The 60,948-nt window shown below is 40.3% G+C and overlaps 1 protein-coding gene across 3 annotated transcripts; it reads left to right on the top strand.

The window, feature by feature from the left end:
* The first annotated feature begins 880 nt into the window (after positions 1-880).
* On the top strand, positions 881-41,650 carry LOC308307044 (copine-3-like). Of its 3 annotated transcripts, XM_080752149.1 has the most exons (17): positions 881-937; positions 1,155-1,320; positions 2,971-3,150; positions 5,060-5,134; positions 5,822-5,893; positions 6,290-6,370; positions 15,449-15,538; positions 19,297-19,395; positions 19,754-19,840; positions 20,499-20,558; positions 21,132-21,265; positions 21,981-22,035; positions 22,160-22,211; positions 25,157-25,290; positions 31,093-31,329; positions 33,602-33,719; positions 40,417-40,537. In XM_080752149.1, the coding sequence occupies exons 2-16, from the start codon at positions 1,189-1,191 to the stop codon at positions 33,716-33,718; spliced, it is 1,605 nt and encodes a 534-aa protein (XP_080608275.1). In that variant the 5' UTR covers positions 881-937; positions 1,155-1,188; the 3' UTR covers position 33,719; positions 40,417-40,537. The 3 variants fall into 3 exon arrangements, with proteins under 3 accessions (XP_080608275.1, XP_080608274.1, XP_080608273.1); XM_080752148.1 differs by lacking the exon at positions 33,602-33,719 and having other exon boundaries at positions 25,163-25,290; positions 40,417-41,650; XM_080752147.1 differs by lacking the exon at positions 33,602-33,719 and having other exon boundaries at positions 40,417-41,650.
* Positions 41,651-60,948: the final 19,298 nt, after the last annotated feature.

Raw genomic sequence — 60,948 nt, 5'->3', positions numbered from 1 at the left:
ACAGTACAGTACAGTACAGTACAGTAAGGTGCAGTACAGTATAGTAAGGTACAGTACAATACTGTAAGGTACTGTACCTTACAGTACCTTAAAGTATCCTATTTGTTGGGTTGGAAGCGAGCCCACACTGTTTCGAAGGAACAGTATTTCTAGTTATAATTGATATCTGTGAAGTAACTATCAACTAAAGTTTTCAAATAAATGTAGTGGAGTAAAAGTACAATATTTGGATCCGAGATGTAGTGGAGTAGAAGTAAAAGTTTTGGAAAAAAAAGTTTTTACAAATACCTCAAAATTGTACTAGTTACTTTACACACCACTGAAGAAAATGTTATCGATTCCTGGACCTTTAAATCTAGCCTACCGGTATATATAATTGTTCTCGGGGTGTGAACTTTTCATTCTTATACCATGGTATGACGGCATTGTGTATTAAAATACTTTTGTAAAATAATATGTCTAGTCTAGATTTGTGTCACTCGAGTCTAGTAGTGCTTGAGTGCTTGAGGCTCTGGCCAACTATTATATAGCCAATCACCGCACGAGGCTCTGGCCTGAACTGAATGGACAATTACATGTGGATGGGATCACTTTGGGTGGACACTGTATATAATTTGCACAAAGTAGTGCTGGAGGCACGTTAAATACTCCAGTTCAGTAGGTGGCGGTATTCACCTAGATACGTTGGTGACACCCGCCATTCAAACTATCGAAGAAGAAGAAGAGGCTCTGGCCAACTAGCCAATCACCGCTACGGTCCTTCCCGGCCTATGGGATGTCAGTACCTTTGTTATGACGCTAGTTTATTTCATCAGTGTTTCCATGACAGAAGCCCTGGGGCAAGGAAACAAGATCATTAACTCACTCACTCACTCACTCACTACACACAACACAGCCCTGTGTGTGTGTGTACGGCAAACAGCGGTGTCCATCTTTGGTAAGTAACTGTAATATTATGGTCACAGACTACTAGGATATCAAACATAGTCCTGTGGTTAGATGTGTGGTGCATGCGACAGGCTCGCATTTTCTTGACTGACATAGCCTGCTTTTTAATGTGTACAAGAGGAAACTGCTAGGCTTTCCTGTCTCTCGTCATTATGTTAAGATCATTTCCCTGACTGTGCTTGTTGTGTGTTTTGTGTGTTAAGTAGGCTACAGTACAGTACAGTACAGTACAGTACAGACATGGCTACGCAGTGTGTGACCAAGGTGGAGCTGACTGTCAGCTGTGACAATCTGCTGGATAAAGACATTGGCTCCAAGTCTGACCCTCTGTGTGTGCTGCTCACCAGCAGCTCGCAGTCCCAGTGGTATGAGGTATGTGATTTGAAACTTAATAACTATGTTAAATTGTTTTGTTTTAAAAGATGACTGCGTTTGTAGTTTGTGTGTAGGCCTACTGTATTTAGAGAGAACAGTAGAGCAGGGGTCTTCAACAGGGGGTCCTCGGAGTTACTACAGGGGGTCCTCCAAATCTTTGTGTGATAGAAACTTGTTTTTTCCCCCCTTTTTTATATTAACCACTTGAACCCTAGCCTCCATATTCTGAGAACTCTAGCCAAAAAATAGCCGATCTACAAGCTCACAACGCCTCGTGCTGCGAGGCGTTGTGAGCTTGTAGATCGGCTATTTTCGGGAGGAGAAAAAGAGCAGGCTAAGTACAGATCAAGGTATTGACGGTTCAAGTAGTGATTGTGCCATCAAACGATGAAACTATATGGTATCTATGGGTTGTGGGGGTCCCTGCTTCATCTCTCTCTCTCGACTAAGGGGGCCTTGGCCTGAAAATCTTGAAGACCCCTAGACTAGAGAGGACAGTAGAGATATCCATTGGGGAATGATGCTCAGACTCGGTCTGATGTAAAAACTCTGTTCAATTCTATTTGGAATACGAAAGCTAATCCTACTTGACAGCTACTCTAGAATATATCCCTTATAAAACTTAAACTGACTGTCAATATGTGGAATACCATTACCAACACTGATCCTATTATAAGTGATTCAACAACTCAAAACAACTATTAGAATAGAAGAGGACGGCTAATATATGATCATTTTATACTGTATGATATTTTTATATCTTTTTCCCTTTACTGTTGCTGTTAGGACACTGTTGTCCGTGGCGTGCTGTGATCACGAGGATTGCTAAACATTAACCATTAACTCATTCTGTGCCTATCCCGAACATGTTCGGCTTTATTTCAATCCAATACAATTTTTTTTTTATTAATTGACTTACCCTGAGCTGCTTGTAGAGTCGTGGGTGGTCCTGGCTCGTCCTACGCTAGCCAGCTAGCCATTTTACATGGTCCGACGATATATTCCATTAAAAATGGTTTAAAATACATTTTTGAGCCCCCCAATGTTCACCAAATGTTCAGCGCCGCTTCCGGAACGTAGTCCAGTGTGCCTATCCCGAACATGTTCGGCTTTTTTAATGAAATGAATAAAATGATCCGAGGCCTTCTGAAGCCTGAGCCTAAATTTAAAATCCAGTGGTCCAAATCCTGGGGAAGCCATGCCGGCCGTTAGCCGCGAACGTAGCCGCGAATCGCCGCCGAATCCAATGAAAAACCACATCTTTGGAGGCTTAAAAAGCCTTCATTGATAGACTTATGATCGGACAGTAGACTGACGGGAAATGGGGAGAGAGATGGGGAGTGACACGCAGCAAAGTCATCGGGATTCGAACCCGTCGGCACGCTGTCAGGCTGGCATTGTAGCCTAGGGTGCCCGGGCCACCGGCTAGCTAAACATTAACCTTTTAATGGATAATTCGACACTGAGTGAATCGATAGTGAGTTGCACTGCCCGAGTTTGTAAGTGCATATAAACAAAGGAAGGATGCTTGCTGTAGGAAGTTAAGATCAAGATAAGAAAAGACATGATGTGCTCATGTTGCAACCCGTGTCCCCCGTTTGTGTGTTTTGAAACCATAGCGTGAAAAGTTCCGTCCTTTCCCAACAGCTGGGCCGCACGGAGAAAGTGCAGAACTGCCTCAGTCCAAAGTTTGCCAAGAAGTTTGTGGTGGACTACTACTTTGAGATCGTCCAGAAGCTGAAGTTTGGCCTCTATGACATCGACAACAAGACGGTGGACCTGAGTGATGATGACTTCCTGGGGGAGCTGGAGTGCACCATGGGACAGGTGAGCTTCTGCTCCTTCTCCTGAAGAGTGTGACCTCTGATTAGTTATCCTCTGATTAGTGGTTCTCAAAACTTCTTTACCACTGTACCCCCTGGTAATATATATTACGTTTCATCTGATTGCACCCTGTCACCAGCACAACATTCCTAATACTGACACATTTACAAAAAAATAAATGTAGCCAGGAGGAACACTCGAGCCTATGCCAGACTCTGATCAAAAGGTGGAGGCTGGGTGGAGGAGGTAGCTAAGCAGCAGCAGATCCGAAGCTTCAGATCTAAGACGAGCAGAGTAGGAAAGGTTCTGACTGACAGCTGGTTACAGCTGCGGCGGGAGAAACTCACATGTCCTCCTGTATAAACTAACGCTATGCTTCATTAACGTCCACTTATCAATATAATGTAACGTTTCGCGTATCGAGCTGGAATCAAACCCCGGTCTCCAGCTCGGCAGACCGGTGAGTAACAGGCAACGCCAAGAGAGCTAGCTCCCTTGAAAGGAGCATGTTACGTCTGGGTCTTTTGCGGGGTCGCTACACTACCTCCTCTTTTCAGAAGCGCACACTCGTGCTTCACTCTTCACTTCTTGAGTCCCTCGCTCAAGCCGGGCACGCTCCTCCAGTCCTCAACCGCTTCTGACACCAATGTAACGTTTCGCTCACCGAGCTGGAGTTGAACCCCAGTCTCCAGTTTGGCAGACGGGCAGGTAACAGGCAACGCCAAGAGAGCTAACTCCCATGAAGGATTCTTTTGGTTGGCTTTAATATTTTGTTACATTACTGTATTGTATCGGAAGTTTTGTCACATGACTCACATCCCTAATATCTAGGCAACCATGCTGGTGGCAAAAGTTAGCAATTGCCATATTAAATTCACTTGTCCTAGACAATTTGCCCTCCTGGCCCCCAAACTGTGGAATATGACATATTATCTTGCTTATTATATTGATGTATTACCTGCTTATTTTAAGTCACTTTGGATTAAAAAAGAGAGCTTCCGCACACTCAGACTGTGCAAGCTTTCGGTCATAGACCTTCTTCAGGATGCCTGACCGAAAGCTTGCACTTTGCCTAAAACTGGAAATAAAGTACTTGATTGTGCACAGTCTTGAGTGTGCGGAGGCACCCTTTTTTTCATCTTGCTTACTTTTTGGCTCCAGCACCTCACCTGAATCCTGGCAGATGAGCAGTGTTTTTTTTCCACTATTGTCTAAATCGCTTTGGATTAAAAGCGTCTACTAAATGCCTAAATTGTAAATTGTAACCTGTTCAGCTGGTGTCATACATAATACCGCCACTCTCTTGTTGTCACACGTGTTAAAGTGCCAACATTCACAAGTGACCACTATTTAGACTTGGGGGAAACCTGAGTCCATATGTTGATTCTGCCCGCTTGCTTTGTAATCATGTGGGAGCCTGCTTTGGGTTGTATGTATGTATCGTTCTGCTACAGATAAGAGATTTTATCATGTCTAGGGCTGTCACGATTATGACATTTTACATGTTACATAATTGCCACTCAAATAATTGCGATTAACAATTTAATTGTGTTTTTGTCGTTGACAATTACATTTCTGTTTGACTTGTAGGCTTTGAAGTTGCACATGGTAGATATGACACATAACCTAACACTATACAAAGAAATTACTGACATATTTGACAACTTTATACTTGAAAAAGAACCTTGATAGTGGAAATAGCCGATCTACAAGCTCACAACGCGTCGCGATGCGACGCGTTGTGAGCTTGTAGATCGGCTATTTCCACTACTTTTTGACTTTTTTTTAATATATGAACATTTTTCATCATGGAAACGATTATGACGATTATGAAAAAAAATCACGATTATGTCAAATAATTGCAATTAGACGATTATGTAATAATTGTGACGTGTGCTGCTGCCTTTTGCAGGTGGTGTCCAGTAGAAAATATACCCGACCGCTGGTCCTGAAGAACAACAGACCTGCAGGGAAAGGGACCATCACTGTGAGTATGCAAGCAAGAAGAGGTGTGACTGTGATGTTATCACTAGGGGTGTAATGATATAGTAACTGAATCCATTTGAATTAGCAATGATCTACTATATCCAAGTATTTGTGCCTTGTATTTAACAATTTTAAGAGGGAATGAAAAAGTCTTGGTCTTTCGATACATGTGTGGTAATCTCTGTGTTAATGTCAAAGTGCGGGTTTGTCCATATGTGTTGTAATATAATGTCCATGTATTTGCTAAAGAATGAGTGTTTACTTATTTATATCCATAATAATAGATTTTTTCCCAATTAAAACCTGGTCTATTGACACGTTTCACACAGATTTAATGTCTTTGCTAAATAGTTACTGTATAGATTTTAAATCATTGAATCGAATCGTATCGTATCGCCATGAATGAACCAATATCGTCCATGTATCGTATCGTCAACCATGTATCCTGATGCGCATCGTATCGTTGTTCAAATGTATCGTTACACGCCTAGTTATTACTTGTACCTTTGAAGGGTGTGTGGGTAATGGATATTTGTCCAAGATTTGCTGACTGTACATTATTTACAGCAACTTATAATATGTCTGTCCTTGTATTGTATCTCCTATGAGGACATAAATAAATGATTAAATGTGTGTGTGCGTGCACGTTTGTTGGTGTTTTACTCTGTGTATTTCTGTCTCTCTGTAGATCAGCGCCGAAGAAATAAACGACAGCAGGGTGGTGAACTTTGAGGTGGAAGCCAGGAAGCTTGACAACAAGGTAAAAGACATCGGTTATAGCCTTTATTTTCTTGAGTTGAGAAAGTTGAATCGGAACGAATGGTCATTTGTTTGACACCAGGAAAAACCTGTTATAATAATAATAATAATGCATTGTATTTGAAGACGCCTTTCAGAACACCCAAGGTCGCCGTACAAGTCTAAAAACCGTCATTAAAAACAGACAAAGAATACATCAATATATATATTAAAATAATAATATATATATATAGTTAAAATAGGGGGAGTATGGATAAAGAATACATTAATATTTCAAAAGTGAGTAGGCCAGTTTGAACAGGTGAGTTTTGAGGTGCGATTTGAAGATGGTTAGGGAGTCAGACCGTGGGATGTGTGGGGGTAGGGAGTTCTCAACTTCCTCCTTATATTATTGCAGGATTTCTTTGGCAAGTCAGACCCATACCTGGAGTTCTACAAGCAGACGGAGACCTCATGGCAGCTGGCCCACAGAACGGAGGTAAAACGCATTGACTCATTCAGCTGACACTAGGATAGTTGTAGCTATATATAGCTGTAGCTATGCAGTCATTTGAATGGTATCTGTACAGTATACTGAATGTGTGCACGCTACGTGGTGCGTACTGTACTATACTATGTATGCATTATGCAAACAATGCAATCACCCTGAGGAATGTCCTTCCTGTAAATATCTTTTCCTGTCTTGTCCTTATCTTTTGTAACGGAACGTTTAAGGGCCCCCCCAGATGAACAGAATTCGTACGCAATGTTGTGGCATTTGAGGAATTTATGACTGTGGCGAGGAACAGCCCAAATTCGCTCACGAGGCACAGTTTTTCTCCTGTCGTGTGGAAGCGCCCGCCGATATGTTAATTAGCTTTTTTACGACCCTTTTTACAACCCACCCGACAGCAGAAAATATCAAACTTGCTTGAAAATCACCGCACAGCAGGGTAGAGATCCAACCGTGATCCTGTCGTGTGACGGGTAGTGAAGATATCGCACTAGGGTTGGGTATCGTCGGCGATACTTTTAATGGTATCGATTCACTGAATCGATACTATCGAGTATCGGTTCACGTAAAAACGAACGATACCTTGTTTCGATACTTTTGAATGCACCCCTTGCCGGTCGCATCTGTAACAGTTGGGCTACTGAAAGTTTAATGACTGCTTTAGTAGGCTACACTCGTTACTGTGAAAATAGAAGAGAATAGCCTATAATGTTTATTATTATGATAATGATCCAACATCTATAAAATAATAATTTTAATAATAATAATAATAAATAAAAAGTATCGAAAATGGTATCGAAAAAGGTATCGTATCGATTCCCAGGTATCGAAAAAGGTATCGTATCGATTAAAAGGTGAACGATACCCATCCCTAGGACCCAGTATGCAAATACATATGGGCAGGTTGATCACAGGCTATACTCCTTGACAACTGCTCACTTGTGGCCACTTCAGCAATCAGCGTGTAGTTGGACTCACTCTGTACACTGACCGCTGGATCCTAGACATGTGTTATGCTGTGTTCTGCACCTGCCCTTCATGTAAGGATGTGTTGAATAAGTGTTATTGGACCTGACCTGCCTGCCTACTTGTCTGCACTTGACTCACAGTGTGTACAGCTTTGAAAATTGACTATTGCCGCACTAAAGTCTGTCTGTCTGTCTGTCTGTCTGTCTGTCTGTCTGTCGGGAAAGGGTTAAAAACGTAAAAGAAGCGAGACCTTATCACTCCAGTCTTGGCCTCACTCAACTGGCTCCCTGCCACTTCCGAATTGATTTTAAGCTTTTAATGTTTGTTTTTAAAATACAAAATAGGTTGTCCCCCCCGTCAATGTTGGTAAAACGAAGCGAGACCATATCACTCCAGTCTGGCCTCAGTCCACTGGCTCCCTGTCCACTTCCTAATTGATTTTATTCAGCTAAAATGGGTTGTCTCCCCAGTCCCTTGCAGAACAGATAGGGTGTAGGGCTGCACAATATATCGTTATCGTATCGTTTGAGGCATGACCATGCGCAATATCAGTATCGCGAAATTCAGCGATATTGCGTTATATCGCCCTGGGAAATATATTGTCATATATTGTCCACACTTGTTATACGCATATCGCCTATAACAAGTGTGGGAACCCAATAGCACTTAAAATCAAGAGTGATGTTGACTTTGAATAATGCTTAGTTTACACTGTCGCAACACTTAAAACATTGAATATGAAATGTGTACAGTAATATCGTATCGATATCGAAATATACTGCTCAAAAAAATGAAGGGAACAAAATGTTCCCTCAATTTATTTGGGTTTATTTGAGTATAGTATACTGTAGTACTGCTCAAAGAAAGCTCAAAGAATTAACCTAACAGAGGTTAGGTTAAGGTTAGGTTTGGGTATCGAAAAGATGACACGTACAGCGAAATGCTTCCGGAATAACGTGTTCTTTCCACACGCTACGTCCAGAGTATACAAGACACGGAAACCGTAAATGACGTAGCTAAGCAGCATTTTTAATAACACCCAGCTGTAGGCGTGAAGTGTGAACTCACACCTATACATATTCATATACAGATAACCATCTGATAACAATCTGACTTCTCTAACGTGTTATTTCCACGCGCTACATCCAACCGGGGAAACTCCCCCCTGTCAGGTGATAAGATGTGGACTGCTCACTCCTCATGTATTGAAGGAAGCAGGCTCTGATCGGGCCTCAGGACAGGTTGGCAGAGGGAGAGCAGTGCCCAGGATTACAGCTTCGGCAATTGGCACTGCTTGAAAAATAGGTTACAAAATTGTGGAATAAAGAATTATGTTAAAAAAAAGTTTTAAGTTAGATTGCTTTACTTTCCACATCTAGTTTGAACAAGAAACACGGAAACTGCCATGCTCGACTCAAACATTTTCTGAGTATAAAAGGCACGGAAACCGCTGGGTGTTTTAATAACACCCAGCTGTAGGTGTGAATTACATATTCATATACAGATAACCATCTGATAACGATCTGACTTCTCTGGTGTGATATCCTCTTAATAACAGTTATAACGGTAATGGGTTGCACACAGAGTATTTGTATACACGACTTAATGACTGCTTTAGTAGGCTACACTCGTTACTGTGAAAATAGAAGAGAATAGCCTATAATGTTTATTATTATGATAATGATCCAACATCTATAAAATAATAATTTTAATAATAATAATAATAAATAAAAAGTATCGAAAATGGTATCGAAAAAGGTATCGTATCGATTCCCAGGTATCGAAAAAGGTATCGTATCGATTAAAAGGTGAACGATACCCATCCCTATATCGCACCGAAAAAAACTGTGAAGTCCCTCCTTTTTCCTTCCCTCTCTCGACTCTCCCTCTCTCTCTTCCGCCGTCCCCACTCACCAAACGGGAGGCTATTTTTTTTTTCTTTTCAATACATGCTACTCCACAACATCTCGGATCCAAATATTGTATTTTTACTCCACTACAATTATATGAAAACATAGCTACTAGTTACTTTGCAGATGTAAATTATTATATTGTAAAACATTTGCCTTTAGCCCCATTTTATAGACTATTTGAAAATAGCCAATCTACAAGCTCACAAAGCGTCGGGCTGCACTGTGACACGTTGTGTGAGCTTATTTTGATGCCCTCACTTTCGTAGCCTACTTTTACTCAAATGCATTTTGAATTCCGGACTTTAACTTGTAACAAAGTATTTCAATAATGCAGTATTGATACTTTTACCTAAGACTAGAAAGTGCTGTAGGCTATGATCACCTCAGCTGCAGCACATCATTATCAAGCCTAATTTATCTCCGTCCCGCGATGATGTTGCGTGCAGAGAATAGCAGAACTCCAAGCTCAGAGTCAAGTGCACACAGTGTTTCATTCATTTGGATTCCCTTTGTTTTATTGTCTTAATTGTTCACTCCCATAAAGCACGTTATTTGATTTGATTTAGTATATCCCAGCACTTGGTTTTATTTCGTATCGCTTCGCAGCGCCGAGGCGCTTTGTATTATAGCAGATTGTTGAGTTTTGAAAGTCACTTTAAAACAGTTCGGTTTTGCATGCAGGAATACATCAATGATCAGCGTCTTTGCGCACAGTGCACCATGCAGTTTGTGTGGTTATAGACACATTTATTTATCCAGAAACATATCTTTTATGGCTTTGTTTTATTTAGACCTACGGTTTGGGAGATTCAAGGCCAACACAGCTGACAGCTGCTGCTCTTCAGCGCTGCGAGGCGTGATTTATTTTTTATTTTTTTGTCTCGTCACGTCTCGCACCAGATTTCACCACAGGGTTGTCGGAGGAGAGGTCTTGTTGTGTGTGTGGGCCTGTCGCGCGTCTCTTGCACAGCGGGACACACGACCCAATAATCGTAAAGACTGAGGATGGTGTAGTGTGTGTGCTCAAACGATCCGATGAAAAAATTATAATATCTTATTGTAGGCGAAATCTCTTCGTCTGTAGAGGCTTTAAGGAAAGGAGTGGTTCTCATAATATTAGAACCCCTCCTTTCCTTAAACGTTCTGTTACATATTATGTAGTCTCGCATGGCCAACTGTTGCCTCCGCGATTTGGTCAAATGCTCCCGGCATACAGTCTGGTAAAGGGAAATAGAAACGATGAATGCGAGATGAAGCGGAAGTGAAGCCCCCTCGTTACTTCCGTTTCAGTCTCACATCGCACACATTTATCATTATATAAATAAAAATCATATAAGCATCTTTAGCTTGCTGCTTAGCAGAAATAACATTTTAAAATATATTTTCTTGAACGGTAATGCCCGTTTCCATTACTCGCCGTTAGGGAGCTGCTGTTCCAGACTCTATATAGCATTCAGATATTGTGGAATAGTTGTCTGGCTACGCGAGACTACATATTATGTAACAATGTTGTAATAATAGAGTAGATAATGAAATAAGCGTATTAATTTGTGGGGTGCTGGGTTAAAATGGATCATAGAGTAAAAAAATAGAACCTGCACACTGATATGCTCCAATACAATTTGTTGTATTTTGTTTCAAGCCTGGGCTCTTCGTCACATCAAACGTCACTTGTACCACTACACCCACATACATAGAGACCTAGCCTGCTCGCTACATTCCGTGATTTGGTTTTGTTGGAGTGACAAAACCAAATCACGGAACGTAGCGAGCAGGCTGGCACCCAGGCTAATAGAGACCCACAGTTAACATAAGTTATTGATGCGTGGAATACAATAGAGCAGGGGTCTTCAACGTGTTCAGGCCAGGGACCCCTTAGTTGAGAGAGAGATGAAGCAGGGACCCCCACAGCCTTTTTGTAGATTCCATATAGTTTCATTGTTTGAAACTATAGACATGTAGATCTGCTATTTTTGGCTAAAGTTTTCAGAATATGGACACTAGGGTTCAATGGTCAATATAAAAAAAGGAGAAAAAAAACTTTCTAACACTCAAAGATTTTGAGGACTCCCTGTAGTAACTCTGAGGACCCCCTAGGGGTCCCGGACCCCCTGTTGAAGACCCATGCAATAGAGTAGTGTGTATCAGGATCAAATAATCAAATGCTTTCAGTGTTAAACATTTACATAATATAGTGCAACAGTGGAAAACACATGATTGCTGGAATCTGAATAGAATTGCATAATCGGGTAGCTTCAATCCTGGGAAACAAGAAGTTACAATAAGTGATGTATTTGGGACGTCCTCATTCATGGCTTTGGGAGACATTCTGTAGAATCAAACATATAAATTCAAAAGAATTGTGGCTGTAGCAGCCTGATCAGATCTCCTTCTCGTCGGGGACATCTAACATCCCTGACTGATTTCCCTTCTTGGGATAATAAAGGTATTTATCTATCTGATCCCCTAATGAAGCTATGTGATTATGTAAATCTATTCAGATTTCAGTAATCATGTTACACGATATGTAGCCTGGGATCGCTTCCAATTTCGGGCTTTTGATCCGGTCGGGAGCGGATGGCGTCCTAAGTCATTTTGTAGTCAAAACTGACTACACTTTGGCCGGAAATAGCAAAACAGAATCAGTTTTAACCCAAAAGAATTCCCCGCGCTCAATGACATCATTTTAGTACCTACCCAATAAAACCCTTGATGTGGCGCAGTTTTGCTTATTTTTTTGAAAAGTTTGTCTGGTATATCCATCTTTTAGTCCAAGTTGCAGCAACTGGCAGGACTACTAACACTCCTCTAGCATTTAAATAGGGATTGGGGAAAGAAACAAAGCGACGCTGCTTCTTCTACCATCCGGTCTAGACCGGATCAAACAACCTGTTTATTAAAGGAATACCAGGCTTTCCCCCGAGAAATCCTGGTGATGCGAGGTTACACGATATGTAAATGTTTAACACTGTATGTATTTTCTTATTTGACTATCATTACTCTACTTTTGTGTTGTAACACCCGCGTCACATGTGGGTGTTTATGTTGGCCCATGTGGGTGTGGTTGGTGGTGTGTAAACATGTGTTAATCGTCCCATTGTTCTTTTTGCTTCCATTCTTGTGAAAACCAGAAGGATTTTTAACCAAACAAAAGGGGAAGACCTGGTATTGCAGCTTACTGAACTTGCTTTGTTACATGACCACACTCTCTCTCTGTGTGTGTGTGTGTGTGTGTGTGTGTGTGTGTGTGTGTGTGTGTGTGTGTGTGTGTGTGTGTGTGTGTGTGTGTGTGTGTGTGTGTGTGTGTGTGTGTGTGTGTGTGTGTGTGTGTGTGTGTGTGTGTGTGTGTGTGGAAATTAACAATGTCTTGTTTTATCTCTGTTACAACAAGTATTTGAAACTTTGAAACAGACCTGTCTCATTCCCTTATCAGCGGACATTATTATTTAGATAGAACAGTAGAGAGATACAGGGTTCCCACGGTCATGAAATTCCTGGAAATATTTTGAAATTAGAAAAATATTTTTCCAGTACTGGAAAAGTTTTGGAATTGATCAAGGGTCCTGGAAGATCCTGGAAAAAATAGCTATGCATTGTCTTTGGTTATTGATTTTGTTAATACCTCTGAAATGACAAATTAAACATTGGCCAAATTGTCAAATATTAGAGGCAGAAATTGTGAAAATGGCAGATCTACATGCTCACCATGCCTCGCGTTGCGAGGTGTTGTGAGCATGTAGATCGGCTATTTTCACAATAAAACCGTGTTATACAAAATTCCTCAACTCTTAGTGCTCGTCAGGGTGCCGGGGTCCCCAGTAAAAATATGATTTTGGGGGTCACAGCCTGAAAAGGTTGAGAACCACTGCCATACACTGCCTGTCTTTGGGCACTGTGCATAGGAGTAAGTGACTTGTTATTGAGCTGAATTATTGTTTTATAGTCCTGGAAATTGGGTTAAATATTCTGGAAAAGTTTTGGAAATAAATTGGTAAAAATGTGTGGGAACCCTGGAGATAGTAAACTGAGGCCAGAGAGCGAGGGAATGTCACACACATGGACCAGCTACCAGACAGTGCACCCAAACACACTGGATTTATTTGATCAGTTAGCCAGATGACAGTCTGGCTGATGTGTATCTTCTAATCCTACTCTATAACATTATCAAAGTAAAAGCTGTTGTTGTCATAATAAGGTTTTGGCTTCTTTTCTTTCTTTTTTTTAATACACTGACTGAATATGGGATTACATGCTATAATAGTACGTATAAAGAGCTTTGTAAAATAGTAGAATCGAACCCAGTTCGATTCGTGCGTCTTGTCGCATGCGGTAAAAACTCATTGACTCCTTTTATGACTCCACTTCGGATCCGCAGTGTGGATTCCGCACAGCCATGCACACCAATTCCAATGCGTTTTAATCATTCAGCAAACGGAAAGAAACGCAACGGTCCTCTGTGCAAAGCCCTTTACAGTAACCTTGCGTCCAGGCTTTTTTGGAGAAAAACGGGCCGTTTGATCCTGTCTAGGAAACCACAAGCAGAAGAACTAAGTGGCGTCGCTTTGTTTTGGTTCCCCCCGTTTGTTTCCCCAATCCCTATTAAAATGCTCGAGTTGCCTAGTGTAGTCTTGCCAGTCGCTACGAGTTGGACTAAAAGATGCATTTACCAAACGCATTTTCCAAAAGCAAAACTACGCTGCATCAAGGGGTTTATTATGTAGGCCCTAAAAGTATGTCCTTTAGCGCAGGTTTGATAGTTCCGGCCAAAGTGTAGTCCTCTAAGGACTACAACATGACGTAGAGTGGTTTCCGCTCCCGACCGGATTAAACCCCGAAATGTGAAGCGATCCCAGGCTAGTCTTAGTTACCGCACAAATCTAGAAAATAAATGTAGCCTTGTGATTGTTGCTTTGCCTGTCCCTCTCAGAAATAGGACTGATTGATCTTAAGAAAATGTAAATATATGTAAAAATTGAGTTGCACACTGTCAATTTGGCAATGTATTAACTATTGGAAAATAGCAGATATACAAGCTCGCAGCGTGGCACTCGGTGCCGCGCTGTGAGCTTGTATATCTGCTATTTTCCAATAGCTTGTAGATCTGCTATTTTTGAAAAGTCATGAACATTTGTGCAAATCTTTGAATATTTGTATTTTTAAAGCAGACGTTTGTAACTACATTTTTCCGTGGCCAAATACAAATCATTTTGGGGGTCCTTCACATGAAAATGTTTGAGAACCACTGACATAGAAACATAGGTTTTTCAAAAAACCTTAGAAGGATTTAGAAGACACAATCGGGTCAAAATCAGGTCAAAATTCAAATGTTCATGATTTTTGGAGCTGTATGCAGCTCCCTATACGTGGCTGTGTGGGTCTGTGTGTGTGTGTGTGTGTGTCTGTCTGTGTGTCTGTATGTAGCCTGAGAGTAGCCTGACTTCGGCGCGTAACTAGTGCCGCACCATTTACGCCACTCGCGCAATATATACATCAAAATGTGCGGCTCGGCCGGGAATGGTGTTCTATTACCTTTCGTTCCGATCCGCCTTACCATGCCGACGTAATCGGCAAAAAACGACGCTTAATTGTCCCCATTGACTTATAATGGGACAATGCAAGAAATCACTTTCAAGTATTTTTCTCTCGTAAACCATAGGAGCTACAGTTTCAAACCTCGGAGAGGAGATTCATAATGATTTTAAGAATGAATCGAAAAATAATTACATCACTCGGCCTCATGGTGGCGCTATAACAGCCCACTTTACGTTTTGCCCCGTAACTCTTGAACCGTAGATCGGAAAATTAAAATTCTTTTTTCCCTGGATTCCTTGGGTCAAGACGCATCTCCCCATATAGGCCACGCCCATTTGCGCCAGGATAGATTTTCCGCCATCTTGAATTTTCTCCAAAACACACTTTTTGCTCCTTTTCCTACATATTTTCTTCAAATGTCACAAAAATCGGTACACATGATCTACACACACACACACACACACACACACACACACACACACACACAGCTCCACTTCACACGGGTGTGATTTTTAAAAATAGCAGATCTACAAGCTCGCAGCGCTGCACTCGGTGCCGCGCTGTGAGCTTGTAAATCCGGTATTTTTTCAAAAGTTAAAGCATAAATAGCAACAGTTGCATAATAATTTTTCTTTCTTTTTTCTTTTAGGTGGTACCAAACAACCTGAATCCAACATGGAGACCCTTCAAAATCCAACTTCAGTCTCTCTGTGGAGGCGACATGGACAAACCAATAAAGGTACGAAACGCACCCAGCCTCTTTGGCTCTTTTTGTATTGATCTTGGTGGAATTATTGATTTCTAACGATTAACTCCAGGGCTGGTATTTTGGTTTGCATGGCAATGCATTTACCCCTTTATTATTCTCCGTTCAAGAGAGAGAACTTCTGTCTGGCATATACAGATCCATCTAAAAACAAAAATTAAGTATTGTGTAAAAGTACATTTTCTTGAAACTTTAATATTTATTTTTGAAACTTTCATATATTCTAGATATAGTGCACATTCAGTGAATTATTCCAAACCTTTTTTGTTAATTTTTGGGGTGCTTCTGCAATGCTTATTTACACAATATTATATTTCTTTTAGATGGATCTGCAGTGGCTATAGAATAATCAACTGGCTTTTAGTGTGTTTATAATGCTGGTTTGAAATCAGCCCTTTTCTTTTTCAATCTCTGAAGCAAACATGTTAGGAAGAGAGCGGGTTCCTCTTTTATGCGGAACAAGTGAGTGGCCCACTGGTTTCACTGTGTGTTTGTCTCTGTCCAACGCTCCATCACTGGGTGAAGGGAGGAAGTCCATAGAAAGTAGATGACGTTTTCAGATCTCATGCCAGGTTCACTCTCCTCTAGTCAGGAGAGTGAACACCCCTACAGGATGTGAGATGACCTGCCGTACTTTTTATTTCTGTTTCATCTATTAGATTGGTCATTAAGATCCACAGAATGACAGGCCTGCTCTGCCGGAAACATCGCGAAAAAAGGTTATGGCCATTTGTATATTCACTGTCCCATTGACTCCACTACACTGTGAAAGAAATCTGCTTCAAGTAGCATGTGAGGGGTCAAACTGGGAGTTCTTCATGATTCTGAATCCATTGCAAGCATTTGTTTTGCATGAAAAACATTCCTTGGGCATGACTCATCACTTTTCACCATTTTCTGGGGTCGAAATGTAGCCCAAGGAATGTTTTCCGTGCAAAACAAATGCTTGCAATGGATTCAGAATCATGAAGAACCCCCAGTTTGACCCCACACATGCTACTTAAAGCAGATTCTTTTCTTTTTTAAATATTTTTCTTTTCCTGTGTAGTTACAGTGTAGTGGAGTCAATGGGACAGTGAATATACAAATGGCCATAACCTTTTTTTGCGATGTTTCCGGCAGAGCAGGCCTCTCATTCTGTGGACCTTAATGACCAAACTAATAGATAGAACAGAAATAAAAAGTACGGCAGAAAATCACAGGTCCTACCCTATTCCTTGAGCTTTTGGGCTTGTGGGTCCCCGGCTACTCCGCGTGCTCTGCAGCATTCTCTGTGTTGGATGCTTTCCATTGCATGCGTTTGATTGTGTGAGTTTTTGGGTCCAGGTTGGTGGTATTTCATCATGTGCCATGGAGGTCCAAACCAGTGTTGTTTTTGACAGCAAATTTTGATTTAGTTTTAGTCATAGTCTTTTGAATAAAATGTCATTTCGTTTTAGTCATAATTTAGTCACCTGAAAAGTTTTAGTTTTAGTCTAATTTTAGTCGACTAAATATCATAAGATTTTATAGCGACTAAATCTACATTGATTTAATCAACTGAAATGTATTTTGGCAGGCCTTGATGGCATCGTAATGACTGATTTTACACTTGGTTGTGTGCTGAAAGCGCGACGCGTTGTGAGCTTGTAGATCTGCTATTTTCAGCACGTAACACCTGAAGAGCAACCAGCAACCAAAAATAAAATGACTCTTTTCTCCACTAGTCCCTCCCTAACGTTTTAGTCTAGTTTTTATTTTGTTGACGAAATTGTCAATATATTTAGTCTTAGTTTTAGTTATCACAGCTTAGTTTTTATCAGTGAAAAAACGCAGTCGACAAACATTTTTCGTCATAGTTTTAGTCGACGAAATCAACACTGGTCCAAACCCCAATCACTTGAATTATAATGATTTTTAAATATGTTATTGTTTATAGTTATCATTATTAGGGGTGTAACGATACATCTGTACAACGATTCGATACGCATCGCGATACATGGACGATATTGGTTCATTCATGGCGATACAAACGATTCAATGATTTAAAATCGATATACTGTAGTAACTATTTAGCAAAAACATTAAATCTGTGTGAAACGTGTCAATAGTGCAGGTTTTTTAAGGGAAAAATCTATTATTATGGATATAAATAAGTAAGCACTGTGATTCAAATACATGGACATTATATTGCAACACATTATGGACAAACCCGCACCTTGACATGAACACAGAGATTACCACACATGTATCGATAGACCAAGAGTAGCTATATGGAATGGAAAAGTAATTAGACCCCTCTTTCATTTTCCCTCTTAAAATGGCTAAATACAAGGCACAAATACTTAGTTTCCATACAAAACGATTCGATACCGATTATTTGCATTGTAAAATGATTCGATACGATATACAGAGTCAAGCGGTACAATTTTTGCTTTTGCATAGCGATAGATCATTGCAAACTAAAAACTATTTTTCGATTCAGTTACTACATCGTTACACCCCTAATCGTTATAGTTATCGTTCTTGGTGTGGACGACGCATTAGCGATGGGTGTGCTCTCCTAACTACCACAGGGGTTTCAATTCATCCAGAAAAAAATGTGTGTTTAACATAAGTCTAATATGACAGTTTCACATTTTGTTATCTCATTGTTGATATCTCGGCTGTGAATTCTGAAGCAGTTTGGGCTTTTGTTTGCTTTAAAAACCCATTTGGAACGGGTACACATTATTGTGTATCATTATTTTATGCTTTAACTATTGAAAAATAGCAGATATACAAGCTCACAGCGCGGCACCGAGTGCCGCGCTGCAAGCTTGTAGATCTGCTATTTTTGAAAAATCTTGAAAAATCTTAGAATTTTGACCCGTCTTTTGAATCCTTCTAAGGTTTTTTGAAAAACGTATGTTTCTATGTCAGCAATCTGGCCAGCCATCGTCAAAGAAAAGGTCCTTTTCACTTAACTGGAGCTCAGTTAGTCTGTTCTTGAGAGACTACTATGTCAGTGGTTCTCAAACCTTTTCATGTGAAGGACCCCCCAAAATGTATTTGGCCGCGGACCCGAATCTCAAAATATTTAGTTCCAGGGACCCCCCAGAAGCAAAATGTTTGTTACAAACGTTCGCTTTGAAAATACATATATTCAAAGATTTGCACACATTTTCACGACTTTTTCCAAAATAGCAGAGCTTGTATATCTGCTATTTTTCACTGGTTAAAGCATTCAATAATTCTAGGCCTAAATGGGTTAATTCATTGCATGTGTGTGTATTAGTAGTAGTAGTGAGTGACTATCAACTTGTGTTTGCTCAGAGCTTATTTTCTTGACTACGTTGACCGAACGGACGGCCTTTAATTGTTCATCTCCTTATTACCCTCTACGTCAAATCTCTTTACCAGAAATAGCCAGTCTGCAAGAGCACAAGTGAGCTTGCAGATCTGCTATTTTCGTTGAATTGTCACCCCTGAATTTGGACTATACAGTCTAGGGTTATTGCAAATGTAAATGTGCCATAATGATAAGAACCCACGATTCAAAAAGTCTCGTCACTAGAACACACTTATCAAAATAAGTGTCTAGTGAAACCAGCCGGGGGTTGGCATGGAAACCTGAATCCACATTGACCATCATGACACATAACTGAATACCACTGGAGTTTAAACAAGAGTGGGGTTCTTGTGTTTGTTGCTGTTTGCATGTTTGACTATTCAATCCCACCACACTGCTAAGTGTTTCTGTCTGTGCTCAGGTTGAGTGTTACGACTATGACAACGACGGCTCACATGACCTCATCGGCATCTTTGAGACCACGCTGACACAACTGCAGAAAGCTGATCGAGCCTCTCCGGTCAGATGAAGAGATGTGTGTGTGTGTTTGTGCGTGCGTGTGTGTGTGTATTTATGTTGCCCGTGTGTATGTTTGTGTTTTTCTTCTCTTGTCTATAAATGGTAGCGCTTCACGTTCTCATTGTTGGGACCAAAAGAAATCACACCCGTGTGAACTGAGCGGTGGAGGCTGCGTGTGTGTGTGTGTGTGCGTGCGTGCGTGCGTGCGTGCGTGCGCTGCCCATGTGTATGTTTGTGTTTTTTCTTCTCATGTCTATAAATGGTAGTGTTTCGTGTTCCCATTGTTTGGACAAAAATAAAACACATTTCTCAGAAATACGCAACGTGCAAGCTCCTTAACACACACTGTCCCTCCTCAGGCGGAGTTTGAATGCATCAACAGTAAAAAGAAGCAGAAGAAGAAGGGCTATAAGAACTCCGGCGTCATTGGTGTGAAGCTATGCCAGGTACACAACTTTATTAGTTGGGATATATTATAATATAGCTTTATTAGTTATTTTGTTTGGTCAGTCTGGACACATGTGGTCTTAAAGGGTAGGCTATGTAGCTAACATTTTAAAGAAAATGTGTCATGTGAAATTAACCTCCAGTTTTTTCTAAAGAGCGCAATAAAAGTTTAATTGCAATAATTTTGTAGACGTCAAAACGTAAGAATTATTGTTTCCGTTTACCCAAGTAAGCCTTAAGGTAAACTAAGCAGTCATTATCCATCCATTTTCATTCAATAAGATACTTCTTTTACCCTAAATATTCTTACAATGATGCAGACTACAGTTTGCAGGCCTTTGCTGCTGTATACAGGGAAATAACAAACCAACGTTATACAGGTGTTGTAAAAGGGTGACATCTAGTGGCTGAATAGTGTTTAGTGCCCCTTTTAAATGACTACTGTAAAACTTGTGAGTATGAATATCCAATATAATGTTATCATACTGTCTCTAAACTACCTTAGTGTTTTGATGCAACAGTATGTCTTTATGATATAATATCGAGTGCATTCGAACCCGGGTTTCACATTATATGCTGCTCCACCAAAGAGGAATCGCCCCGGACACGGGGTTCCAGGCAGGGCTACTTAACTAGCTTCATGTTTAACCCTTTCAGGTGGTGAAGGAGTATACCTTCCTGGATTACATCATGGGAGGCACTCAGCTCAACTTCACTGTGAGTTCTGGTGCTCTGTGATAATGATGTATTTCATGGGTCTTCAACAGGGGGTCCGGGACCCCTAGGGGGTCCTCAGAGTTACTACAGGGGGCCCTCCAAATCTTTGTGTGATAAAAAAGTGTTTTCTTTTTTATATTAACAACTTGAACCCTAGTGTCCATATTCTGAGAACTTTAGTCAAAAATAGCAGATCTACAAGCTCACAAAGCCTACTGCGAGGCGTTGTGAGCTTGTAGATCGGCTATTTTCGGCAAAGAGCTTTGGTGTATTGGGGGAAAATAGCAGACTAAGTACAGAGTGAAAGGTCAAGTTTATTATGTATTGACGGTTCAAGTGGTTAAATATCTATAAACACATTGACATGTATTCAAAACACATTGATGATTGTGCTGTCAAACGATAAAACTATATGGATTCTATAAAAAGGTTGTGGGGGGTCCCTGGTCCTTGGCCTGAAGACGTTGAAGACCCCTGATGTATTTGATTTCTTCCATCCACCTTCCATACATCCATAACAAACATATGTCTGCACCCCCCCCCCCCCCCCCCCCCCTTCTCATTTCTTGACAGGTGGCTGTTGACTTCACCGGCTCCAACGGGGACCCCAGGTCCCCCCAGTCCCTTCACTACATCAGCCCACAGGGGATCAACGAGTACCTTTCTGCCATCTGGTCCGTGGGCAACGTTATCCAGGACTATGACAGGTGATTGGAATGACTTTCTATCAAAGAAACCAAGTTGAGGTAGAGCAGTGATGAGACATGGTAACACACTCACCAAACTGTTCACAATGGAGATTATGAAGCACAGACGTGAATTAATAGAAAACACTGGGATATAACTCTGCTACTGTTCGACTGTATACTGTATAGTACATGCGGTATAGTACACATCATCATTTTAAGTCATTTTAGGGGCAAGGCCACTTGGCCTTTGGTGTTTTTGAGGGCACAAAGGCCAAATGCCAGGGCAGGAAGGCCATCAAATAAAACACGATTTTATTCCATTGAAATAATTTGTTGAATTTAAGGGTTAGGGGTGATAACCTAATATGCAGTTAAATAGATACATGATAGTATTTACAATCTGATCCATGCTCAGCCCTGCAGATGGGGGACTTGGGGGAGTTAAGATTTCAGAATCTCAACAAAAGACACTGGTGTCTACATGACAAGAAAGAGACACTACATATTGACAAGAAAGAGACAGAGGAGAAAGTGGTACAGTCAGCTGGGGCATTGAGGCCACTGTGGCCTCAGGTCATGCAGGTTTGAGGGGCACAAGGCCAAACTGAGGGGCAACAGCGGCCATGGCCTCCATGAAATTCCTGCACTGGTAGACATATATGGCCATTTGGTGGTGATTGTTTCTAAATTGCATTAAATGCTGTACCTTGATGTTCTGTGTTGTCCTGTCTAGTGACAAGATGTTCCCAGCCTTTGGCTTCGGAGCCCAGATTCCTCCTTCATGGCAGGTAAACATGAATTCTCACATGAATATGTACAGTATATCTTTGCCAGTCTTGTTTCGTAAGGGTTTGCATTGAACAGCCATGAAAAGTCTGATTGTTTTGTTTCTTTACATAATACTTTCCACAGGTTTCTCATGAGTTCCCCCTCAATTTCAACCCAGCGAATCCGTTCTGTGCAGGTACGTTTACAATGTAGGCATATGTAACACTGATGATGGCCTGAGAGCCGAAACGCGTCTGTATATCTGTTGACTGCTGCTGCATCTTTATTATTAAAAAAGACTCTTATTGACTCAAAGTGAGGGCGATTTATACTTCTCTTCATAAGTGTTAGTTGCCTTGAGCAATTCTCCAGGTTCAGTTGTTAATCTATACTCTTACTAGTTCCAAGTGCAGCTCATCCACCCACTCTTTAGCTGTGTGTCATGCAGAAAAAAGGTTCTAAAGGACTATTCATCTATACTAGCATAGCGTGTCCAACTGCGTGTGTGAGACTTGGCTACGACAGTTTCACACAACCTTACTAGACAACATGTGAAAAGTCTTTAATGCAGCAGCATGCAGCTTATCAAAGCCTTCCATGTGAATAGCTTTACCTAGCCTACCATACTACAATGGCACTGTATGATGTGATGCGGACATAGATTAGCGCTTCAATATTGCATGGAATACCATGACCTCGAATGTATTATTATTGCTGTTATACCAAATCTTCATAAAGACAAAAAAGTTGTGTAGTCTGATCCCGGCTTACTATAATGGGTGCCATTCGGGAGATATTGCCTCTCAGAATGTTAGGTCAGAACTAACTTGTATAACATACCACCGGGTTGAAACCTCATATGTCCAAAACTGTTACTTTTCAGCATTCAAATAAAAAAAAATAGCAAAAGTAGCAGATCTACAAGCTCAAATCATGTTGCTTTGTGCCGCGTTTCGACCTTGCAGATCTGCTACTTTTAACACTTTTGTGTGATGCTGTAGTATGATCAAGTAGGGCATTAATTTACAAAAGAACACACAAAGTTTGAGATTAGCGGTTTCTGCCCGACAGCAACGATAATAATGGTTTAAGGAGCCTTATAGACCTCTTTTAGGGGTCATACTGTATATGAGGTGAGCTATAGAACCTTTTTTCATTTGGACTGACCCCTGGTTTAACCAGCTGCGAGCTTGTAGATCTGCTATTTTTGAAAAGTCGTGAAAATTATAATTTTGACCCGATTCTATAAGTGTCTTTTGAATCCTTCTAAGGTTTTTTGAAAAACCTATGTTTCTAAGTCAGCAATCTGGCCAGCCAGTGTCAAAGAAAGGGTCCTTTTCAGGGTTGTAGTGGGGGGGGCACGCGTGGGCACGGCGTGCCCACACTTCTCTCACGTCGCGTGCACGCGCATTGACGCGCGTGCACAAGTGATGCGCGTGCCGGCAGGCTGGCTGCTGGTCCGTGTCATCAAGTACCTACAGTACCGCAGACAGCAAGTACAGAGCAGATCGTCCACCGATTGGTTGTAATATCGCCATGACAACCACCAACCAGCAAGCTGACTGTCCCTTCGGGCTATGGGATAAGACTCACTGACCAACCAACCAACCAACCAACTACACTGTCTGTGTTTACTTCTTCAAACTTTTAGCGGTTCGTAGCCTGCAGCAGTTTGTTTGTTTGTTGTGAATTTTTGTTACCTTGGATTATCTACCCAAGTATTATACCAGCACTGTCTGTACAATGGCAACATGGTGCTACGTGCTACACGTGAGTAAATAAACATGTCTTATTCTTATTGGAGGGCTGGTTAGGTAAGACATAATGCCTATATTAACTATTATATTAAGCCTAAAACGGTTCTGTTATGCCGCCGTGCATTAACCATGTGAATTGTGAAATATCTCTTGTGTCTATAGGAAATATTGATATTATATTACAGGTCGTTCTGACCCAGCAATTGGTTGAAATAGGCTCGCCTGCCGTGCTGGTGCAGCTATTTTGCATGGTTTAGCTGATGATCTGGTCATCAAATTATTGGTTGAGTGAGAACCACTGGTCTATATCAACTTGTTGCACTAACTAGCATTGACTGCTATGGTCACTTTTGATTTGGACACTGTACTATTTTAAGTTTAAAGTCATTCGATTGAAAGTTATTGCTCTACATGCGAGCCATCTCGCTGCGGCCGTTTTGTTAGGCGACAGACAGGGAGTGCACAGAATGTTAGAGAGGCATGGGCTGAAGGGCCTTTTGGTGGACAATTCTGTTGATAAAGTTAAGGGCTCCAGCCCCCTTTGCTGTATGTGCGCACGTGCCTGGCGGCAGCGCATCACATTACAGACTGATCATTTCAATCCCACCGTTTCTTTGCAAAAACACATTTCTTTTAGAAAACATTTGTATTCTTCTTTCTCCTAGTTTTATTGTTTTTAATGTGTAAATATGGCACTTTATTATGGGGAAAAACTGGTGTATTTTCCTTTTTGAAATCGTTAAAATAGCGCATTTTTGAACACATTTCGTCACGCGATGCGCGTGCACATTGGCGCGCGAGCACGCGCATTGGCGCGCGTGCACGAATGTGCGTGCACGCGCGTGCGTCGGTGCGTGCCCACACTTCCAAATTTAGCACTACAACACTGGTCCTTTTCACTTAACTGGAGCTCATTTGGTCTGTTCTTGAGAGACTACTATGCCAGTGGTTCTCAAACCTTTTCATGTGAAGGACCCCCAAAATGATATTTATTTGGCCACAGAGCCCCATCTCAAAATATTTAGTTCCAGGGACCCCCCAGAAGCAAAATCTGAGTTACAATCGTTCGCTTTGAAAATACATATATTCAAAGATTTGCACACATTTTCACGACTTTTTCAAAAATAGCAGATCTACAAGCTCGCAGCGCGGCACTCGGTGCCGCGCTGTGAGCTTGTATATCTGCTATTTTTTAATAGTTAAAGCATCCAATAATTTTAGGCCTAAATGGTGTGTGTGTGTGTGTGTGTGTGTGTGTGTGTGTGTGTGTGTGTGTGTGTGTGTGTGTGTGTGTGTGTGTGTGTGTGTGTGTGTGTGTGTGTGTGTGTGTGTGTGTGTGTGTGTGTGTGTGTGTGTGTGTGTGTGTGTGTGTGTGTGCGCGCAGGTGTAGAAGGGGTGGTGGAGGCTTACAGGGTATGTCTGCCCCAGGTGAAGCTCTACGGTCCAACCAACTTCTCTCCCATCATCAACCACGTGGCCACGTTCGCTAAGCAGGCCCTCCAGCAGACCACAGCATCAGTGAGTGTTACACAGAGCATTTAATCACACTTAAGCCCTATTAGACATCAATCTATCAATAATAGCCGATCTACAAGCTCACCACGCATCTCATTGAGACACGTCGTCTGGCTTTGTAGATCTATCAAATTATATCTATCTAAATATATTCTTGCAAGGCAGCCAGCCATACAGTGTTGACAGCTTCATGATTGCAGGTTGTAAAAGTGCGACATCCAGTGGCTAAGTGTTGTCTAGTGCAGGGGTTTTCAAAGTGGGTGTGCCATGAAGGTAGTCCAGGGGTGATCATTTGATAATATATATATATATATATATATATATATATATATATATATATATATATATATATTTTTTTTTTTTTTTTTTTTTTTTTTTTTTGATATTTGAAAAAACATTTTGTATCATTTTAAACTTTAAGTACAAAGTTATTTTCAGTCAGTTCTAACCAAAATGGCTATTATCTCAACGTTTTCCTCGCAACATAATCGCTAAAAATATCGTCACTGTCGGGCAGAAACCTCGTATCTCCACGTTTCAAATGTGTACATCTTTTGGTAAAGCAAAGCCCTGCTTCATCATGCAAGACTGTCGCACAAAACTAGTGAACACAGCCGATCTACAAGCACAGTGTGCTTATAGATGATAAATACAAAACGAACGGTTTTGGACATACAAGGTTTCCACCCGACAACGACGATATGCTATAAATATAAGGTGCTGGGAGTGAAATTATAATGTAGGGGTGCCTCGGATTAAAAACATATTTTTGGGGTGACCTGAGACAAAAAAGTTTGGGAACCCTATGCCAGGGGTCTTCAACGTTTTCAGGCCAGGGACCCCTTAGTTGAGAGAGAGATGAAGCAGGGACCCTCGATCACAACCTTATCATAGATTCTATTCCATATACTGTAGTTACTAGTTTCATTGTTTGACCGCACACTCGTCAGTGTATTTTGGATTCATATTAATTTGTGTTTTCAGATATTTAACCACTTGAACCGTCAATACAATAAACTTGACCTTTCACTCTGTACTTAGTCTGCTCTTATCCCCCTCTACACCAAACCTCTTTGCCAAAAATAGCCGATCTAGCTTGTAGATCTGCTATTTTTGGCTAAAGTTCTCAGAATATGAACGCTAGGGTTCAAGTGGTTAATATAAAAAATGTTTCTATCACTCAAAGATTTGGAGGACCCCCTGTAGTAACTCTGAGGACCCCCTAGGGGTCCCGGACCCCCTGTTGAAGACCCATGCCCTATGCAGTAAGAAAGTATATATTGATTTCATTCTGTTGGACATGCGGTGGCGTTCCAACTGTGATGTTCCTTTATTGCAGGGGTCGGCAACCTTTTTTGATTTGAAGTGCCATGTTTTTATTTACTTGATGGTCAGCATGCCATGTCAACAATAAGTTTATTTGTTTTCTCCTTTTGATTTTTTTTCCTTTCACATAAGGACAATGATCATTAGAGCAATAACCCACCTATCTCCCAGACTGCCTACCCAGTCAGAGATCATGAGGTGAATCAATGTAGAATTATGTGCACGATGTAATTTTACATGTAGATTTTTAGACAAAAATCCTCTCTCACACTTCTGCCAGTGTGCCAATGTTGGCACCAGTGCCTAAGGTTGCCTACCCCTGCTTTACTGTAGCCTATAATGCGTCATTTATGCTCCGTCGCACGATGGTGTTGAATGCTAAAATTGCAGATGTACAAACTGTGTTGCATGTAGGGATGGAGCTTGTTCATTTTTATTGATAATAAGCACCTTATCGATCCTGCTTATTGAGCCGGGCTTTTATCGAGCCCACTATTGAGTGTTTTCTAATATTCTATGACAAATTCTGAACATAATTGTTTTTTTTTTTTGTTTTTTTTAAACTATGTTTATTTTGTTTTTTTCCTTTTTTAAAGATACACAAAACCACATATCTTTAAATTACATCGGAGTAACTCATCTACTCCCGGGTCAACAATCACCCAGTGGTGTCAGTTCAGAAAAAGGTAAGGTATGGCAACATGACTAGACACCAGTCATGTTGCCATACCTTAGCAACAGGCATGATGAAAAGTACATTTTTATTATTTCCCCCTGTAGCCAAGGTATGGCAGCTGCATACCCCTGCCATACCCAATTGACGCCCCTGCAATCACCCGCTATTTTAAAACCAAACTACTTGGCCAAGACGTACTAAATATCTACTAAATATAGCTTACAAATTCAAACACTCATGCCAATTTTGCAAGATGTAGTTTACAAACCTCTGTATACAGTTGTATTCGTTATTACCGTCATCTTTTGCCTCTGTATAAAATAGCCTCAAGTCGACCGACTCGACCCGGAAAGGAAACAGTTAGCCAAATAGCTAATAGTTAGCTCACAACTTTCTACTACTTCTCTTTCATCTCAATCGCGGTAACGTCCGTATTTCACTATTGGCCGCCCACTCGTGTTAATAGTCCCCTCAAATAGTTGTCATCTACAACGCAAATCAAACAGTATAGGCCTACACCACGTCATCGCCTCACCAATACTTTATTAACGTCTGTTTACATTATATGCAGTGAACGCAACCATTGTCACCAGATTCTATAGGTCAACATTTGCGGTGTAACAGCCCAGTACGTTCACACACACACAAACACACACACACACACACACACACACACACACACACACACACACACACACACACACAGCTTGACATCAACAGAGAGAGACAGGGAGAGAGAGAGAGACGGTCGGGATATTTTTTACTTTTTAGCATGGTGCAGTCCTATTCCGCGACAAACTTCACTGCCTCCCGGCTCCCGGTACCAAATGGACCCGGGCCGTACCATACGTGCTGTGTGTGCACGCACGCGTTTTTCCCCTTGACCATGATAATTGAAGGCGTCAAAAAAGGAAAGTCAGCGATATAAAGTATTTTTCTCTCTTATATAATAATGAATAATGAAAGACAGAAATACCGTAATGTGTCAGAATAGAAAAAAAAGTGGTGCGTGTGTGGTGTAAAAAGAAAAAAATGAAAGACAGAAATACCGTAATGTGTCTGAATAGAAAAGAGGAAAAAAAATGCATGTGTGGTGTAAAAGGTACTCAAATGTTTTAAGTAAAAGTATCACTACTCCTTCACAATGATCAATGGACACTAATGGTCCCCACTCGCCAGCAATACTTTTGCGCCCCATCATTTAACTATGAAAGAAATAATGTCAATCGCCAGATCATGGTCGTTGTGCTGACAGACACACAGACAGAAAGTTCACAAATGTTTTGCTTAAGTAAAAGTATCAGTACGGCAATGTAGAAATACTCAGTTACAAGTAAAAGTCTGCAATTCAACATTTACTCAAAAGTACAAAAGTATTGCTACTGCTCCCACAACAAAGTCACTATGAGAGTGGATTGCTTTGGCAATGTAAACGTATGTTTTCTCATGCCTTTGAATTGGATTTCCCAATTCTGCCAATGCATTTCAATGAGCATTTCTACAAAAAAAAAAAAGAAGAAGAATGCTCCATTGTCATTGAAACACATTGGCAGTGGGGAATCCACTCTCAGAGGTACTTTGGCAGAATGTCCCTTTTCAAATATAAAAGTATTTTGAAAATAGCAGATATATAAACTCACAATGCATCTAAAGTTATCACAGCATAAATGTAGTGGAGTAATAACCATACTTTGTACAAGTAAAAGTCTGGAATTCAAAATTAACTTGAAAAAAAGTACTCAGAAGGCATAATGTCAATTTTAAAATATCAAAAAATATTTTGCAAATAGCAGATCTACAAGCTCACGATACTGCATTGTAGAAATACTCTGTTACAAGTAAAAGTCCTTTCATATCACCAGTGGTTTGAGGGATACCAGTAGTGCCCCTGCTATCTTATTTCTCAATATAGGTAGTATATTAGAGTATAGTGTTGCAAACACTGAAAAAAACAGATGTGTTTAGATCTATTTCTTTTTGCTTTTAAATCTCATTTCATGTGTACATTTCCTTGATAAATACAGGGAAATAGGCCTACATATATTTTTAAAACCTTTTGTCCCTTGATATTTCACTTTCAAAACATTTTTGGATCAATTCATCATCTACTCAGCTTCTACCTTTTGAGAGACAGTTTTTAAGTTGCTTGATTCAGATTTAGATATTTGATATTTTATTAGACACACCCCTTGCTATACAAACCCATTGTAACTTCAAACCACTTTAACCATGATAAATTCATCGCAAACTCATACTGCCCTCCTTTTTCAATTAGCCTTTTCAATATTATTATTATTTTATCTTATGCATAGATTAAAAGCTGCCGTTTCATTTGCTGTGATGTTGAAAGGTAACACGTGTGAAATCAAATCAGTGGTGGAAAAAGTACACACATTTTATGCTTAAGTCAAAGTATCAATGAGCAGAGTGACATCAGCACAACAGAACAGTTAACTTAAATGGGACTAATAGTAGGTTGTCAGTAGTCCGTGTCCAGACTGTCAGACTGTCCACTCTTGCTGTGTGTTAGTGCTTCCGTTTTTCCGCCTCCGGACAGCAGGATAGGGGAGAGCCTATTCATTCACTTCACCAATAGACTATCCAATCCACAGACACTGCAAACAGGGCAACGTGCTGTAGATTCATCTCTATTCTGGGGTACACACCATGCTGCCGCAACATGGCGGTGAGGGCCGCGCAGCGGCCCGAACTCTAGGAATTTGCGGCCCGAAGGGCCGCAAATTTCTAGTACAATACAATAAAAGACCACAATCACAATTCAGACAAAACAAAAAAGCATACAATTTACAAAAAAAAACACAAAAAACAAAACACCTGACATCAGCACAACACATAAGAATATAAAATAACTATGATACAAAGAGCACATACAACACATCAACATCCAGACTCCTATGCCACAAGGCCATACAAACGACCGTAGAGAGAAAAAGAAAAAGTAGCTACCCTACTCCCGGTTCCTCCATCAAATAGGAAAGATCATTTCCCTTAACATACTGAATAAATTGGCCAGTTGTGACTGTGACTTTGTGGCTGGCCACCATCTATGAAGATGACAATTGACAAAAGTAACAAATATTATCAGTAAATATCATTAAAACAATCATTCATTAGTGTGTAATAAGTGTTAAATGGCTTTGTATTATGAATAGTACTGCAATAGTTTCTTGATCGCCTCTCGTCTTGATTGTCTCAACATGATGTCATGGGCCGCTATGCTCGATAACAAGCTTGATAAGCCCAAAGCTTATTGATACGGGTACTTCATACATTTGTTATCAAGTTTTCTAGCGGACCCTTGTTGTTCGAGCTCCATCCCTAGTTGCATGAGCTTGTAAATCGTACATTTTTGCTACAATGATGTATATGGCTGTCACAATTATTACATAATCGTCTAATCGTGATTATTTGACATAATCGTGATTATTTTTCATAATCGTCATAATCGTTTCCAGTCAAAAATAGTGGAAATAGCAGATCTACAAGCTCACAACGCGACGCGTTGTGAGCTTGTAGATCGGCTATTTCCACTATCAATGTTCTTTTTTAAGTATAAAGTTGTCAAATATGTCAGTAATTTCTTTGTATATTTAAGTTATGTGTCATATCTACCATGTGCAACTTCAAAGCCTACAAGCCAAACAGAAATGTAATTGTCAACGACAAAAACACAATTAAATCGTTAATCGCAATTATTTGAGAGAAAATTAATCGTCATGTAAAATGTCATATCGTGACAGCCCTAATGATGTACAAATCATAATCTTCTTCTCTCTTGGCAGCAATACTTTGTCCTGCTCATCATAACCGATGGAGTGATCACAGACATGGACCAGACGCGCAGCGCCATCGTCAACGCCTCGCGCCTGCCCATGTCCGTCATCATCGTCGGGGTGGGCGGGGCCGACTTCGGCGCCATGGAGTTCTTGGACGGAGACGACGGCCGCCTGCGATCTCAGACGGGCGAATCCGCCATGCGAGACATCGTCCAGTTTGTTCCCTTCAGGCAGTTCCAGAACGTAAGCGGTGGTTGGAACTGACGGTCACGTCGGTTTGTGTGATGAATGGCTTAAAGTGTGTGATTTGTACCGCTGTGCTCGTGCTTGTTGGAAATGTGAGCCAAATGCATACAGTGTCGAACAGCAGTGCTACTTGTCAAAAAGAAGCCAACATGTCACACTGTTGCCAAAACGTGTTATACATTGTTAGTGGTCTCTGCTTGTCCCTTTTCTGATTGGACATATGATGAGCACTAAGGCTGGGCGATATTAGGAAAACCTTCGATATTCGATAACGTTGAATACCTCGATAGCGATATCACTCACGATATTAGTAATAGCAATTGCATAATATAGTTTGTAATGTTTTTCTGCTTTAGGTCCACTGCCTGCTTAATCCAGATAATGAATACCATATCCATCCATGCATGCACATTGCACATAGAATGAAATGCCTTATTTCCATTTTCCAACAATGGTTTTATTGAAATAACCACACCTGGTTACAGATGGACTGCTTGTTTGCATGTGCTACGTGCATGCATAGTGTGTCTGTTAATTCATTTGACACATACGCCAATATCTCATTTCAAGCCGTCTTCGTCGATATGTATACCTTGCATGTTGATACCTCGATATCGATACATTTTCGATATATTGCCCAGCCTTAATGAGCACATATCTATACTGTACATCAGGGTTCCCCAATTAGTTTTCCCCAAGGGCCGAATTATGTCTAGGGTACCAAGCCGAGGGCCACAACATTGCAGGGGGCGACGGTGGCGTTCCCGCTACTCCAGCGACAGTTCAGATATCATCGTTGTCGGGTGAAAATCTTGTATGTCCAAAACCGTTCGTTTTGCATTTAGCATTTTAAAAATGATTTAAACTACAGCCGACAGGGGTTAAAGTTCAGTCCTGGGGACTGATTTCAGTCTTGAGGATTCCATAGGGGCCGTTTCTGAGATCAGTGCAGATCTGCAAAAAGAAAATAATAAAAATAATAAGGCCTCCCCCTTGTAGCGATGGCCGTGGCTTGAATGACAAAGTCGTCAAAACGTTAGTCAAGTGATCTCCGAACTAAAAAGCAGTTATAATTTCAAGATATGAGTATTTGAATTTGCCAGACAAGCATAGAATACAACAGAACTTCAGAAGATACTTCTATAAAATGAAGCATGGATTGGCGCACACACATTCAGTGAAGGCAATTCAGAACTTCAGGGAAACACCCCAAATATTGGTGTGTGTGTGCGCGGCGCACGCCATTTATACTTTGTCCTTATGCCATTTAAAAAAAATCACATATTGGTACATGGTCTCAAAATAAATGTCAGTCTTGGGATTTCTTTTGGCTTTAACCCCTGAGCACACAAGGCGTTGTGTGCTCGTTGTGCGTTGTGTGTTGAAATGTTTATCATATTGTTGCTGCTCTTATACCACCATTATTACTGGGGTTGGTGGGGGCCAGACAGACAGTAGCCCCCCACGGGCCGCCTATTGGGGAACCCTGCTGTACATGATCATCATACATCCTCATCATACTGTACCTAGTGTGCTACTCGAACCCACACTGTTTCTTCAGGAACAGTATTTTCTAGTCGGTGTAAACCGTTCAAATCACACGTGTAAAATTTCTATCACGATTTCAGCTTTTCTAAATATGCTTGCTCTCTGCTACAGCAATGCTTGTGCTTTCTATCTTGGAGTAAGAGTGTGATTGGTTTACCTTGGACTATCGTATTCTTTTTACAAATCTGTCGTTGTGCGACGCCATTTTCCCAAGCCCATAATGATCCAGCATGATGTACCCAGTTGTCGCCTAGCTTATCTCTACAGGGTTCCCACGGTCATGAAATTCCTGGAAATATTTTGAAATTAGAAGAATATTTTTCCAGTACTGGAAAAGTTTGGGAATTTATCAAGAGTCCTGGAAGGTCCTGGAAAAAAATTGTCAAATATTAGAGGCAGAAATTGTGAAAATAGCCGATCTACATGCTCACAACGCCTCGCTATTTTCACAATAAAACCGTGTTGTACAAAATTCCTTAACTCTTAGTGCTCGTCAGGGTGCCGGGGTCCCCAGTTCAAATATGATTATTTCGGGGGTCACAGCCTGAAAAGGTTGAGAACCACTGGCATACACTGCCTGTCTTTGGGCATTGCGCATAGGAGTAAGCGACTCGTTATTGAGATTAATTATTGTTATATAGTATAGAAAAGTTTTGGAAATTAATTGGTAAAAATGTGTGGGAACCCTGTCTCTACTACCTGTGTATTCATGTCATTACAGGCTCCCAGCCAGGCTCTAGCCCAAAGCGTACTGGCCGAGTTACCTCAGCAAGTGGCCTCCTTCTTCAGTTTGTTCAAACTGAAGCCGCCCCGGCCTCACGATCCCAATCCTTCATAGGGTTAGCGCAAATTGTCATGTCTGTCTTGTGTGTGTGTGTGTGTGTGTGTCTGCCCACAGCTAATCTCAAATACAACTCAAAGATACAAAATCTCAAATATTTTTCATAGCAGTCAACGAGAGCATGTCGTTTTATAATTGTATAATTGCTGAGTAATTGTCCCGCCTGTCTGTGGGATAGGGCTGTTCGATTTTAGTCTAAAAATAAAATTCTGATTTTCAATTTTCGATTTTTTTTAAGGATTTTTCATTAAAAAATACAAACAAATGAAAATCGATTTGACGATTTTTATTATTTTATTTTTTATCTTCCAAACAAAAAAGATTTTGATAAAAAAAAAAAAAAAACGATGAATCGCCCAGCCCTACTGTGGGATACGCGTCCCTCTACTAACTAGCCAATTGCAATCCTCCTGTCCCTCCACCCTATGGTTCATAGCAGAAGTAGACTATTGCACCCATTGAAACATGCCGGTGAAAGCCCACATTTGATTAAGACCAACATTCATTACATCTACATTTGACAACATGCCCCAAAACACCATATGACGAGAGTCTTGATGTCAACTCGTATTCAACTTAGTCGGAGCTGTCGGTGTTAGCCTCGCTTTTCATTAGCGATAGCGCTTTTATTCAACTGAGTAGTGTGCTAGCGTCCACATAAGGGCATTAACCAAAAGGTGCAGCTCTAGTTCCGACCTGTGTACAGTCAGAAAGATGGAGAATCTTATTAGCACATGCCTCCTGGCGGAGATTCTAGTGTTGTTATAAACCCTCAACATTAACTTTTACCCCTGACTTTAAATCAGGGTTGTCAAACTCATTTTAGGTCAAGGGCCCGGTTAGGAAAAATGCAACTTGATGCAGGCCAGACCAGTTGGGCATGTGCAAGTGCAAAATGTTATTTTTAAACCTGCTCTAGAATGTGTGTCAGTCTCTGCTATATCTACAAGTTTACGCATTTAGATTGTTATGGAAAAGAATGCCTAAACAACAGAGTTGGGTGTAACGCGTTACAAAGTAACGCGTTACTGTAATAATAATACTTTTTTCGGTAACGAGTAGTGTAACGGTACTACTCCTCCGAAATAATAATAACACTACAAATACTGCCTGGTCGCGTTACTCGCTACTCGCTACTTTCGTGCCTGCAGTTTCTGCTTCTGCCTTCAGCAGGAACCGATTGTAAACATCATCACTTGTCTTTTAAAACATTGGAACTGCCATTTATCTAAAATAACTAACCAAAGAAGAGGTAATCAAACACATTTGATAACACATTTGATTGTCAGCGCAGCAGCAGGTCACGGTGACACTGTGGCAATCAAGCCGCAGCCAGCAGCCACCCGACATTTGATAACCATCGCATATAGATTAATACAAGGGACTAAAAACAGCAAACCCCCCAAATACGGATATTTATAATATCAAGCAAAGAAATGAGTTACCTTTTGCCCATGAGAGAAAGGGAGAGAGAGAGAGAAAAGAGAAAAAAAGAGTGGCACGGCAGCGCATCACGAGGTGCGCAAAGCCGACGTTTGAATCACAGCCTAGATTAATATCCTACACGTGACAAGATACATTAAAACCCCCAAATAGTGAGTATTAAATATCCAGCGAGCCACAAGAATGAATTAGCCTACTGGAAATGTACGGTAGGCTGAGAGAGAGAGGGAAAAAGAGCACCTCACCTTTGCTCTGAGACTCTGACATGAGCTGATGATGACGGACAATTAATAATTCCTTATGCAAAACCATCGCTGCATGTTGCTTTTTTAAGCAAATGGGAAGTTTTCCGCTGCTAGAATTAGTTTGACATTGTTTTAGTGCTTCTGCTGCACACGGAGTCATCTCATTGTAGTTCCATCACTTTCGCCTGCTACAGTAGGGTAGAGTGGGGGAATAGGCCCCCCCTGGGGTAATAAGCCCCCCAGCTGTATTTGACTACAGAACTACCTACTTACTAATACAAATTATAATAATTACTATATGACCTGCTGCGCTCTGTGGGGGGAGAATCTCCGCCAGGTCATGTCCACCCCTGGACTGGAAAATTCATAGGAGCCAAATGGAATGAAATCTGCTTAAACTGACTGACATATGGATACAGAACTATAGGCTATAATGTCAGGTGGAAACCATGTATGTCCATAAATAAATGAATAAACTCATATGTGAGCTAAATAAGGCCACAGGGGCTCAGAAATAATTTAATTATTATAATTTTGATTAATTATTATAACTTCGTATTATTAATATTATTATTATTATTAGACTCATTCAAATGACCACCAGTGAGCCCTGCTCACTTCATTGAACAACATAACTGTATTGTATTAGATATTATAATAATATATAATAAATATTTAATACATCTAATATATGTTGGCAATGCATCTCAGGCTTTTTTATGGAGTAACGCAAAAGTAGTGTAACGAGTAGTGTAACGAGTTACTTTCTCCAGGAAGTAATGAAGTAGTGTAAGGCACTACTTTTTTCAGAGGTAATATGTAATATGTAGTGCACTACTTTTTGGAGTAACGGATCCCAACTCTGCTAAACAAGCATTCCTTTTATTATCAGTATAAACCTACAGTGAAAATGAAAATTGGGATGACTGATTAAAATATGATGATGTTTGTTTTGGTTTTGGTAGCCCCACCATAATAAACCAATTGAATTCAAACATTAGCAGGCACAAATGTAGAACCAATTAAACAAATTGTATAGGATACACATTTGCACCTAGTTTTAAGATAAAGAATAGAAGTACGCACAGCTCAATATCTTTTTAACTACATTTGGTTCATGGTTGTTACAAGTAACAGCATTCAAAGGGCAAGACTTTTACTGTACACTACGTTTCACCTCTGTGTGTATGTGACTCAGTGAAGACTTTGAAACAATTCTGAAACTCCCGTGTAAGCCAGGATATTTTGTCCTGTACCAGCCCATGTTGGGTCCGCGTCAATATGCCAACGGGCCAGTATGCCCACCACCTAAACCTAACCTTAACACTAACCCTAACCTCAGTAAAACTAACGCTGGTGAATGCTAACCTGGTGAAATGCTAACCTGCCGACGCTGGTGTGTAGCTAACCTGGTGAATGTTAACCTGGTCGGACCAACGGACCTTCGAACCAATGAGCGGACCCCCCATGTTCAGTTGTAACTATTCCCATTAGTAAGGTAAAGTTAGCCGAGTATTAGACCAATCTGGGAACTAAATCTAAATTAATAGCTTTGTTCACAAATGTGTTCATAAAGGTGTCTACTATCACCTCTGAACTTTCTCAATCACAACTCCCTTCGAAAACTTTTTGGGAGCCAATCAAAGTTGGGGGTATCAGGATACCTGGGCCTGGGATTAAAGGAGATAAAATAAAAACATTGCCAATATGAGCATATGAGGTTTGTAATTAGGGTATTTTAGGGCTGCTGAATCCATTCCAACCATTAGTTCTCAGTTAAAATGACTCCTTGGTCATAAAATAGGCCTAATTGGCTAAGGCTTAGCCAATCATGTCATTCGAGTTCACCTGTGTCCTGTTAGTCCCTATGTTTTAAACCCTTTTGAGTGTTCCTTGTCAGATTGCATCATGTTATCCTGTGTGTCATGATGTGCGCTTACCCGCCTGATCTTAAATAGTTTTCATGAATTCAAACCCTACTCCAACCATTTTTTAACTCATTGACTGCCAAGGCCCGAGTTTCCCGAGTTATTACAGTAGTCCCAGGCTGCCACAGCCCGAGTTTCCCGAGTTGGAAGCCATTTTGAAAAAAAGAAAAAAAATCCAATTTTTTTTTTTTTATAAAAAAATTTCTAAAAATGCCTCAAATGTATTAGGCATGATCGCAATTGCGAAATTGCATGTTTAGCCCCATAACAAACACATCTTTCAAAATGTCAAAAATGGCTGTTTTGTCTGACTTTGAAGGCTTGTATCTCATGAATGCCTGAACGGATTTCCAAGCGGATTTTTTTGTTTGAAAGCTGTTAAAAAGTACTACACATATGGTGCATGATCTAGGCATAGGCGTGCACGATCCGTGCACTAAAAATTGATCCGTGCACTAGAAATTTAGGAAGGTGGCAGTGTTTGTTTTGTCTGACTTTGAAGGCTTCTATCTCATGAATGCCTGAACGGATTTCCAAGCGGATTTTTTTGTTTGAAAGCTGTTAAAAAGTACTACACATATGGTGCATATATGGTGCATGGGCGTGCACGATCCGTGCACTAAAAATTGATCCGTGCACTAGAAATTTAGGAACGTGGCATCCTGGTACTTGGCGGCCATCTTGAAAAGGGCATTCAATGAGTTAATTGCAATATTATATTTCTCGTGGCCTATTTTATGGCCAAGGAGTACTTTTTACTGATAACTAATGGTTGGAATGGATTCAGCAGCCCCAAAATACCCTAATTACACACCCCATACGCTCATATTGGCCATTTTTTATTTTTCCCCCTTTAATCCCAGGCCCTCGGGATACCCGCAACTTTGATTGGCTCCCACAAAGTTTCCGAAGGGAGTTGGGTTTGAGAAAGTTCAGAGGTGATAGTAGACACCGTTATGAACACATTTGTGAAGAAAGCTATTAATTTAGATTTAGTTCCCAGATTGGTCTAATACTCGGCTAACTTTCCCTTACTACATGGGCATACACTGACTCACACACAACACTGCAAAGAATAGAAATTATCTGAGTCGCTCTGGGAAAGACAGGGGATTGACTGTCGTTGTGCACAATGCTCAACAAGCTGCCTGGCAGTGAGAGATGGCAGCGACAGAGTGGAATGAGATCAGCTGTGGTACAGATGAATAATACATGATCGTGAACCTTTTTTCTTTCTTCCCCTAATCATTTTGCCGGACGGATTGTACCCCTTCACAGGGCTGCACCCGGCCAGCAGTTGGACACCCCTGATCTAGATTAATCTTTGCACCAAAGCTTTCATTAATAATGCATGGCATACTGTTGGCGATGTACTAACCTCGCGTCACCAGGCTTTCTCGGGGGGAAAGCCTGGTATTCAAACGGACCGTTTGATCCGGTCTAGGCGGAAACCACAAGCAGAAGAAGCGGCGTCGATTTGTTTTGGTTCCCCCGGCCATTTGTTTCCCCAATCCCTATTAAAATGATTGAGTAGCCTAGTGTAGTCTTGCCAGTCGCTACGATTTAGACTAAAAGATGCATAGGGGCATATACCAAACGCATTTTCCAAAAGCAAAACTACGCTGCATCAAGGGGTTTATTATGTAGGCCCTAAAAGTATGTCCTTGAGTGCAGGGGAATTATTTGGGGTTAAAACTGTTTCCGGTTTGATAGTTCCGGGCCAAAGTGTAGTCCGTCTAAGGACTACAACATGACGTAGAGTGGTTTCCGCTCCCGACCGGATCAAAACCCGAAAAGTGAAGGGATCGCAGGCTAGCGATGTACCATCATGACATGAAGCTCCATCACGCGTGTAGACCTGCCTTCCTCTGCTCACTCACCTTTTACCCTTAGCCACTTAAATCCAATACTCTTTGTTGTACGTCACATAGTGACAATAGCCCATACACAAGCTCTCAGCGGGTTGGGCATTTGTATATCAGCTATTGTAGATCGGCAGAATGTGTCTATTTTGGCCAACTGTTTTCCTATTATGACATCCCCAGAAGAGACACTAGGGTTCATGTGGTTAATTGAACTGGGGGCCACTATTATTTCCAGCGTTCCCACTTCCTTCCCACGGTCATGAAATTCCTGCAAATACTTTGAAATTGGAAAATAATGATTTCCAGGCCTGGATATACATTGTTTTTGGTTCATAAAAACATGTCCCAAAACATGTCTAGCATTATGTGAAATATGTAATAATGCTACAGTGTGGTGCTGCACTGCACGAGCTGCGTGTGTGCAGCCTAATGTACATATAACATGGCGTCACGTTACGAAAATAATAGATCTATAGCTAACAACATGTTGCACTGCGATACATGGTTAGCATGTAGATCTGTTCTTTCATCACGTGGCACCTTCACTAAACTCTGTTCTTGGGAGCACACTGGAGTTAGAGCCTCATTATTGTTCTATATCGGTGGTTCCCAAACGTTTTAGCCTGTGACCCAAAAGAGAAATTAGGTCTTTGCCTGGGACCCAAACTAGTGGAAATGGCAGATCTATTAGGCTCACAACGCTTTGCTTTGCACCACGTTGCGAGCTTGTAGATTGTCTATTTTCACTACTTTTTAAACATTTGTTTTCTAATTTATAGAATTTCTTAGATTTTTCAATTATTCATTAATGAAATTACTTGGAAAGGGTTTTTTATTGTTATTTATTTATTTTCTCTCTCATAAAAACCTTAGTAATGTTTTTTGAACATATTTTAAAATAATAATAATTAAAAACTAAATGTTGAAAACTAAAAATTAAGGGACCCATAAAAATGTGTCCGCGACCCACAAATGGGTCACGACCCAGTGCTTGGGAACCAGTGCTCTAGTCCATAATTATAATATGGTTGCTACAGGTCTGGAAATGGGGTCAAATACTAATACAAATACTAATACTAAGTTTTTAAAATACTTTGGTAAAACATGTATGGGAACCCTAATTTCTCTTTGCTGTTTCATGTCTCCTCTTTGTCTCTTATATCTTGGTCTCAAACTGCTTCTTAACCATGTGTCTGCTCTGTCCTGCACCCCAGGGCCCTCGAGAAGCGCTGGCTCAGAACGTGTTGGCCGAGGTTCCCCGGCAGGTGGTGGACTTCTTCAACGTCATGAAGTTGACTCCACCCAACAACAACAACAACAACAACCCCACCCCTATCCCCGCTGCCACCAACTAGCACGCCCATATCGCAGTGTTTCTCAAAACGTTCACATTACAAGGTCTCCCCTTAACTCTGACAGAGTACAAATGGAACCAAATGAACCATTCATTTGGTTCCATTTGTACGCTGTCAGAGTTACAGACTTGTAAGGGTCAATATGGACCCCCCTAAAGCAACCCACAGAGTCCCTGGAATCCACTTTGAGAACCACTGCCACAGCGGGACCTTCACACAATGACAAGGAACCAACACTCCAACAACACCCAACACAGCCAAGATCTTAGCACAAGGAGTCTTCCAAAGTTCTCGAACGGTCCCCGAACGCTTCCGCGGCACATATCGCTTTCTGCGCTCTGACCCCTGACCGTACCCACTCCAAAGAACCATTCCTTCCATCCCACTCTGACCAACTGGTACCTCCTATACCATTGTGGCCAACCTGTGCCATTTTACAAAGGGACTTGTGCCAGAATATATTTAGCCATCGTCAGATTATTAACATGCATGTGCATTGGGCTTTTCTTTTTTTTTTTTGCCACATATCTATAATACATTTTCACCATGGGACCGAAATACTGTACAGTGTTATAGTGGGATGTTTATTGTGGAAAGATGTTCATTATTTTAAAGCAGGCATTAGAAATGGCTTGATTCAGTTGGAATGTGCCTCGTCTAACCAGACTTAATTTTTTATAGATGTTGTCTACATTAGTAGTGATAGTACTTATTATTTACATATACATGTATTGTAAAACGTATCAAATGTTTATTTTTTTCAACGTAGATAGCCTTTTATTTGCCATTTGCCACAAACAAATTGTTTGGTTTACAGTATGCTATTTGATAGCTGAAGCTCTTTGCCTGTTTGCCTGAGTAAATGCCACGCAAAGACTAATGTGTCTATATCAAAAATATACGCAGTATATAATCACAAAGGAAGAAACGTCAGTGTTAAGTCATGCTGTTCTACTGTATACTTAATGTGGTATATGGTACAATGCTGTTAATTATCCTATGTTTACCGTGAGAGTTTTAACTGGATCGTCTACATCTGATTTGACTCATTGATGAGGCTTTAAAAGGCACATTTAATATGCATACAATTCAACAATTGTATACCAATGTGTTTACTGCTCTTCAGTACATAAAAAGCTATGTACCTAAGTGCCAACATACAGAAGGTAAATGACTTGTTTTCTTAAGGAGAAATAAAATGTATACAAATCAACATTGAGCGAGAAAGATTTGTTTTTGGGCTTTTATGTCTTTATTGATAGGACAATAGACTGACAGGAAATGGGGGGAGAGATGGGGAGTGACACGCGGCAAAGGTCGTCCGGATCGGGAATCGAATCGGCGCCGCCGCCAGGCATCCATGCCTCTGTGGCAATGCCTAAGTGGTATGCGCCTGGACCAGTAGGCCAGCGAGCACCCCTAAACTGTCTTCTTGTTAGATGTTTCTTTTTGTAAGAGTTGTAATATGAAAATCAACTGCAACAGTTCATATGAACTGATCTGGAGATTCTTCAAAATCTTAAAAAAATTAAATTATCTTTTAATTGAATCTCAACAGGACTTTACCGTTTCCAGTGCTGCTTTGCACTTCATTTTTGCAGGTCCCTCTAAAGCAGGGGTGGGCAACTTTGATGATGGCGAGGGCCACTATATTTCCACCTTCACTCCAGAGGGCCACAATGCATATTGCTACACCTACTTTGTCATTCTAGTATCTCATACAAAAGAAGCAAAAAAATAGCAGCTGCGATGCGTTTTGAGCTTGTAGATCAGCTATGTTTTGCTTCTTTTGAATTGGAATCCTGAATAATTTTCTTGTTAATTTGAATTGGAATCCTGAAATGTAACATTTTGATTTAATTTCAAACACATTTAATTATATACTCATGTTAACTTTATGAACTTAATTACAAATACATTGGACATAACAAAATACATTTAATACTACTATACAACAAATACATTGGACATAACAAAATACATTTTAATACTACTATACTAGTCATTAAGCTACTAATATAGACAGAATTAAAGCAGTTCATGTTTGGAATTGTAACAACTGAAATCAATAATATATTCAGTATTCCCATATTAACCTGCAGGCAGCATTAAGTGAAGGTGGGGGCCGCATGTGTCCCCCGGGCCGCCAGTTGCCCATGTATGCTCTAAAGTCCTAAAGATATAATGGTACAATGACGGATGATGGTTTCTCTCTTCTGACATCTACATGGTGGATGTTTAGGCCTAAAACATTTTAGGCTTTTCCTTCAGTTTTTCAGTAGGCCTTTTGGGGCTCAGACTGTGATTGACATGAACGACTACTGGGCACAGAACCTTTTAAAACCGCCAGACAATTTGTCTCTGTCGAGTCTTTGACAGCCTTCTTTTGAAGGTGGAGGCATGCGAGAGAAGCAGAGCGGATGAAGGTGAGCGAGAATCTTGATAATTCAATGAGAAAACAGCAAGAATCATCTACTGCAGGGGTCCTCAACGTTTTCAGGCCAAGGACCCCTTAGTTGAGTGAGATGAAGCAGGGACCCCCACACAACCCATAGATACCATATACTTTCATCGTTTGACATCAGTGTATTTTGGATTCATGTCAATTTGTGTTTTCAGATATTTAACCACTTGAACCGTCAATATTTAATAAATTTGACCTTTCACTCTGTACTTAGTCTGCTCTTTTCTCCCTCTACACCAAACCTCTTTGCCAAAAATAGCAGATCTACAAGCTCACAACGCCTCGCAGTAAAGTTCTCAGAATATGGACACTAGGGTTCAAGTGGTTAATATAAAAAGGGAGTAAAAAAAAAAAGCTTCTATCACAAAGGTTCGGAGGACCCCCTGTAGTAACTCTAAGGACCCCCTAGGGGTCCCGGACCCCCTGTTGAAGACCCCTGATCTACAGTATATGTATGGAGAACTGATGACTGGCAATACTTGACCGGCTTTGACCTTCTTAGTCTGCTCTTTTTTCCCCTCTACACCAAAGCTCTTTGCCGGAAATAGCTGATCTAAAAGCTCACAGCAGCTTGTGAGCTTGTAGATCTGCTATTTTTGGCTAAAGTTCTCAGAATATGGATGCTAGTGTTCAAGTGGTTAAAAAGGGAGAAAAGGTTTCTCGCACACAAAGATTTGGAGGACCCCCTTAGTAACTCTGTGGACGCCCTAGGGGTCCCACTGTCCAGACCCCCTTTTGAAGACCCTTGAGAACTAAAGCAATCAGTCACAACAAAAGCAAAGTTGATGGAGCAAAATAAAGCAATGGAGAGGAGCATAGGCTAACGATCACATTACACTACACCAATAACTTGATTTCAGTTGAAAAATCTTTCCGTTTCAGGGTGCGACGAAGGCTTAGGGCTGAGCATGAGTGCATGGAGCACCTGATGCACAGGTGCAACGTTCCCACAAGTCCTCTTCCCAGCATTAGGCATGATTCATGAACACACGTTCTTTCCACCCAGGCAACCGTAAAAGTTCCAGGAATGTATGTTGACACGTTCAATATCTTTGGATGATCATTGTACGGTACGGTGACCACTACATATATAAAGGACCCTCCCTCACCAAGGGGACCATCCACGTCTCTGTCCTCCCCTCTGAACCAGGATGGTAAGAGGGATTTCATTGACCTATTTTGAGGGAAGAGGGATTTGTATGTTTGACTAGATCGACATTTGATATTATTATTATTTTGCACATTAAAAAAAAAAAAAAAAAAAACACATTTGAAACAAATTATATTGACTTGGTTTGTGCAGCTCATCTCACCTCATTTAACAGCATAGTAGAAAATAATCATAGAAATAAAATAAAAATAACAGATAATATAGCAACATAAAATAATACAATAAATGAATATACAGTATGAAAAGTAAATTAAATTAATAAAAGAAAAAAAATGGTGTGGTACTGGGTGGGTGCAACTGTATGTGGGTGTGGAGACTGAGACTTTATTTCAAGTGGGTTCTAAGCTTATATTTAAATTGATTGAGTGAAGTAGACTTTGATGAAATTGCAATATGACTGTTCCATAGCTTAGCCCCCCTGATTTCTTCATGCAAACGTTTTTCTTTTCTTTTTTAAATACTTTTTTATTGAAGGCAATTAGATAAATATTTGTTTGGCAAATATTGTTGAATATAGTGCCGCCCATTTATGATTTTCTTTTTTCTTTTCTTTTTTACATCACAAAACAAGACATTTTGGTGTACTCTATAGGGCTACATAGATTATGCATGTTAATTTAACCACTTGAACCCTATAGCGTCAGCATTCTGTGTTGAATATTCAGCAAAAATACAACCTTGTTGCCTTGTGTTGTGTGCTTGTAGAATAATGTTTTCAGCAAAGATAGTACAGAACCCAGATATAGAGCCCTAGAGGACTCAATTTAATTCAATTCAGAGGAGCTTTAATCGGCATGAGAAAACATACGTTTATTGCCAAAGCAAGTGTAAAAATATAATAAAAACAGTCGAAAATTGGGAACGTATATTATATACAGTTGGAGGGCACAATATGATATTGTACCCTCCAACTGTATATAATATACGATTGTGCAAATAGTAGAGCTATGTGACATTGTGTTGTTATATACAGTAGGCCTACATGTTATATAGGGCCTTTTGAAACAAATAGTAGCAATCTTTTGCATTTTATTTTTAGTTTGGGGGTGAACTATCCCCCTAAACATTTTTCGGTCTATTAGACGTCTAATATAAATCTAAAGCATGTCTAAAATACGTCTAATATACGTATAGATTTGAATGTTTTTTAGACGTCTAAGCTAAGACCAGACGTTGATTAGACGTCTAATAGGCGTCTATATATAAACAGTCTATATTTTAGACGTCTAATCTATCTATAAATGCGAGAAGTCTCTGCGTGTGTGTGTGTGTGTTTGTAATCCGCGTATCTCGAGAACGCGCGTTCCCCGCCGCGGCACGGAGTGCAGTGCCGGGTCTCGACCCGACCCGACGCGCGGTTTTCCCAAACCGGCGCGAAACGTTCGGAATCTCCTTATGCGGGGTTGATTGTTGACATCAGGCTGTTTCTGAGGAAATCGGCGAAAGCTCTGACTCATTGTGACATCACTTCATAAAAGGCTCTGACATCACGTACGCCACATGAGTCAACAAAAAATCTCTGTGAGTGTGTATGTATGTAGGTAATCCACGTATCTCGAGAACCGTTCGTCCCACGGGCACGCGCGTTCTCCATATGGGCATAAAATGAATGCCCCCATATGAGAACCGTTCGTCCCACGGGCACGCGCGTTCCGTCCCACGGGCACGCGCGTTCTCCATATATGGGCATAAAATGAATGCCCCCATATATGGGCATAAAATGGATAAAGGGACACAGACAGACAGATTCAGAGATCTCCGAGAACCGTTCGTCCCACGGGCATAAAATAAAATGGACGCAAATGGCATATATGGGCATAAAATTTACGCAGAATCACAAAGATCTCCATATACGGGCATAAAGGGACACAGACAGACAGATTCAGAGATCTCCATATATGGGCGTGAAATGGACGCAAATAGACAGATATCTCCATATATGGGCATATATGGGCATAAAATGGACCCAGAACTATATCTGCAGTGATCTCCATATATGGACATAAAATGGACGCTGACAGACAGACAGATAACAGATATCTCCATATATGGGCATAAATGGACACAGGCAAACAGATGGTCAAAACGGGTCCTATGACAACAGGTATAATGGGGTTTGCATTAAAGGGCGGGGCATTCATTCCCTATTTACGTTGTTCCGAGTTGGCCAGGTCGCCGACTAGACGCTGGGCCGCCCGAAGGGCGGCCCAGCTTCTAGTAGACTTAAATATAGAGACTGTCTATATGTAGCCGTTGAAATAACGTCTAATCAATGTCTAGTCTTAGCTTAGACGTCTAAAAAACATTCAAATCTAGACATACTGTATATTAGACATATTTTAGCTATAGACATCTAATAGGCGACTATTGCTCAGTGGGATTCCTTTATGCTATTTTAGTCCAGGCCTAATTTATGCAACTGGACCTGTTCTATTGTTATATAATGCAGGTCTCTTGAATTGATATGGCAGAACGAAGTTATAAAATATTGTCAGTAGACCAGCAAAAATACATTTTTTTTATCCTAGGCATTCCATCAAGTGGTGTTGGTGCTGTGTCTCCTGACCCCGGCCGTTGTTGCCCAGAGTTTCAAACCTATGGACTGTCAGGAGATCCAAACCTATCTGTCTGACAAAGCTTCCACCGGGGTCTACACCATCTATCCTGTTGATGACTACACTGCTGTGGAGGTCTACTGTGACATGGACACTGATGGAGGGGGATGGACGGTGAGAATGTCCTGCGTGATACAAAATTATCTTTATTTCACTCTTGTGCCATCTTGCATTACGCATTAGAATGTTTATTGAATGCTTTGAAAGTTGTGAAATGTCCTATGTCCGTGAGTGGCACTAACTACCAAAGGAAATGGGAGATTTTACAAATAGAATTTTTACTCCAATCCTTTACTTTGTTGTCTGGAAGATCTGTGGCTGCCATGTTAAAACATAGGCCTACTAAATATGTCCTTTAAATGTTTTCAGTTTTCCCAATACCTGTGCATAGCTCCCATTGATTTTTAGCTTAATATTAAGTCAATAAATATTGGATTAGCAGACTACTTACATAATATGTTTATATCACATCTCTAGATTTCACTCATTCTGCCTCTCTCTTTTGGTTTGTCACACTCTCTGTTTCACTCCTAAGGTTTTCCAAAGACGGATGGATGGCACTGTGTCATTTTACAGACGCTGGGACGATTACCAGAGCGGCTTTGGCGATGCTAGAGGAGAATACTGGTTAGGTGAGAAGCTACAGTATGTTGTTGAATAATCATTTTCTGCTATCAACAGGTGCAGAGCTGTAATCAAACCATATTCTACTTGATATTAAACGGTCGATAGACACAACACTCTAATTGAATGATGTCTTGTACTGAGAAACATTACCCATCTGTAAAAAGTGCCCTCTCCAGACCATGCAGTTTTTACTATGGTGAAAGAAATGCAAATGCCCTCTTTCCATGCCATACCCAGGCAGCATTCAAGGGAATTGCCTTGTCCAAACTCTCCTGAACTTGAATGCAGCATCTTATGTTGAAAGAATTGCCCTCTCCGTGTAGAAATCCAAGCTGTATGCCACATCTCCAGCATTGACTTGATTATACTTAATTCAGTGTGGTATCAAGCACAGAAAATAGCCGACCTCCAAGCTCACACTGCGACGCGTTGTGAGCTTGGAGGTCGTTTCAATATTCTAACCAAAAGGCACTTCTAGAAATGTCTGCCCCTGCCTCTCTAACATTCTCTGCACATCCCTGGTCCTTGTATTGTGTGTCTTTATACCGCAGGGCTGGAGAACCTTTACCACCTGACCTACAGAAGAACCGAGCTGAGAGTGGACATGGAGGACTTCAGTGCGGTCGGGAGCAAAGCGTTTGCAGAGTACGCCTCGTTTGAAGTGGACTCGGAGGCCTATGGATACATGCTGCACGTTGATCGCTTCCAAGACGGAGGGGCAGGTATGTGTAATGAGTAAGATAAGTGATCATCACTGTACTGTAGCTGCAACCTGGCCGTTTAAATAACAGTCAGGATCTCAGTGTGGAGGATTGTGTTTATGGGACCATACCTGTTCCCCAGGTTCTATGTTCCCCACTTACTCCCACAAAAAAGGTTATATGTTCCCCGAAGCCCCACTTACCCCAAAAAGGTCCTATGTTCCCCAGGTTCTATGTTCCCCGCTTACCCCCACAAAAAAGGTTCTATGTTGCCCGCTCAACTAAAAAAAATGTCTATGTTCCTCATCCAAAAATGGAAACAGGGTTAGGAAACATTCATTTCAAATGATTAATAACGACTCTAAACACACACAACGGAACATAATGGGGAGAAATTACGATACTAGTGGGACAGGGGGAACTAGGGACAACTGGGCACCATTTCTTTTGTTATGACTGGGCATCTGGGAACTTGGGACACGTGGGAACCTAGGCAACTGGACGAGTGGGCACCTAAATTAAGTTTGCCCACATGTTCTTAGTGCCCATGATGTCCTACCATTTCCTGCATTTGAGTTGGGAACATACCTTGTTTTTGGGTGGGGAACCTTTTTGGGAGGGAAGTGGGGAACATAGAACCTGGGGAACATAGAACCTTTTTGGGAGGGAAGTGGGGAACATAGAACCTTTTTGGGAGGTAAGTGGGGAACATAGAACCTGGGGAACATAGAACCTTTTTGGGAGGGAAGTGGGGAACATAGAACCTGGGGAACATAGAACCTTTTTGGGAGGGAAGTGGGGAACATAGAACCTGGGGAACATAGAACCTTTTTGGGAGGGAAGTGGGTAACATAGAACCTTTTTGGGAGGGAAGTGGGGAACATAGAACCAATGTACAGAAAGAGTTAAAATGTGTTTTTTATGTGGCCACAGCCTCAGTTCATTAAGTATGCCTGGTTGTCATGGTGGGTGGTGACCCAGCTGAAGTTAGCCACACCCACAGTGTTGGGTGAATGGTAAAAGGGGAGGGGATGACTGTTTTTGGATCGGCACTTTTGACCCTCAAGGCAGCCTCCAGGAAGAAACCCCAACACACAAAGGGAATACATTGCTCATAACAACCACACCAGGGGGTCTAATGAAGTAAACCTATAGACACATGAAAACCATAAAAAGAACAAAACTATGGCACCGCCTCTTTAACTCTTTCCACAGGTGACTCACTGACCTATCACAACGGACGGAGATTCTCCACTCCAGACAAAGACCAAGATAACAATTCGGGATCAATCTGCTATTTCTTTATAGTTAAAGCATAACATAATAATACACAATGTGTACCCGTTCCGAATGGCTTAAGTAAGCTAATGGTAGCTGTCGAATTGAATAGGGAGTCCCATTTGGAGATCGTGGCACTGTAAATGTGACATTCCTTCATGCAACATTAACCTCAGAGTGAATTGCATGCACAATTGGTTATTATCACGAAATACGTTCGACCTGGTAGCGAAATAATTAGCGACTGTTGGCGCGCCTACGATCATCTTTCCCAGGATGGTTACATTCATTACCAGGTGAACCACAGCCGATACTTTGTCCATCCTGGGACAGGTGCTCATACTCAGCACATTGAACGTGCTTGGCGGAACTACAAGGAAGACATCTACAGATACAGGGGGAACCTCACAGAGAAAGCCTTAAAAATGAACCTGCGGTTCATAGAGTGGAACCACTGGCTCGGAAAAGTGTACAGGAAGGGCGTGGTTGGACGCTTGTTCAAGGACATCAGAGCATGTTATCAAGTGTAACATGCTCTGATGTCCTTGAACGTGTACTCCCACAAAGAAATGTATGAGTAATGTAATGTAATAAATGTATGTAGCTCTGCAAATTCACCATCCTCAACCAAGAATTTTCTGCAGGCTGGTCGACGTAGAGAGAGAGAGAGAGAGGTCTGGCTCCTGTGGTTGCTAGGCTGGGTGGTGTTTTGCAGAAACCAAAAAGTGGAAGAGCGAATCATTGTCCTCAGGACCCTGTCATTGACATCTAAGCTCTTCCACTTTTTGGTTTATGCAAAATGCCACCCAGTACTTGGGGTCAGACCAGTCAAAAAGACTACTTTATATGCAAGTTTGCTGCTGTTTGCACTGTTTGCACAGGTTCAGTGTGCGTGTTTACATTACAGATTTAAATATTGTGAATTTTATTTAAGTTTTATGTTTATTTTACTGCATTTTCGTTCTATTTTACTCCATTTTGGTTATACATTTTATACTGTACTTTTATACCTTTGTTGCAGTATATTTGTAGAGAGTAAAGTTGATCTCTAACAGTTCATCTGATTCTGCGTCTTCATCCCAGGTGCAATGCATTTTATCTTTATGTGATGGCTGGTAATGGTGATGATGCTGGTGTTTTGGGTGGATCCTGGGGACTAATGACAGCTAAGTATAGATGCAGTGTGGGTGTACAGTGTGTTGTCCAGGTGGAGAAGCAGACCCACAGACGGTGTCGTAGCGAAAAGTCAAGACCTGGCAGTCATTGTTCTAATTTATTTGTGAGAAGAAGATTGGGTTACATATATTTAATTGCCATAAGTGTGTGAGTAGCAGGGGTTTCCTGGGTAAATAGCATGGAGTTATCACAAAACGGGCTTCCTTTCACTGTGTAGTTCAATCTTTCTGACAACGCGTGAGGTTGGTAAAGCATGTTCACAACTACACACCCTGTTGGAGGATGGAGGAGGAGTAGTTACTTGGTAAGTACATGGTAATTACATGGAAACAGACCACGCTTTCCTTTGCAGTACAGTTTCATAGTAACAACCCATTAAGTACTACATAATTAAAAACATAAATACTGGGTAATTAACAGGTAATAATAAATAACTACTAGATAGTTTGTGTGTAAATACCAGGTATTTCCTGGTTGTTACCATATGGTAACCCAGGATGGAGGAGGAGTAGTTACTTGGTAAGTACATGGTAATTACATGGAAACAGACCACGCTTTCCTTTGCAGTACAGTTTCATGGTAACAACCCATTAAGTACTACATAATTAAAAAGATAAATACTGGGTAATTAACAGGTAATAATAAATAACTACTAGATAGTTTGTGTGTAAATACCAGGTAATTACTTGGACAGTTATCTCCTGGTTGTTACCATGGGGATACAGACCTGGGTAATTACAAAGTACTTACAATGTAATTTCCGTTTACTTACACAGTAGCTAATTATAATTATCTGGTAATTACCTGACAGTTACTTATAATAACATGGTAGTTACCTAATAACTACTGTATAGTTGCAAACCAAATTGCTGGTAATTACCTGGCAATTACTTCTTATTGCCTGGTAGTTACTTATAATAACATACTAATTATCCTGTTATTGACAGGTAATTAATCGGTAGTTATCTAATCATTACTCTGTAGTTAACATGTATTTTCCAGGTAATTACTGGTAGTTACCTGTCAATTATTTCTTATTACCTGGTATTTCCGTTTACTTACACAGTAGCTAATTATAATTATCTGGTAATTACCTGACAGTTACTTATAATAACATGGTAGTTACCTAATAACTACTGTATAGTTGCAAACCAAATTGCTGGTAATTACCTGGCAATTACTTCTTATTGCCTGGTAGTTAATTATAATAACATACTAATTACCCGGTTATTGACAGGTAATTAATCGGTAGTTATATAATCATTACTCTGTAGTTAACATGTCATTTCCAGGTAATTACTGGTAGTTACCTGTCAATTATTTCTTATTACCTGGTAGTTACTTGTAATAACATGGTAATTACGTTACTTTACATTACATTACTCAGTAGTTACCTAGGTAATTACAGTGTAGTTACTGTGTAAGTGGCATGTAATTACATGTTAATTACTTATAATTAACTGGTATTTACCAGGTAATTACCTGGTAATTACTGTACCGTAAAAGGAAGGGTTACCGCTATTTCTTTTATATTTAAAGCATAAAATATTGCGTCATAATGTGTTCAGGCCTAAATGGGTTAATGGCCGGTTTACGTCTGCACAAGTAAATTGAGTTGTTGGGGGGTGCTTTGTGCTTGCACAAAAACAATATACAAATTAAGTCATCACAAAATAATTCAAATGGAAAGAATTACGCCTGATGACTGTAATGGACTTTCTATTTAGGGAATCGATACAGGATACTGCGCCGAATGAACAGTGGTTCACTCCGTATTGGATTGAAACGAACCCCAAATAAATCAAGCATTGGCGTTCCCTTAAATTCCATCATGTCTATAGAACAAATGCAAATTGTATTGGCGTGCACCGATTGTTTTAAATATAAATACATATTTCAAGCTTATTGGATTAGCGTGAGACGTGAGCACGGCCCTGATGTTTATGCTGTATTAAAAACCCATTTAGGCCTAGAATTATTGAATGCTTTAACCAGTGAAAATTAGCAGATATACAAGCTCACAGCGCGGCACCGAGTGCCGCGCTGCGAGCTTGTAGATCTGCTATTTTTGAAAAATCGTGAAAATTTGAATTTTGACCCGATTCTATAAATGTCTTTCTAAGGTTTTTTGTAAAACCTATGTTTTTATGTCAGCAATCTGGCCAGCCATCGTCAAAGAAAAGGTCCTTTTCACTCAACTGGAATCTGTTCTTGAGAGACTACTATGTCGGTGGTTCTCAAACCATTTCACGTGAAGGACCCCCAAAATGATATGTATTTGGCCACGGACCCCCATCTCAAAATATTTAGTTCCAGGGACCACCCAGAAGCAAAATTTTAGTTACAAACGTTCGCTTTAAAAATACATATATTCAAAGATTTGCACACATGTTCACAACTTTTTCAAAAATATCAGATCTACAAGCTCACAGCGTGGCACTCGTTGCCACGCTGTGAGCTTGTACCGGTATATCTGCTATTTTTCACTGGTTAAAGCATTCAATAATTCTAGGCCTAAATGGGTTAATCCCGCTTTTAAATTCAGCCTTGAAAGCGGGACGGCCCATATCTCTAAGAAAGAATTCTGTGACCGAGTAAATAGCACTATTAGAAAAAGTTATATTTACTCAATAAAATCACTGAATATCATGTATGTGATTGTTTGAGTAGGTCACACCAAACAAAATGAGTAAAAATCCAACTATTCTTTTTGAGTTAGATGTACATATATTATTTGAGTTAATTTCATGAGAATAAATTAGTATTTGACCAACTGATTTTATTCATGAATTATACTCAATTTGTTTTGGTAATTTTCCTTCATAATATTTGAGTATGGAGTACTTATATGGATCAATTTAAAAAGACCCTTAATTATTATTCATTCCAACTTAATAATCTTTCATCTCTCACAACAACTTAAACAATTGAGTAGATATGACTAAGATTCAAAATTGTACACAAGGGTTCATGGGAAAGTTCTACTGGAACATTCTGTCAACAAACAGCAGCAGCACACATCTTCTTCAACAAGAAACCTGGAGAGTGTTTGCAAATATTGGTAAGTAGATTTACTGTATCTTTGTGCATATAGGCTACACAAATGTATTGGGTATAACTTATGTTCTTTACAAAGGTTTGCAGCTAGTTAAGGTTACAGTGAGAGGAATGTGCAAGGCCTCTATAGTCATTGTGACTTTTTGCATTTATTACAAGCTATGCACAGCTGCATACAATGGTGTGTACAATGAAGATAAAATGCACAGGTATAGGCCTACATTATTATCTACATGTCTTCTTTTTTACTCTCTTCCCCTCATCTCTGTCTTCCAGGTTAGTGCAAAGTTCAGGATGATCACCACACTGAATCTTGAGCCAAAATGTATGGCAATGTTGGACTTCTATACCCCCAAACTACTGTCCATGTTCCAGTCCAAGAAGGGCAGTTTGGGCACAAATGAGTATTGTACTTCAGGTATGAAACTTTCATTTACTCTAACTGCTTTAATTATATTTCACCTGGCTAATGACAATAATTACTATATTAATTTATGCTAAACTCATCTTTATCCCCTGCAACTCTCTCTCTCCTGATTATTCATTTCTAAATGTATGTCTTAATAGCTACTAAGGACAGTCTCCCAGCTTCCGTTGCTAAAACTGGGTTGTGGAAACAATTGTATTGCCAAAGTTTATGTTAGTTATGAAAGTGCAGTCATACTTTTTCTTTATTGTTCAAATAATTATTTTTCTATTCTGCAGAGAGGAATCCCCAATCAACGAACACGAGAGGTCATCATCCGATGTCTCATCGACCATCTGGAAGAAGATAGTGTCAAGATCAAGGACTTTCAAGTTAGTAAAATAAATGTTTTGACGTTTTAATGTCATCGTGGATGAGACCATCACATGCAAAGGAACAGCATAGTGATGTCCAGAGAAGGTTGTGACATTGGCTGAATGGCTGTTGCATCCGTTGCATGTCTGGTCCAACTGATTCAAGATTATGCCCAGGGCTGCATGTGTGGAGACAGCTAGGATTGCTCAATGTGTGTCTGTGTGTCTTGTAACATTTAGCCTGAAAGTGAGCTCTAAACAATTATCTTCACAATGTGTGCAGGAAGGAAGCTGCTGGTGCACCTGTCAGAGTAGAAGAGAAGTTGACAGAGGAGGTGATGATGAAGAAGATGAAGATCTACCTGCTGCAGAACCAAGAGGACTCAATGAATGAACCTACTGATGTAGGTATTGTGATTAAGGGCATCACTGCCCTCAACAATCTTGGGGGTCTGCTGCTATCTGTTGGGACTGTTCTATGCCTTTAATCTGAGATACCCCAAGAACCTCAGATATGGTCTTGAGATGTTCCAAAAAGTACTAGTTGAGTTGGATCCTGGACACCTTTCAGCCAAAGTTCAGAGACTGAAAAAATGTCTGCTTGCCGACTACTGTTCAGCAAGATGCTCTCAGAAAGTGGGTATAACCTACTGAAAGTGGATTTATTGTCAAAACAGCATTTTTGCAATGGTATTTGTTGCTGATAGTAATTAGTTAATGTAAAGTGTTTGTTTCTGGTGCATTCGAGTCATAATGCAAACAGGTCAGTTTAGCATATAGACATTACACGTGTGCATAGTCAATATGTTTAAATGTTGAGCTACTGTAAATGCTTATTTATTATTTCATATTCCAAGTTGTGATTTTCTTTCATGCCAAATGGCCTCTGACTGTCTTTAATGTATTTTGTGGTTATGACTTACTGTTCATTTGATGCATGGGCTCATTGTTCTTATGGTGCATAATGTTTGACAGACTGCTTACTTACAGTATGCACAGTTCAATTAGAGGTACTTATATACAGTATTGTGAACACACACTGCTCTTTAGTAAACAGAATTTTAAAAGTGTCAGGGATACCCCTTTCCTGATCATTATCTTTAAACATATTGTTTTTGCAGGCATTGTTGCATGTCATTTACATACTAAAGTATGTTGAATGTTCATACTTGATGTGGTGTTACACTGGTCAAAATTAGTTGATTAAAAACATAATTATCTGCATAATTATTTCATGTGTATTCATTTGACATCATGTACTCCTGGAGTAAAAGGTAAAGTAAATGAAAGGGGTAAATGGTACTATATGAATTAAATCAATAAAAGTAAATGAATAAAGTAAATGTGACATATTTGTTTTGTTAAATCATACTCTAATATTCAATTAGATCTACTTAATATTTCAATGTATTTACTTGTAGTCTTTTGTGGCATTGACCGAATCATTTAATTATATCTACTCAATTTATTTAGGTCATTGTACTCAATTTTAGTTGTTAATAAGTACGTAAAAGTTTTGGTTACTTTTACTCAAATTAATTGAGTATCATCTACCTGATTTCATAACAGTAATATTTACTCAATATTTTTGAGTGTAAAAATGTTTCACCAATAAAATTGAGTAGAGCCTAGTTTTTGTTTTTAGATATTATTGATCTCTTTAGGCGTCTAATAAAAGCCAGACAGCTTTTACTTCAAACTGAACGGCATTAGAGACTCTTTCTACAACTCCTCATATCAGTGTACAATTATGACAGTTAAAAATCACTCCTCACGGTTTATCCATAATGGAAAAGAACGATTCACATTACCTTCCCACGGTTCCTACAGCCTGAGGCTCCGTGTTATGAGAAAGAAGTCAAAAGAAAACGATCAGACTGCCGAAACGTTGGCGGCGACATCGTCTCAACTCACTTAAAGACGGAGCGACGCAATTGTAAACGATGGAAGGTCAAAATAATGTGGAAAAAACAATATGCGATAACTTGGCAATCACATTTAAAATAAATTGTTCTTGTCGGGTGGAAACCTTGTATGTCCAAAACCTTTTTTTTTGTTATTAAAAACGATTTAAAATAGTGAAAATAGACGATCTACAAGTACACAGCGCTTCACATCGCGAGATACGAGGTTTCTGCCTGGCAGTGACGAAATGTTATTACATTTTTATAAATCTGTTTGAACAGCTAAAATACGCCCTGCCCCCAACATTCAGAAAACCTCCAGTAAGGAGTGGAAGATGAGGCTTACCCTGGCAAACTCCCACAAGCTCCATATAAACAAATACAAAGATATATCATCAATATAATACATTTAATCTCATAGTTAACAGTAGAGAGGCTTCCAGACCATTGCCCGTACTGTATGTGTAACTACAGTATAGCTAGTGTTAAATGCCAGACATTTACAATGTACATTTATAGACCAATATCATACCAATTAAAGTTAATACACAGTGTACAAATAGCAACTTCCTCCTCTTGTGATGTCATGATTCTTCATATCTGGACAGTTGCTTTTTCAGCAGAACAACTTTTACCATGTTCATTTCCATATACAGTAGTTATTTAAAAAAGGCAACTGATATTGTTTAAAGTCTAGATATGGACCAATATGTACAGTAAATATCCACTCTACCCTTTTAAACCCAATTATATTAATCTTTTGTTTTCACCATTGTTTAACTTTTGTTTTACCTTTTGGCCTATAGTGAAATGCCCAAAATAAGGATGCCAGTAGATTTTCAGGGGACTTACTGAACATTGAGCTTGTAGATCAGCTATTTTTGCTATTTTTATGACCTTTTCTGCGTGTAAATCTACCTATGAAGGCGGATTCTTCTTTTCAATAGGCATGGAGTGGTTTCTTGCCATTTACAAGTTTCTGCAAAAAGTACATGCCATTCTTAGTGAGGGAAAGTTATCCGAGTGTTAGACCAATCTGGGAACTAAATCTAAATGACTAGCTTTCTTCACAAATGTGTTCATAAAGGTGTCTACTATCACCTCTGAACTTTGTCAAACCCAACTCCCTTGACATACTTTGTGGGAGCCAATCAAAGTTGGGGGTATCCCGAGGGCCTGGGATTAAAGGGGGGGAAAAATGGCCAATATGAGCGTATGAGATGTGTAATTAGGGTATATTTGGGCTGCTGAATCCATTCCAACCATCCATTCCAATTATCAGTAAAAATGACTCCTTGGCCTTAAAATAGGCCACACCTACTTTTGTGTGTCCATGAGACATAATATTGTCAATAAAAAAATGGTTGGACTAGGGTTTGAATTCATGATCAGGTGGGTAAGCACACATCATGACACACAGGATAACATGATACAATCTGACAAGGAACACTCAAAAGGGTTTAAAACATAGGGACTAACAGGACACAGGTGAACTCGAATGACATGATTGTCTAAGCCTTAGTCAATTAGGCCTATTTTATGGCCAAGGAGTCATTTTAACTGAAAACTAATGGTTGGAATGGATTCAGCAGCCCAAAAATACCCTAATTACACACCTCATTGGCCATTTTTTTTGTCCCCCCTTTAATCCCACCCCCAACTTTGATTGGCTCCCACAAAGTATGTCAAGGGAGTTGGGTTTGATAAAGTTCAGAGGTGAGAGTAGACACCTTTATGGACACATTTGTGAAGAAAGCTATTGGAAAGCATTTAGTTCCCAGATAGGTCTAACACTCGGATAACTTTCCCTCACTATCTCCATAAAAATTAGAAAGACAAAACAGGGAAAGAAACCTGTGGAAAAAATGCTTTTGCAGGACATTATCTGGAAAATAGCAGTAAATACTGAAAAGTTGTACAGTGTGCACAGAAGTGGGGAACTAGATCCACACACGGTAATCAACAGAACACACACACTGTATACTGTAGCTAAATCTATCCCTCCTTTAATCCCAACTCTTCCTAGGATTCCAGGGCGTGGACTGCTCCTCAGCGGTGAACGGATGCGTGTCAAATCCTTGTGACCCTGAAGGGACCCTCCGCTGTGAAGATCTGAACGCCACGTACGCGTGCGTGTGTCGACACGGGCTCACGGGGCGCCACTGTGAAAATCCCATAAGCCACTGCGTTGATCATCTGTGTCATCGCGGATCAAAGTGTGCGGAGCTACCCGGAGGGTTCAAATGTGACTGTTTACCTGGTAAGTTTTCATCATCTGGCAGCAGGAGCACCTTGTCGTCCTGGAAAAGGGAATTTTTATTGATAATGATAATGAGCACCTTATTGATCCTGTTTTTGAGCCGGGCTTTTCCTTCTTTACACTCTGATGTCATGTTGATGCACACACTTCTCACGTAAAATCTCAAAGTATCAACCTACAACACACAACTATTCAAAACTCTACACATTCAAGTCTGATGTCAATTACACAAGCACCTTGTTGTCTAAACACTACACACAATGTTCAGTTGTTGCACAGCTGAACATTGAGACAGGAACCGGAGGCATGATTGGCACAAAATACAAAAATGATTTGAAATAAAAAGATACAAATACCGGGTGACAGTATCCTGGTCAATATTAGACCAAGTACTGACCAAGTATTTTGATTTTTTTCAAAATACTTTTTTGTATTTTGTGCCCATCTCTGACCAGATCTACTGTAAATCATGTACCCAAATACAACTTTTGGATGCATATTTGTGTGCTGTTTTATGTTTGACTATAAAAAAGTAGGCCTACACTGAGTCATTTTACAAAAGGGGAAATAGCTCACTCCAGAGTCATTGTCATTCATATGGTGTGTTCCATTTCAACGATTGTGTTTTCAATGTTGCACTTCAGTGTGCTGTAAATGCTTGGTAGCGTGTAGCAAATGCTTAGTTGTGTGTTGTGTACTCCATGCATGGTGTGTGTCATTTGAAAATATGGCGTGCGTACCAGATGAAAACATGAGTTCCATTTTGTGAACACAGTTAGGTGATTTGATGGCAAAGTGTCCATCTTGGGAAGGGGGTGTGAGGTTTAGCATTTTGTGTGTGAGGTTTTCAGTTTTGTGTGTGCAGTTTTGAGAAAGCTTTATTGTAGTGAAAAATGTGTGTTAACAATCGTGAAAAAACTGTAAAACAATCATTCATGGCTTTATATTATGAATAGTACTGTAATAATTTCTTGATCGCCTCTTGTCTTAATTGTTTAAACATGACGTCATGGGCCGCTATGCTCGATAACAAGCTTGATAAGCCCAAAGCGTATTGATACCGGGTACTCAATACATTTGTTATGGAGTTTGTAGCGGGCCCTTGTTTCAAGCTTCCATCCTTAGATGTCTGTGTCTTTGATGTCTGATGTTGTACAACTTCATTCTAAAGTGGCAGCTAATCCCTGTTCTTTAAAAGACAAGATCTTTTACCTGTGAGATTATACGTAAACCCAGTGGTGGAAAAAAGTACTTCGCATTAAAATTGACTTGAGTAAAAGTACAAAAGTATTTGTATCAAAATGCATTTAAAGGAGTAGTTCACCTCCAAAATGACTTTTTTTCTATTGATTACTCATCCATGGAGAGTGGAGTTCAATAATATTTTTAGTTTTTTGTCGCATTCCTAAGACAAAAAATTGATTCGAGTAAATTTACCCCCATTGATTCCGGATGGGGACCCGTTTCGAAACGGGTCACCATCCGGAACGAATGGGGGTACATTTATTGTTATCACATTTTTGTCTTAGGAATGCGACAAAAAACTAAAAATATTATTGAACACTAGTCTCCATGGCATGAGTAATCAATAGAAAAAAAGTCATTTTGGGGGTGAACTACTCCTTTAAGTACCAAAAGTAGAAAGTACTCATTATGCAGAATATCCCATTTCACAAATTTTCAAATATCTAAAGTATTTTGAAAATGGCAGCTCTACAAGCTCACAATGCTAAGCTTGTAGATCGACTATTTTCAAATTGCCGAAATGTATATTGTGGGTGATCTATGTTCTGTAGTAAACTAGTGACTAAAGTTTTCAAATGAGGCACCCGCTCCTGAAGAGAAACACTCCAATTCCCAAAATGCAGCGGGAGATCACGTGACCAGGAAGTCGCGTACTTGAGTAAATGTACTTAGTTTACACCACTGTGTAAACCAGGGGTGCCTGGTCTACTTTTAAAATGACTAGCTCAACATGATCTACCCATCCAAAATGTTTTCGCTGAGGGCCTGAGGGGGGCTTTGGAATAGCAGCACTGGCGTTACATTTTAGACAAACACACTTACTGTAAGGGGGAAATAAATGTGAAATAGTGGGGGAAATGTCTTCATCCCTTTCTGTATGGAAGTGGTAGGTTTTGGGGTTCTTTACTGACTCTTGAACAAAGTATTGCATTGGAGGAATTTGCCTACTTTAGAAGCCATGAAGGGAGCTGACAGGCCCTTCTTGATGTCATATTGGCATATTCTTTTTACATTTTAATTATACATTTTTAGAGGCATGTCATGTGGTCTACCTGCACACCCTTGGTGATCTACTGGTAGATCACAATATACCTTTTGGGCACCCCTGGTGTA

This window comes from Nannobrachium achirus (assembly GCF_963921795.1).
Source record: "Nannobrachium achirus genome assembly, chromosome: 21".
Classification (NCBI taxonomy): domain Eukaryota; kingdom Metazoa; phylum Chordata; class Actinopteri; order Myctophiformes; family Myctophidae; genus Nannobrachium; species Nannobrachium achirus.
This window is presented reverse-complemented; position numbering and strand designations above follow the sequence as displayed.

Excerpts from the sequence above, each read along its gene's own strand:
- LOC308307044 (XM_080752147.1), top strand. The coding sequence starts at position 1,189 with ATGGCTACGCAGTGTGTGACCAAGGTGGAGCTGACTGTCAGCTGTGAC. Across the intron at positions 19,396-19,753 it reads AAGCTGATCGAGCCTCTCCG|GCGGAGTTTGAATGCATCAA; the intron begins GTCAGATGAAGA and ends GTCCCTCCTCAG. Across the intron at positions 22,212-25,156 it reads AGCGAATCCGTTCTGTGCAG|GTGTAGAAGGGGTGGTGGAG; the intron begins GTACGTTTACAA and ends GTGTGCGCGCAG.